Source organism: Chrysemys picta, chromosome 12 (genome assembly GCF_011386835.1).
Source record: "Chrysemys picta bellii isolate R12L10 chromosome 12, ASM1138683v2, whole genome shotgun sequence".
NCBI lineage: Eukaryota > Metazoa > Chordata > Testudines > Emydidae > Chrysemys > Chrysemys picta.
Window position 1 is genome coordinate 37720569 of NC_088802.1, and position 72089 is coordinate 37792657.

The 72089-nt window shown below is 42.7% G+C and overlaps 2 protein-coding genes across 5 annotated transcripts in view; one reads left to right on the plus strand and one right to left on the minus strand.

Moving 5' to 3' along the window:
* Nucleotides 1-5191: 5191 nt before the first annotated feature.
* METRNL (meteorin like, glial cell differentiation regulator) lies at nt 5192-38649 on the minus strand. Its single transcript, XM_005297604.4, has 4 exons — nt 38132-38649; nt 30530-30918; nt 6896-6955; nt 5192-6116 (listed from the first exon to the last, which is right to left on the minus strand). The coding sequence occupies exons 1-4, from the start codon at nt 38239-38241 to the stop codon at nt 5800-5802; spliced, it is 876 nt and encodes a 291-aa protein (XP_005297661.1). The 5' UTR covers nt 38242-38649; the 3' UTR covers nt 5192-5799.
* Nucleotides 38650-66088: 27439 nt separating this feature from the next.
* The window catches only part of LOC135974786 (queuosine-tRNA galactosyltransferase-like), a 77045-nt gene continuing 71044 nt past the window's right edge, over nt 66089-72089 (plus strand). The window contains exon 1 of one of the 4 annotated variants that reach the window (XM_065563368.1): nt 66089-67093. In XM_065563368.1, the coding sequence (XP_065419440.1) occupies nt 66884-67093 (210 nt within the window). In that variant the 5' untranslated portion in view covers nt 66089-66883. The remainder of the gene's footprint in view (nt 67094-72089) is intronic. The other 3 variants (XM_065563366.1, XM_065563367.1, XM_065563369.1) reach the window with 3 other exon arrangements.

Consider the following 72089-nt stretch of genomic DNA (forward strand, 5'->3'; position numbering starts at 1 on the left):
TGCCTCCACACTGGTGCTTGTATTGGTATATTGGTAAGAAACCCTATCCCCTAACTGAAATAGTTATATCGGTACAACTTTCCAGTGTACACCAGGCCTTAGTCTAGCATAGCCAAGAACTGAGAGACAAAATGTAAATGTTACTTAGATGAAAGCTGTTGAGTTTTCTTATTGGTATCTAGCTAGGCTCAACAGGCATTTCAATCAGCGTTTGCAGGCACACCAGTCACAATAGCATTCCTTTGCCTGCCAAAGTACTTGCTACTTAAAGTAAAGAACAATTGCCATGTCTACAGCAGGCTAGGGCAGTGCAAACTTTCCCGCAAGCCCATATGTTCTGCTATGCCATAATACTCCAGTTAAGGGCACCCACACAAATCTGCCAGCCCACCTACTGCAATAAGCTCCTCATGTCCTGTCTAGAGTTTTACTATGTTGGGTAATAGGCTCCTGTGACCCCCCAGATCCTCAGTGACAACTGGCAAAGGGCTCTAGAGGGTTACAGCCTCTCACGGGTCTGGTGCGTACATTCTTGTTCACCAATGTCATGTGAGATCTTAAATAAAAGCTGGTGTCACTCTGGTCACCATAATCGTCATATAATTTATGTACAAAGACTATGTAAGGAGCTATGTGTATATACAGAAAATATGTTTTCAGTCTGTAGGTTCTAGTCCCTTGCCAAGGCAAAAAAACAGGTTTTCTGTCATATGAGATGTTTATTCATCTATCTGTTCACATGTAAACGGAGCATTGTCTCATTCACAATGGGCTGCTTATCATCTATCTGAGCTGAATGAAGATGAAGGATTGCAGAGGACTTCAGAGAAAAAAAAAACTTAACAGGAAGAAGCAAGTGGAGGGAATAACCCTCTCTGGAGGAAACACTTCAAAGATTTGCTTGACTATATCTAGGGGCAGAGAAGGCATCCAGCCTCTCTCTCCCCCCTACCCTCCCAACTGAGGGAATAAAAGGAGAGGGCTTTTACCTCATGAAAAAGTGGTCTCAGTCAGGCTTGGTTGAAAACACTGAGGAGAATGTTGGGTAAGATAAAACTTCTTTAGACAGGAGGTTAACCTGTTAGTTTAGTCTCTAGAGAGACTGTTACAATTTTGTTTTATATGTAACCATTTAGGTCCAATATTCTTACTCACTACTGCTTGCATCTTGAATCTTTGATAATAAACATATTCTTGTTTTCACTAGACATATCTCAGTGCTGTGGTATTAAGCAAAGGGCTGGTCTTGAGCTGGATCTTACAAGCTGGTGTGCACTGTTCCTTTGGGAACAGCAGTCCTGGTAGTAGTTCTGAGAGTGTTCGGTGGATAACGGTCTGCACCAGGGCCGGCTCTAACTTTTTTGCTGCCCCAAGCAGCAAAAAAAAGCGCCGCCCCCCCTGAGCCCCCCGCCGAGCGCCGCGCCACCCCCCCCCCCAGCGCCACCCCCCGCCGCCAGAGCCCACCCCCCCCCACCGAGCGCCGCCGGAACACCCCGCGCCGCCCCCCCCGCCGAGCCGCCAGAGCGCCCCCCCGCGCTCCCCCCGCCGCCTCTTACCAGGTGCCGCCCCAAGCATGTGCTTGGGTGCCTGGTGCCGGCCCTGGTCTGGACACAACAGGCCATGCTCTGAGGACTCAGGGGTTTTGCAAAGAGAGAGTGAGGCCAGGAAGCCAGTGCTTGTGGTTTCAGGGAGCTGATCTGCAGCAGGCACAGACAAAGCCACTCCCCACTAGGAGCAGGTGGTAATGAGGTGCCTCACAACCCTGGTTCCCCTGGGAAGCGTCACACCTCCTCACCACACCCCTTTGAGGATAAAAATCAGGAACTGTGAGGGAAGCCATTGACTTAATTTTCACTTGCAACCTGAACCATGATTTAAATGTAGGTCCCAGAGTTAAGATGCAAATGCACAACCCCCCCCCCCCCCACATCACTAGTCTTATATATTGTGGGTGCCATCAAGCTAGAAGGCTCTCAGCAAAGAAACTCACATTCAGCATTCATTTATTACTGGGAAAGCAGCCAGGGATGATCTGGGCCTGCCAATAAGGTGGGGGAGGGGGGGGAAGAGGGAAGACAGACAGGCAACCAGCTTCAGCAGCGTCACTGAGCATACTCAGTACAAGCCAAGCAGCAAATCTGGGGGGCACGGAGACCCCGCATGCTCCTCCCTCCCCCCCATGCTTCACTTCAGACAGCAGCAATGGACTTTTTTAGGGGCCCACTCAGTGCAACAAAAATAACCCTTTACTCACAGGACTGAGGCTGGGGAACTCGCTGCTCTATTCAGCTGCCTCACAACAAACTGAGCTGGTGGGAAAACTCCCCCTGATAAAACAGGAAGTAGGGGAGGGGTGCAGCTTGGCTCCATCCCCAAGTACTCTGGGTAACCCAATTAACCCCATGATCACCACTTTACTGCATCACCATGCACAATTGATTCATTACTGTACTAGGTCTAGGTAACAAGGCGCCCTGTGTCTTTTCCAGCAAAATATACTGGTTGGAAAAAAATACTTTGCAACTACCTAATTTGTCCATGTTGATCTAATAACCTGGATCATCTTCGTCCAAATCATCCCCATTAGGTGGCAACAAATGTACCTCTCTACATTACAATTTGGCCTATTTGGGGTTAACTCAGCAGATTCAGAACCTAAATGGTAAGAACATTAGAACTGTAATTTCAGTTTGTGAGTGGACTCCTCCCCCAAAAACCTTTACTCAGTCTTCACTGAAGAGAATCCATACCTATTACACACGCCTATATACGTATGTCAGTGGCAGCAGGCCAACCTGCAGGTGGAGCAGGTTGCAATTACACATGGTATGCTGGAAAGGCTGCAGCATGACTGGCCGTCTAACCTGGGTTTAAGACCGAAACATTGCATAGAAAGGTGTTACTCCCAAAGAGCTGGGCTTTGTACTAAGTTATTGCCCATTCAACCACTCCCTTCACTCCCTTGTAATTTCAGTTAAGCAATTCCCAGTAATGTGATGAGCATGTGCTAACTCAAAAGGCTTTTTCTAACAAAATGTGTCAGCAGTTTCCAGGAGAGGTGAGGCACAGCACAGCAGCAGGGGCAGGGAGCGCTGTGATTTCCCCTGACACCTGTCAGTAGCAGAAGGTGCAAGGAGCTTTCCGGAGAATGCACTAAGATGTTTTAACTCAGCTGATAGCAGAGCTGCAATATCAAAAGGTGACGCACTCTGCCCCCTATGCTCCCAGCTTGAGGAATGAAGTGCAAGGGAAGCGAAAGGGAACAATCTGGGCTTAATTCCAAGCATTGTAGTGGGAGGAAGAGGGAAGTGCAGGGGATTGGTCGCAAAAATTAAACCACAGTCAAAGCCATGTTTTGAATAATAAAGTGTCCATGCTTTGGTATAGAGTTTATTTATTGTTGCTGTTCTTACAAATGCTGGCTGAACATTCGATCCAATTTTTTCTCTCTAACAAGCTGCCATAAAAAAATATCTATTGACTTGTTGTTACCCTTCTGGAAAAACCCCACAGAAATGAATAGAAAGGGATAGACTTTCTATAGAGTTTGTGAAATATCCTGCAGGATTTAGTAGAGAATGATTATCCCACCGTAGAATTTTATAGGTTAAGAACTAAAGAAAGGATAGAATTCCATATATTCTGTGGATTAGATCAAACCATCAATCTGTACCTGGAGAGGAACCGCCCCCCCCATATGTGGAAACGGGGTGAGGCTCAGCTGCCCTTTTCAACACTGTTTCACCTTCAGGCACTGTGTAGAGACTCATCCACATGATCCAGCATCTGTACTGGAGGAGGGGGAAGACACGGGTTAGGCTGATCAGCACATCATCCCCTGCCCTCTCTCATGCTCACGGATATGTCAGAAAAAGGTAACAGCACAGAACAAAATTTTTTTTCTTCACTGCCTGGGACCCCCACATGCAGGGATCAGCGCAGGCCTCATACAGCCAAGCAGGTAAGACTGTCTACCGCCAGAGCCTGTGAAGAGGTACAGGGCCTTTGTGTGACTAGCCACAGCCTCCAGAGGATCTCTTGCTCGGGTCTTCCAAGTGTGAGTTGTGGGGTGGGCCCCATGGCTTTCTCAACAGGTAAAGGGAGACAAAGCCTGTGACATGGGGAGATCTCTGCAAGAGGATCCTAGTGGGGATTTCCTTTCCCAGAATCCCCTCCATACCCTGGCCGATAATTTCAATAGAACCCCAATGACTTTATTCCTATTAAACCCTACAGGACTTTTCCATAACGATGGTGGCCTATTTTAGAACCTCAAGGGGGGGGGGGGGAAGAGAATCACTATTGCCCACTGTAAACACCAGAAAAAAGAGTTGAAGCAGATATGTAGCAACAGGTTATGTGGAATGTCATCGCTGCTTCAGAAAGAGCTCCTGTATTGTCATTCAGACACCACCTCACTGCAAAGGAACCAACCTCTTGTTCATTTTAAAAGGGTTTTATTTTCCAGGTGAAATTGAATAGGAGGGGATGAACCTGCCTTGGCGACACATCTTCAGGTGAAAGTGCCCATGTCAGAGAGAGCTACCACAGACCAGTTGAGGCTCCTAGAGAATGGAAAGAGTGGAGAGGGGGCAGAGGCCACTCAAGACAATCTGCTGCCCTAGACAAAACTTCATCGTGCTGCCCCCCTGCTATACCCTGGAATGGAGGGGTTTCTGGAGCCTTCTGATGGTTCAGTAGTTATGGCAGAAGGGGTGGCAGGATGGGGGAAGCTCCAGGTTGTAGCGCCACTCCATCAGGTTTGGCTCAGCTGCCCCCTCTATCATGAGTGTGTCAAGTACCACTCAGGCTTGGCCTCACTGCCTCTGCCACTCTAGGCAGAATCCGCTGACCTGGGCAGCTGCCCAGTTTGCCTACAGCTAGAACGTGCCCCAGGTGGAGGAAATACTTGTTTTGGACTGGTTTCCCAAGTGACCTACCAGGGGAAAAGCTAGAGTCATTCAAAGCTTCTTGCCTGGGATATGTTTCTTTAAGAAATCTCCAAAAATAGATCCTACTCCCCCTTTGAAAACCACTGCAGTTCCCAACCCCACATAGGCACTTGGGCTTCAGCAGCCACAAAATACGCAAGCAGTAATCTATAGCATATGGATGCTTGATCCACATGCACATCTGGACCTATGGAGGCTACAATTATGGAGAAGGAGAATAAAAGTCGTAACAATGTGGGTCAAATCCAGGGACCTTTATTTCTCTGGAATGGAAACTATTCGCCAGCCTGAACGAAAAATTGCAGGCGGTGATTGTACATTCTTTCAAATAAAAAAGAAGATGAATTTGGCTCCATAAATTTCTGTCATAAGAAACATCTTCGAATTGTACACCAAGCTTTTTACAAAGCATCAATGTTAAGATGATTTTACCATGTTCTATCACATTCTCAACCATTTATACAGAATACGCCATATCAAATGCTACATCAGCTTAAGACATTTTAAACATTAGTATTAAAAAGATACAAAGGCAGGTTGATTTTCATTGGGTTTTTTTAAGACATTGGAGTTTTCTGTTTGCTTGTTTTCCTAAGGAAATTGCTAAAAAAATATAATAACTTAGTTCATAGGGACAAGATGGGTTAAAAATCCAGCCTTGGTTGCTTGGCAGCCTTCTGAGCTCGTACCTCTGTTGCTTCCATGGACACGTTCCGCGTGGCTCTCACTCTGCACACCAGATTTCTCCATGCTTTTAGTTAATTACCGTTTTGTTCAGAACGTTCACCAGGGCCAGGAATTAGTTCCGGCCAAGCGCTAAGAGCAATCTTCAGCCAAATAAGGGGCGTCAGTCTGGGCCAATTTCACATGGGTTTAGCCCTTTGTCCTTTGCCTCTTTGTACATCCTTTGGAAGTCTTTAAAACGAGGGGCACAGCCTAACCTGGCCTCCCCAAATTGCATGCGTCCCGTGAAGAGGAAGTCTCCATCTCCTGGTCTCACCCCACATTCCAGTGGGGTCTTTATTTGTCCCCACCAGCTCCCATTTTCCTCTGTGGGCTGAAAGACTTTGCTCTTCTGCCTGTAGAGTTTGTTTGCGTGGATATCTATTACAGATTCTTGCTGCTCTGCCTCATTTGTTACATCTTGGATGGAACCCCTGACAACTAGGACACAAACAAAATAAAGGGAGGGTTACATGAAACTGCTTTGGAGGCTTGGATCCAAGTTCAGCGCAGATATAAGCAGGAGTGATATATCCACTTACATCACCTCTGAATGTGACCCAGTAAGTTCAAATGACTAAGAGGGATATTTATAATCTTTACAGCCCATCTCCTAGACTACACAGGCCCACTTGCTTCTATTACTTTAAATTCAAGCATGAGAAAGTTGCATTAAAAATAGTAATGTAATAATTATAAGAAAAAAGTTACACTACAGTCAAAAGCATGTTCAGAATATTTGTGTTTCTCTTGGTCTATACATTTTGCTTGTTGCTGCCATTACAACTATTAGCTGAACATTAACTTCCCCCTTCAGAAATCTGACAAGAAAACAGCTTTGGTCTTTTGTTAGTGGCCCATTTTAGGACATCAAGGGGAAAATCCTATTGCATGCCCCCAAGAAACCTTTGAACTTCTACCTCTATTATTGTTGCTAGGTCTCTCTTTGTCCTCTATAGAAAGAGCTAGCCAAGTACAATGGCTTTAATTGAGGCCCTTCATGTCTCCTCCCATAAAAATGTTCTCTCTTGGTTCTTTGTGTGTCCCTTGCCCACAGTTTGTTTACAGAAACCAGTGAAAGTTCCCTGTTTGTTGCAATTTGGTGTTTAAATTTAATCATTGTTTGCGGCGGTGTCTGTAGCCAAATCCAGCAAACACCATAGTAAGGGGGAGAGAATTGGGGAGCAGCAGCAGCAGAGAAGAAAAAAAAAAAAACTCACCAAAATCACTAGTGCAGACAGCCAAGAGGACTTCTGTATCACTGCAGGGACGGCAGGGAGCTAGAAAGAAAGGGGGCAGAGATAATGAGAGACTGGAAGACAAGTTGTGGGATTGTTTGTGTTAGTAAACAAGTGGCTTGCATTCAAATGACTAAACACTCGGGGTCCAGTAACCCAACTGGCTGAGAATGCTCAACAACCAAGCCCTTGTAAAAGCTTTGAAGATCACATTGGATTTAAACTATTAGGGCAAAACTTCCTTTCTATAATTTATATAAGTGTAGTTGAGTTACTTCTCAAGCAATTTAGCCTAACAACAGATAAAGATCCAGTGTGTTGGGGGGAGGGAGCATATGTTTGAGGACATCAAGACAGAATGGAAACTCAAGCCCATATCTGTTAAAACTTAAGTAGTACAAAGACCATTTCCTGTACTGCTAGAAATATCTGAGTATCTACACTAATCTAATCAATGCAAGAATGTGGCTCCTCTTTGTACTCAGCCAGCTACTTCTGAAGAGAAGGTACTGTAGTAGCAGTACAGATGTTTCTATAATACCCTATTGAGTGAAGGAATTTGCTTACTATCAGGGTCTACACTATCTAGCAATACTAATTAAGTCTGTTTGTTGAATGCTTGAGGATCAGAGCATGTTCTTGTTGCTTGATATTATCTTAAGGTTGCACTTGAATAAGAAAAATGAAAAAATATCAACTGTGCTATTCTCTGTGGATTATCACAACTGCTAAAACAGCTAAATGGAGATCACACAATGGGGACAAGGCTAAGTGTTAAAAAGCAAAGTTTAGTTGATCAGACAATCCGAGATTAAGGCAAATTAAAGTCACCCAAAATCATCATCTGAAACACTGAATAAGCAGATTTGCCAACTTTCAACCCTGATGGCAAATTCATCCATTGCACTAAGAGGTAAATTTAGACAAATATGAACAAGGCTCCTTAGCTTAGCTATTTCCTCAATGCTTAACTTTTATCCTTTTTATTTTAGACAGCATAACCGTTCTTCAACATAAGACACAGCAAATCTGTCTTGTTTTCAAAGGTCCCATCAAAGCAGTGATCCAAAGAGAATAATTACTACTACCAGTCAGATGATTAATACATCATGTAATACACAGCTTAATAGGATTAACTGGAACACAAAATGCACATTTCTGGGCAGGAGAGATTTGAGAGAATAACTCAAAACAGGCTGTGAAATTCTTGAGAGCTACAGACTAAGAAAATAGGCAAAGTGGTTTTGATAAAATGGCCCTGACCTGAACCTTTACCCAAAGACATGAACCAAAACAGAACTTCTGAGGATTACAATTAAAACAATCAAACCCACACACACAGTTTCCCTTACCCAGCATTTTTGTGCTATTTTATACCATTCCACTTTTCAGTCAAGTTTGGAAGCACTGTACCGAACTCAGCCAGAACCAAGAAATAGTTGAAGTCTCACAAGAAAGCTTGAATGGGAGATTTCTAACACAATTTCTTTTGATTGGTATCCAGGCCAAACTTTCAAACCTTCTGATAGCTAGCAAAACTAACATAGGCTGATTTAGCAAAGCACTTATGCATGTACTTTAATTCCGTTGATTTTAATAGAACTTACACAGTCCTCTATGGCCCCAATTCAGTGCATGTGACAAAGTTAGGAAGTCCAGACCAAAAAAACACATTTTCTTGTATGAGGTTTTGTAAAACCTAATAATGGAAAAGTTCTGATGATTTTTTAAAATGTCAATGAAAACAGTTGTGTGTGTTTAGATCCAGTTATCTCTCTGTAGCTCTTACAAACCCAAACAAAATATCTGCACATGAGAACAACCAGCCCATTTTAGTTCTCAAAACAGAGTGCAATACAAATAACAGCATTAGACCTGAAAAGCAAATGATACATTAAAGGTTCTTTTCATTTTAATAGTCTAATGGTAGAGAACAGATAAGGACATTTGTTAGTATATTTGAAATATGGAACCAGGTCCCTATAACAGTGGGCTCTCAGAAACATTGATACTAAAGTGAGAACACTATATTAACTTTTTGCTTTCAAATTCTAGGCAGTGGCGGATTAGCCACTGGGACAATTGGGGTGCCGGACAAGGGCCCATGTCCCGACCCCATTTCCCAGCAGGAACAAGGGGGATGGGGCAGGGGGACTGTAGGTGGAAGGGATGGGGAGGGGCCCCCACTTGCTCTGGCCCAGGGGCCCCACAAACCCCTAATCCGCCTCTGATTCTGGGTAAAAATGGAGTGCTTAGTACATCTCTCACTAAATCATTACTCAGAAGTCCGTTCCGGTTCCAAGCTGACTCATAGTAGTTTAGTGGTGCTGAAGCACATTCAGAACTACTTGCAGCACCTCCAATGGTGGAACACAAAGCATATTCTAGAACACCTCCCTTCACAGTATACCTACCACCCTTTTGTCACTTGCATTCAGACCACCAAGTATACTGTGCAATGAGTGTGCGTGAGTGGGTGAGGGTGGGGAGAGAGAAATACTGATCCTTGCTGAGGCCAACTGACCATAAAAGGCAGAATACATTCAAAGTCATTAAAATGGAAAATTCAGTTTTATACAGTCTCATGAAGAGCAACAAATCCCAGGGATTTTTTAAAAACATGTGCTTTATTATGGTATAACACTGGGGTGGGCCAACTATGGCCCGCCACCCATTTTAATCCAGCCCTCGAGATCCCGCTGGGGAGGGGGATCTAGGGCTTGCCCTGCTCCAGCTGGGGAGCAGGGTTGGGGGCCACTCTGCGCGGCTCCTGGAAACAGCAGCATGTCCCTGCTTTGGCTCCTATGCATAGGGGCAGCCAGCAGGCTCTGCTTGGCACTCTGCCCCTGCCCCAAGTGCTGCCCTCGCAGCTCCCATTGGCCAGGAACTGTGGCCAATGGGAGCTGCAGGGGCGAAGCCTGTGGACGGGGCTGTGCACAGCAGAGCCGCCTGGCCGCACCTCCATGTAGGAGCTAGAGGGTGGACATACAGCTGCTTCCGAGAGCCACTTGAGGGAAGCGCCCCCCGAATCCTGCATCCCTGAGCCACCCCCCTGTGCCCCAACCCCCTGCCCCAGCCCTGATCCCCCTCTCGCCCTCCTGCACCCCTTGATCGCAGCCCAGAGCACCCTCCTGCACCCCAAACACCTCATTCCCAGCCCCACCCCAGAACCCGCACCCCCAGCCAGAGCCCCCTCCCACACCCTGAACTCATCATTTCTGGCCCCACCCCACAACCCCAGCCAGAGCCCTCACCCCCTCCTGCACCCCAACTCCAATTTCGTGAGCATTGGCCGTCATACAATTTCAATACCCAGATGTGGCCCTCAGGCCAAAAAGTTTGCCCACCCCGGTATAACACATACGATGTGTTAAATTAGTGCTGATTTACACATATTACAATACTTAACATCTGATCCAGGCTGTTGGCTGGATATGTTTTCTCCATCCAAGGCCAGAATGCCATGCACACCCTGGCCCCATCCTACAATGCGGACAGCATATTTATTTACACCAAAAATGTTCAACATTTATTTTGTCCCAGGGGAATTAGGATCTGATTGAAGTTATTTTATGAAGAAACCTGCACAGTTATTAGAGAAGAGCATCAAATTCACAGCAGGATGATATTCTCCCCACACTCCACATTGCATCCCCTGCTTGCTGACTAAGTTTTGTGGCTTACCAGGTTCTCTCACTTTCAACACTGAGCTATCGGAACTAGAGACAAAAGAAACCCCAAACTTCAACCAGTTTGATTTTTTAAAACTCATTAATTCAACAAGCCTTAATTCATGCAGCAGCAGAAGAAAAAAGCAACATTTTATTAGTTCCCTCCAAAGCCCAGATGCCTGTAACTCAACTATAGCGCTCATGGCATAATGCCTGCATTGTGCATGTCGGCTGCCAAATCTATTGGGAATTCCTCTGATGGATTTTGACAGTATCCTGACCTGAAGTAACCTGAGGTAGCCCCCCCAGCCAGTGCCTCTGAAGGCCTCTCTATTCAGTTCACTGCAGAGGGGGATGTAATTACATCATTCCTCACAAGCTAGCAGTCATGTCCCAGCTGCTTTGAGCGATTTGCCCTCTGAACCTGATGTTACTGAGGAGGACATGGTGATACTAACAATAGACTGCACTTGTTGGCCAGCAGACTTGTTGAACCTGTCTCTCTGTCCTTCCCATGGGGAGGACGAGGAGGAGAAAGGAAATAGACAGGCTAGAGAGAGACTGCTGATAAACTGCAAATCCAGGTGATCACTGCTTGGTGTTTCTAAGCTCAAAGCATGTGCTGGAAAGGAAGTAAAGATGAATGGGTTTGGAAGAGATATCATTCGACACAGAGACTAGATTAAAGTGCAATTTTAATCCACCATCTTGTGATAAGGGAGCCAAGGAGTCAAGGGTAGATGCTGGGGAACAACCTAGATGAATCCCAAAGCCAGCTTTTGGGATCTTCCAAATCTACAGCGGAGGCTGTCCCTCTTCCCCTGATGTGTAGCACAGTTCCAAAATGCATATGGCCATATGTGAGCTGCTGCTACCACCTGAAATTGAGGGAGGAGATGGTTCAGAAGAGATTACATTTTAAGATGAAATCCCTAATAACTTGCTTTCCTCCAGAATCCTCACACTGGCCCTTCAGAACACATACAACCCATGTTACCTACAATAATGTACCGTAAGTTTTATAAGTAACTATCCTCAGCCATCTCGACTCTCCCATGCCTTGCACCATAACTCATTGTTTACACCTGGGCAAAGTAGGTGTCAAATGCTGCTACCAGATCAGAATGACTGTTTCATACCCCTTCAATATAGAGGCAAATAACTACACAAGAGGCAAAATCAGTCCGATGTCAGGAATTTCCAAACCACCATGAATAAGCAGAATCTTCAGCCACACTTGTATTTTTGTCCAACCATGCATCTTTAAACATCTTGCCAAGGCCAGGTGTCCAGTAGTGAAAAATTCCAGCTTCTCATGAGACATCCCCTCAACAAGCCCAAGATGTCTGGTTTACTGAGCCCACCTCCTGCCATCCCTCTGCCCTATTACCATCAGCAGCCTACATGTTGAAATGTACAAGAACCCTGCTGGTAAACAGCAGGCAGACAGGGTTCCCCTTTAGGCAGAAATAGAAAGGCTTAATGCAAAGTGTTTGCAGAAAACCACTTTACTGAGGCATATCCTTTGGTTTCAAGAAGTAGGAGTACGTGCCTGCGGTGCAGTGGGGGGGGGGGGGGAGCAATGGTGGTTTGTTTGTACTTCCCATTCCCCAGAGAAGATGCCATTCTCTCTTATAAATAATCCTCTGAAGGATTGTAATGTATCAGATGAACACTAGCTTTAACTTTAAAACCCATTGGGAGAACCTGAGCCTGGTTGAAGCTCTTATCCCTCCTAACTAAATACAGACCCCCAAAAAACTATGGAACTAACCAAACATTTGCTGCCATCACATTGGTCATCACTCTGCTTTTGTGTTAACAGCCTGTTTCCCCATCTTGTGTCTGTCTGGTCTATTTAGTTCACAAACTCTTCAGGGTAGGGACTTCTCTGCTCTGTGTTTGTGAAGTGCCTAGCACAATGGGGTCCCATTCTTTGTTGGTCCTTATGTGCTACCACAATAAACATGATTCCTAATAATGCCTACTAGTTAAGCTCAGCCCAGGAAAACACTGTCTCATAGACTCATAGACTTTAAGGTCAGAAGGGACCATTATGATCATCTAGTCTGACCTCCCGCATGATGCAGGCCACAAAGCCGTCCCAACCCTTCCCCTTGACTCTGCTGTTGAAGTCCCCAAATCCTGATTGTTGGCAGTCTCAGCCGACAGAGCAAGGACTGAAGGGGCCCGGGAGATTGAACTGTCCCTTATACTCCTAGCGGTGTTCCTTCCAGGGAAGGGTTAGTGCAATTCTGCACAGCAGTAATAAGCACTGTGCTTATTTTGGGGCCCCACCAGAGGGCTTCAGTCTCCAGGGAATGTCAGCACCAAATTCACATGGAATAAACTGCTTCAAAATATTAATCATCAATGATTCCTGTGATCTAAACTTAATTTTAAAATGCACAGATGTGGCCACTGATTAATATGCATTTCTCACAGAGTCATTTCTACTTAAGATTCAGCAAAATGAGTTTTGTCCCAATGATTCTGCTGGTGGTGGAGTATTTGAGAAACAAAATATTCCTATTCCATGGCCCAATCCCACTCTTGCTGCCTCGAGTCAGAGCAGGCCCTTCCTTATACGTTAATTTTCCCAAGGGCTTCTTAGGCTTCCTTTTGGAAGAGTTCAACATCTCCCCAGGAAATGAACTTCAGTCCAAAAAGCCACTATTCTGCACCAGTGGTAGCTGAGGTTTCTGGACAAGTGTTCCATTTACCAGACTATGACTGTGCCTGCACCACCTACCTTTCATTCAGTTTGGGGAGCTCTAACACCCACCACGTAGCTCGAGGGGGGGTGGAGCAGGAACACACAAGGAGGGGAAATCTGCATCACTTATCACAGAAATCTGAAGTGCTGCTCTAGATAAGCCTTCAATTCTTCTCCTCCCATCAGCATTCTGGATCTGGATTCTAAGACCCGACTGACCCCATCCCAAAATGCAGCCTGAAATGGCATCAATGCACCTGGACCTGAATTGTGAAAGGAAAGTCATCTTAAATCTGACGCAAACAGGCTAGCTGTGACCTCATGTCAACAGAACTACATCCAAGCCACCTGCACTATAGACAATACCTCCAGCCACAAAATAAAAAAAATATCACATTTCAATCACATGATGGAGAAAATATGGAGGTCTAATGCAGAGAGCTTCTCTACAGCTGTGGCGGAAGTTAATGACTCCTGACCACATGACACAAAGGAGCATCTCCTCACTTCCTTGCTTTATGGCATTTTCCTGTCTCTTATTTGGATAGTATTACATGACTCTCTGCAACCACTGCAACTTTCCTATACTAATGTTTTAGTATGAAAGTGCCAAACTGTATAACAAACATACAGCAGCGGAACACGCGCTCAGCTAAATAACATCAGGATGCAGGTTTGAGAATGACTTTGCTTCTTTGACCAGCAGAAGAGAAGAATCATGCATTTGACATACTGGGAAAAACTCTTGCATACAGAACTGTACTGCAGTTGATGGAGTCACATGTGGGATAAATTCAGCTCACAGTCTTTGTTGGGAGGTATTAGTGTCATTAAGCAGGGCGAAGCTGAACAGAACAGGTAACCTCAGAGCGGATATAAATGGCAGCCCAGAACAAAGATCATGAGTGAGGATAGTAAACACTATGCCTCCCTTCTACAGCTGGCCTATGATAATCTAATAGTTGGCACACATAGCAGGTCAATGAACCAATGGTTGGGGCCTGAATCTTGTCAATCATGACACTAAAGCAGGAGTGAGTAAACTTTTTGGCCCGAAGGCCACATCTGGATATGGAAATTGTATGGCGGGCCATGAATGTTCACAAAATTGGGGGTTGAGGTGCGGGGGGGGGGGGGGAGGGCTCCGGCTGGGGGTGTGGGCTCTGGGATGCAGGAGGGTGGGACCAAGGGGTTCGGAGAGGGGGAGGGGGATCAGGGCTGGGGCAGGGAATTGGGGCACTGGAGGGGGTCAGGGGTGCAGGCTCCAAGCGGCACTTACCTCAATCAGCTCCCGGAAGCAGTGGCATGTCCCCCCTCCAGCTCCTACACGGAGGCGCAGCCAGGCAGCTCTGCGCAGTGCCCCATCTGCAGACGCTGCCCCTGCAGCTCCCATTGGCTGCGGTTGCCGGCTAATGGAAGCTGCAGGGGCAGCACTTGGGGCAGGGGCAGTGTGTGGACCTTCCTGGCTTCCCCTACAAGTAGGAGCCGGAGGGGGGACATGCTGCTGCTTCTGGGAGCTGCGTGGAGCCATGGAACACATGGAGCATTGCAAGCCCCAGACCCCGCTCCCCAGCAGGAGCTCGAGGGCCGGATTAAAATGTCGGAGGGGCCGGATGTGGCCCCCGGGCCGTAGTTTGCCCACCCCTGCACTAAAGCATACATAAAGAGCTTACAAATGAGCCTTTTGCTGAAACTTGGGTGTTACGGTTCCAGAATGCTGTCTACACAAAGGGATCACTGCCAAAAAAGCAAAATAAGACAATATCTAGCCTTGCATTAACAGAATGAAAATGAGGGCACCTATCTTCTATAACAACAAAAGTACAGCAAGACGAGGTTAAAAAAAATCAGCTCTGATTCCCTGGCTTAGCTCGCTTTCAATGTTCAGTTCAACATACACAAATCTACAAGCCTTAGGCAGGGACTGGAACTATGGTATTTAATTTTCCAAGAGTAATTTAACCTGCAAATACATTTAATGAAATTCAGACTTTAAGATGCTGTGTCATGGATTGTGCCCAGAGGCCTGAGTTCATTCCACTTCCTTCCCGGTAAAGAGAGAAGGGGTTGGGGGGGCACAATCTAAACCTTATTGTTGGAGACACAATGACCTCTGCACTCTGAGAAATATAAAATCCATGCGAGCTCCTAAATCAGAATTTAACTTTTAACAGAAACTTCTTCCAAGAGAGCATTAAAGTTCTAAATACTGAAGAAGCAGGTTTACATCAACAGTTCCTGACAAAGGGATTTAGTGTTAGATGAGCCTGGTTTTTAAACATCATTTTCAAAATGAAACTTCACTTGGCAGAAGACACTATGAATCTTCAGTAGTATTTATTTTTAAAATTGGCAAGCTAACCTCATTCTGCTGTTCATAGCCACAGCACTCACTCCATTAAAACAGATCAAAGGCCAGCTAGATGCACAAACATGCATTTATTTAGAAAATGCAGAACAGCTCTTTTATTCAAGCAGCTTTGTATAGGGCTAAATTGCACCTTCAGGCTCAGCCCTGAGCAAGGGGTTGTACACACCCACACCAAGAGATTGTACACACACCAGGGAAGGAGGGCAGAGACGAAACTCGACTCATTCCCTGTTCTTCTCTGCCCACCTATTCCCAGGGGAACCTTCAAAGAGCAGGGGCTGTGCTGTGCGCCAGCCTCAGACCCAGGCAGGCCTGACTCAGCCAAGCAAGGGCAGAGCTTTCCTGCCTCAGCCAGGCTGAACTACAGCAGGGGCACTCATTCAGATCAGCACTCCTGCGAATCAGCCGTTGCACCACCACCATTCCTGTAACTCCTATTAAACCTGCCTGCAATGAGCCCTTTGGAGCAGAGCTGGCTGCACATAATGAATATTTTCTGTGCTTAAAATCACTTGTGCAGACTGAATTTTTAGCTAAATCCCTTGCATTGTTCCTACCCCAGAGGGCAGGACTTAGCAGGAGCTTTTTTCCACAAAACCGACACTATTTTGTTTCATTTTGCTGTACAGGCAAATCGTTAACAGCTATTTCTCTGCTTTTCCCCACAACTCCATTAAAAAAAAGTGAACCCAAGCTGGTGGGAATTGTTGTGTCTGTATGTACACAAAACACTGATATGAAGCCATAAAAAAAAAGAAAAAGAAAAAAAAGAAACCGTGTTTATTTATCCCACAGTGCAAGCCTCTTTGCTCCCCTGTGCATAGCAGCTGCCCCCTTGCAAAAGCATCATCTCCACACAAGTGACCTAGAGCAGCCCAGGCATCTACCAATTGAATGGACAGAGCTTGTAGCTTTTACCAGTCAAAAGGCAGTACTTGCCTGAAGTCTATAAAAATTGAAGAGGGGGTGCTCCCACCACCAGTGAGATACACAGGCAGTGCCCTGCTGAGTAGCCCAGCTAATCTTCCAGCTGCTGGAAAACAGAAGGAACAAGGAGTCCGGTGGCACCTTAAAGACTAACATTTTGAAGAGGGGGTGCTCCCACCACCAGTGAGATACACAGGCAGTGCCCTGCTGAGTAGCCCAGCTAATCTTCCAGCTGCTGGAAAACAGAAGGAACAAGGAGTCCGGTGCCACCTTAAAGACTAACATTTATTTGGGCAAAATCTGATAGTCTTTAAGGTGCCACTGGACTCCTTGCAGTTTTTGTGGATACAGACTAACACGGCTACCCCCTGATACTGGAAAACAGAAGGGTGCTGGGACTTCTACAGAGTGTTACCCCTGGACCCAAATGAGCAATTCCATCTTTTATATCAGCCTCTGGCTAGTAAGACTCTGAGACATTTGAAGCTCCTCCCATCTTTTAGCTGCTGGAAGGGAAAAGGAACATTCTGCCCATAGCATAGCATCCAGTTTTCTTTCTTGCTTTCCTATAACAAGCTCCACCACTACTCTTATCTTCCCTGAGCAGCAGCAGTGTGATATGGACACAAATCTTGTCTGGTCTACAGATTTCTGAACAGTAATAGTGAAACTGACCAGAGTATTAACTTCGCTCTTCCTTGCTGCATAAAATAGCCATGAGCAGTATCAGTGGCATTGGAGCGGTGTGGCTGCAGACTCAGGAAGACAGCCCACAAAGTTATCTTTATCATCAGAAGGACTGGAAAACTTATTTTAAAACAAGATTAAATTCAGCAGAAATTGATGATTCAGCCACTTCCCTCCCCTAATGAGTAGGTGTTGGAACATCTTGGTAGTAGCAATATGTTTCACATTTCAGTTCCCCTGAATGATGTGCTAGCTACAGGCTGAGGGGAACATGAAATTATGCATACAATATTTTTTTAAAGAAAGAAATCCTCATATAGGATGTTAATCTACAGTTGACAAGATATGACTAAGGGTTGGTCTACACTTCCAAGGTATATCGGCGTAGCTACATTGGTCAGGGCTGTGAAAAAAACCACAGCTCTGACTGAAACACTTATGACAACAATACCCTCAGTGTAAATACTGGTATGTCTATGGAAGAGGGCTTTTGTTGACACAGCTAATGCTGTTTCAGGAGAGGGGTGTTCCTACATCAACTGAAAAACTCCATTTATCAGGATAGGCTGCATCTACACTAGGACCTATGCCATCATAGCTATGCTAGTATAGGCTCTGTAGGGTAGACGTTCCCCAATAGGTCGCCCATTTCATGCTCCTGTGTTAATGAAACTATACGGTAAATCAGATGCTCTGCTCTAGTTTCAGAATTTCCCCGTTGCTCTCTGGTATCAGTATAATAAAAAATAAGAGAGCTGGTACCTATTAACACAATTTGGATGCTTGCCAGGAATTTTTCAACCACCCTCCTGTCCCCCATATGCAGCATAGATCTGAGTGGAATGAAATTAATTGACAAGAAGCTGGTTAAAGTTAAACCTGAAAGTGAGGTAGTGAAAGATCAAAGATTAAGTGAGCCTTAAAAAAAAAAAAAAAAAAAAAAAGGACATAAGAGCCCTTTTTAAGTCCTATTTCTAGCAGTGGAATTCCTCTATGTGAGGGAGAACTCTAGGGTCTGTGTATGGAATTATAAAAACAAAAACAAAAACCAACAACTAATTTTTAAAAAGAAGAACAGGAGTACTTGTGGCACCTTAGAGACTAACAAATTTATTAGAGCATAAGCTTTCGTGGACTACAGCCCACTTCTTCGGATGCACTAATTTTTAAGACATTTTCTGAAACATAATTGGTCTTGAGGGCCACATTTATTTTCCCATTCAAAGTTACATGCTCATTTCTGATTGCAGGGCTTGACAGATTCATATACTGGAAAACAATACAGGATTCTTCTGTGCAATAAGATCATGCTTCTGTGCCAGATGGGCTAGACTTTCTATGCTACCTTGCACCACTTACAGGCATTTACACCTGGGCAATATGGGTATAAACTGCTACCATTAACTGCACAAGTGACTCTGGAAGGTTTAAGGCAGTGAAAGTCAGGCCCTAAACAAATTCCAAGTATTTGTACTGTATTACATTGTATATTTTGTGTTTACTGTAAATAATGTAGCAGATTAAAGCTTAAGAAGTTTTCTACACTGCAATTTATTAAAACCAGGTCCCCACATGTGAAACCTGGCCCACATTTCAGTAGTAACAGAGTTCCTTCCGGGGGGGGAATGCAATCCCCCTCCTCACCCCCCATCACCAGTCCTTTCTTTTACTACAGCCTCAGGAATTAGCAAACTAAACAGTTTTGTAGAGCAAGCAAGGAGCATTATTAGAGACTGCCAAGCAACTCCGCTGGATCGCAAATCTGTTTGTGAGGCTATCTTCTGCTATACATAAGGGTCAGAGCAAACAGAACCCCAGCTGCCTGCATAATATACCTGATTGCTTATTGGTTTTGACTGCCCACTGAGTTGAGAAATAAGTTAAGTACATTCATGGTGAGTCTAGCAAAAATAAGCTATTTTCTTCTACCCTCTCCCCCTGCAGCTGTGTATTTATCATTACAACTCTATTGTCACCTCCTCCGCTCACTGAAGAAGCAGACTGTATTGCGCTGGCGACATCAAAGGGCAGCCACAGCTGTATACTACACTGGAGTATGGGGAGTAAAGAAGAAAGGGGATCCAGTACCAAATTCCCTATATATTACTCAGGAAACATGAAAGCAGGTAATGGGGTGAAGCATTCTATGGGACTTTGTTAATTAAAAAATGTTACACAACAGTCCTTTTTGAAACCCAGGCTCTTCTCTCCAAAGTTTTAAAGGCGTTGATGCAAACAACGTTCCGTTTTCTACCTTTCACTCAGGCCTTGCAAGCTTTCCTCCCCACCGCCCAGTTTAAATAGTTTAAGATTGTATATGTTACCACTACTTTGGGGGAGATCAGTTCTCAGCAAGGGGTTCTTGTGCGTTCAATCTCACCATCTCTGCCAACTACTGCAAATTTGTCCCAAATTTCCAGAGTCACATAAATGGTTCAAACAAGTTTCTGGATTCTCAAATCTAATCCCATTGTAGCTTCCCTGCTTAGATGAGCATGTACTTTACAAATGACCAATCAAGCCAAACTAGATGCTTGCCAGTAACAACAGCTTCACTGCAGCTCACACTAAATCCTCCATCTTTCAATTTTTGTTTGACTTTTTTTTTTTTAAAGTATGTGGTATTGGATTTTGCTTTGTTCTTTAGCCATTAATTTGCATCTGGCTGGTGGATCTCATCTTTTGGGCACAGGTAACAAAAACTAGTTTTATTTAAGAGTATGTGTGCGAAGGGGATGGACCAAGGGAAGAAAGCACAATTTTGTTTTCCTAATAATCTATTACTCTTATCAGAAAATCTGCCTCAAAAGCCTCACAGCTGGAGGCAGCTCACTCACAAGCAATTGTTTCTGGGTGTAGCCTTGGTTTGGCTTGAAATGCAGCTTTCTTTGTTTGAAGCCAATTATGCAATCAACAAATGAATACTGGCTGATGAAGTGCTATGAAACATATTCCACTGCTTTGTGTGGACACAAATACACCACAGCAAGTGGTTCTTTTTTCTTGGCAAACCTGAGGCCATGTCTACACTACCACTTACGTTGCTCAGAGATGGGGGGTGGACAAAAAAACACACCCCTGAACCACATAAATTTCACTGGCCTAAGTGGTAGCATGCACAGCGCTATGTCGGCAGAAAATGCTCTCCTGCCAACATAGCTAGCTACACGAGCGATCTCAGGGCACCACTGCATCGGTGCAGCTGTGCTGCTGTAAATGTGCTAGCGTAGACATGGCCTTAATCCCAGAGACACAGAATTTTTTTTAATGCTTCTATTCTGAGGGTTATTTAGTAAAAATTAACAGATCTGACAAACAGATGATTCTAGGAAAGAAGAAATAATAATTAAAAGAAAAGAAAAGAAAAGAAAAGATTGATTTACAATAGTGAATGCTTTGAAATTTGAATGATTCCTCACTGGAATTAATCCTGTGCGGAGAGCTAGGAAATCCCACCAAAGGATTTGGTTGCTAACCTACTGAATTCCAGAACATATTTCTATTGGACCTATTATGGTAGCTTCATAAGCTTCTGATGTTCACTGGAAATTAGGGCTGTCAAGCGATTAAAAAAATTAATCGCGATTAATCACGCTCTTAAGCAATAATAGAATACCATTTATTTAAATATTTTGGAATGTTTTCTACATTTTCAAATATATTGATTTCAATTACAACACAGAATACAAAGTGTACAGAGCTCACTTTATATTTATTTTTGATTACAAATATTTTCACAGTAAAAAAAGAAATAGTATTTTTCAATTCATCTAATACAAAAACTGTAGTGAAATCTCTTCATTATGAAAATTGAATTTACAAATTTAGAATTATATAAAAAAAACTGCATTCAAAACAAAACAAAGTAAAACTTTAGAGCCTACAAGTCCACTCAGTCCTACTTCAGCCAATCGCTCAGACAAACAAGTTTGGTTACAATTTACAGGAGATAATGTTGCCCACTTCTTGTTTACAATATCACCTGAAAGTGAGAACAGGCATTTGCATGGCACTGTTGTAGCCGGCATCACAAGATATTTACATGCCAGATGCGCTAAAGATTCACATGTCCCTTCATGCTTCAAACCACCATTCTAGATGACATGCATCCATGCTGATGACTGGTTTTGCTCGATAACGATCCAAAGCAAAGCGGACTGACGTATGTTCATTTTCATCATCTGAGTCAGATGCCACCAGCAGGTTGATTTTCCTTTTTTTTTGGTGGTTCGGGTTCTGTAGTTTCCGCATCTGAGTGTTGCTCTTTTAAGACTTCTGAAAGCATGCTCCAAGCCTCATCCCTCTCAGATTTTGGAAGTCACTTCAGATTCTTAAACCTGTGGTTGAGTGCTGTAGCTATTTTTAGAAATCTCACATTGGTACCTTCTTTGCGTTTTGTCAAATCTGCTGTGAAAGTGTTCTTAAAATGAACAACATGTGCTGGGTCATCATCCGAGACTGCTATAACATGAAATATACGGCAGAATGCGGGTAAAACAAAACAAAAGACATTGAACTCCTTGGGGGAGAATTGTGTCACAAATTTAATTAAACACACTATTTTTTTTAAACGAGTATCATCAGCATGGAAGCATGTCTTCTGGAATGGTGGCTGAAGCATGAAGGAGCATACGAATGTTTAGCATATCTGGCACGTAAATACCTGGCAATGCCAGCTACAAAAGTGCCATGTGAACGAACGTCTGTTCTCAACTTCATGGGACACTGTAAATAAGAAGCAGGCAGCATTATGTCCCGTAAATGTAAACAAACTTGTTTGTCTTAGCAATTGGCTGAACAAGAAGTAGGACTGAGTGGACTTCTGGCTCTAAAGTTTTACATTGTTTTGTTTTTGAGTGCAGTTATGTAACAAAACAAAATCTACATTTGTAAGTTACACTTTCCCAATAAAGAGATTGCACTACAGTACTTGTATGAGGTGAATTGAAAAATACTATTTCTTTTTATCATTCTTACAGTGCAAATATCTGTAATCAAAAATAACAATATAAAGTAAGCACTGTACACTTTGTATTCTGTGTTGTAACAGAAATCAATATATTTGAAAATGTAGAAAAACATCCAAAAATATTTAATAAATTTCAACGGTATTCTATTGTTTAACTCAAAAAAATGAATCGCAATTAATTGCACTGTTAATCGCGTGAGTTAACTGCAACTAATCGACAGCCCTACTGGAAATTAAAGAGCAGTCCCCATAACTTTCCTCACCAATGGTTCTCAACGATGACAGTGACTCAGAAGCCAGGACCTGTAAAATGCATAGATCACCGAGCTTTTAGTTAAAATGCACTGGGAGCCGTGCTCATTTCCACCATCTCTTTTGCCAATATAGCCAATGAGCATGCACACTGTGGATGGGAAAGTAATCCAACGCCAATACTCTGATCCCACAAATTCTTATGCACATGAGAAATACAGCCTAAAGTTACTCACATCCCTAAGGTCTTGGCTACACTTGTGGATTCATAGCGCTGCCGCGCAAGTGTAGTCGCGCCGCCAGCGCTGCAAGAGCTCTCTCGCAGCGCTGCAAGTACTCCACCTCTCCGAGGGGAATAGCTTACAGCACTGCGAGCGAGCGTGCAGCACTGCAGGCGCTGATTACACTGGCACTTTACAGCTCTGCACTCGCTGCGCTCGGGGGGGGGTGTGTGTTTTTTCACACCCCTGAGCGCAGCAAGTGCAGCGCTGTGAATTGCCAGTGTAGCCAAGGCCTAAGTGTTTGCAGGATTAATGCCCAACAGAGCAATGTTGCTTCACCGCCAACTGCTAGGCAGTGAACAATGCAAAATGCACCTGCCCTTTTAGGCAATGAGAATCAGCAACACCACTAGTTCAAGAAGCAGAAGGCACGATTGCTCCCAAATATAGACCAGAGTCGGGGCTTGTCTACACTGGCACTTTACAGCACTGCAACTTTTTCACTCAGGGGTGTGAAAAAACACCCCCCTGAGCGCTGCAAGTTTCAGCGCTATAACCTGCCAGTATAGACAGTGCACCAGTGCTGGGAGCTTCGCCCCTTGTTCTGGGAGCTATGCCCCTCTTGTAGGTGGGTTTTTTAGAGTGCCACAACTATACAAGCCATGTTGGCAGCGCTTTAACGTTGCCAGTGAAGATGTGCCCTAGGGTGCTGCAGTAACTGAAGGCTATTAGCATTTTCATAATGCTGGGGTTGAAGGGTGACCCACTTCTAGGGTCTTGTTGTACCCCTTATAGTGCTCAAGGGAGGCACAGGAAACAGCTGACTCGGAGTTAAGAAAGCTTCTAAATATTTGCACTGTACCAACACTTTCTACCAGCTCGAGCCAGTGAATTAACAGCTTACAAGAAGTAGCTGGATATTGTTCTCAATTAGAAAACTGGATTTATCCAATTTTTTTTTTAAACATTTGAGTGTTGCACCTCAGTTATCTATAAACATTCTCAGCTAGCCACCGGGCATTAATAAAGGAAACTCATAAAATGGGTAGCAGAACCTGCATTATAATGGATAGATGTCATCAAGATAAAGAACATTTCTGTTAAAGTTTGACTTCGGTAGCACAGAACTCTCAGTCACATGAATATTTTCAGTGAACTCCAGCAATCAAGTTACAAGAACATAACATACAAACAAGCAATGATCACACTGGGTCAAACCAATCATCCATCTAGCCAAGTATCCTGTCTTCCAACAGTGGCCAATGCCAGATGCTTCAGAAAGAATGAACAGAACAGGGCAATTATCAAGTGACCCATCCCGTTTTCCAGTCCCGGCATCTGGCAGCCAGAGACTTAGGAAACCCAGAGCATGGGGTTGCGTCCCTGTCTATTTTGGCTAATAGCCATTGATGGAGCTATCGTCCATGAACTTAACTAATTCTTTTTTCAACCCAGTTATATTTCTGGCCAACACAACATCCTATGGCAATGAGTTTCACAGGTTGACTGTGTCTTGTGTGAAGCAGTACTTCCTTTTGTTTGTTTTAAACCTGCTTCCCACTAATTTTATTGGGTAACCTCCCCTGGTTCTTGTGTTATGTAAAGTGGTAAACACTTCCTTATTCAAGTTTGACTATACAGCTGACATTGTGCTAGACACCAATAGTTTAAGTGAGGTGCTTCTCAACATGAGTAAGTGAATCCAAACCTGGTCCTTACTCGACAGCTGTAATAGCAATTTTTTTTCAGCTGAAAATACCTCAATTCCCCCTGTCCCCCCCAAAAAAGATCCAAGATAAGTAAGTTCTGTACATTTTATCACTGTCATTTCTTACTTTGGATTATTTACTAAAAATCAGGGTCCTGAGAAGTAAAATGTCCTAAAATAGACCTCCGTGCTTTTACAAACTGAATGTATGATGTTGTTATGGTAGAAAATTTAGTTTTACTATACTTAAAACCGTTGGCCAGCATAGCAATGTCAGTTAGGAGTATGGAGGGGGAAAAAAAGTCCTATGGCCTAACTGACACTGCTGTGCCAGCAAAAGCCCTAATGTAGAAGGGGTTATAACAGTCACAGAAATCCTTTTGCTAGTATAGGCTGCATCTCCATTAGGAAGCTTTGTCAGTATAGCTATACTGGAAAATCCTTTCTAATGTAGTCAAGGCATCTATTGTAGGGCTATCGATGCTGGAGCACCCACAGAAAAAAAAAAAAAAGTGGATGCTCAACACCCACCAGCCACCCGCGATTAGCTGCTCAGTGAGCCCAACTGATCAGCTTTTCAGCAGTGGGTGGGAGGCACTGCAGGGAGGGGATGGATCAGGGGTGGGACTTTGGGATAAGGGGAGGAGTGGGAGTGGGGCTTTGAGCAAGTCGGCGCCTGTGGCTATCGGGGTAAGTGTAAATATTAAAAGAATCTCATTTAACAACCCAAGCAAACGAGATTTCTCCTGCTTCTCAAAGGCCATTGGCCAGAACGTCACAGTGAATCAATTCTGCAGTTGAGCAAACAACCTTCTAAGAATATAGGGCCTCATCCAAAGTCCATTAAAGTTAATGGAAGGACTCCCATTGACTTACCTGAGCTTTGGATCAGACTCAATGATCCCAGTGTAAAATGGATGAAAATTGCGTATCTAGGGGCTCAAGGCAGCAATGCTGCTTCACTGCCAACTGCTAGTGAGCAAAAATGCATAATACATCTGCCCCTTTAGACTAGGAGAATCAGCAATACACTAGGCTACTACTTTATGTATCTAGAGGAGAATGTATGAAATGAAGGTCGCCAAACTTTAACAAACTACATAAGGGCCAAGGTAACCTTTCTTGGGCATAGCTAATTTGCATCAGATGGAGCCACTTGTTGTAGCTATCCTCCTCGTTAATATTAGGTACAACCTGCAGAGCCTACAGGTCCCAGTGTGTAATGATCAGCTCTGGCCTGATCTAAACTATGGCCTCAACACAGCCTGGAGCATAGCACTGTGGGGCCTGTAGTTTATGTAGACTGCATCCACATATTACAGACGATTGTGGGATGCATTGTTTAATAAGATAGTCCTCACTTTTAGTCAATGCTAAATTAGAAACTTGGGGTGGCCAATCTTGGAAAACCTGTTTTCCCCACTAGAAATGTGGGCCCAAATTCATCCCCGGCATAAATGCACTCAAGTCAGGTTGATTTACACCATGGATGCATTTGGCCTCTTGTGTGCTACTTTTTTCCAATTAGTTAAAAGCACTATGGTATTTTTACAAGTGGTCACATAATAAAAATCACTAAAACAATAAAGGCCATGCTATAAATCATCCAGTATTGAATTAATATAATCTGGATTACAACATGTCTCTGTACAACATGGAGACTCTACAGCTCTCCAGAGCAGCCTTAGAAAATATGATGAATGAAGCTATCGCAGATTTACAGCCAAGGAAAGGGTTGAACTCAGATTTAGGAAATCTTAAAGCACAATGTTTTAGCTTTAAGACAGCTTTGTGGCCTGCATCATGCGGGAGGTCGGACTAGATGATCATAATGGTCCCTTCTGACCTTAAAGTCTATGAGAAAGATTCAAGTTGCTATGAGAATGTTTTTTGACTGCTCTAAGCACATTAAGAAGCCTGTTCAGAATCTACATTTTTCACTGTATTATTTGCTAAATTCCAATTAAATGAGAAAGAATGATGGTAAACTAATAAAACTCTGGATCCTCTAATTAAATCACTGGCACCCTGCCAAGTACTGCTGATTTATTGATGCACCCTGCAATGTCAGGATTCTGGGGGCACAATAGGTCACTAAAGTATTAAACAGATGACTTGTGCTCTTTAATCAGTGCCGGGATGCCAGGTTAGGAAGAGAGAATAAATTCAAGGGCAGAGTACAATAATATCACCAGTAAACAACACCACCACTATGTAGGGAAACAGTGCACAGAAATTTTAGACTACCCGATTTCATTAAATATTCTAGCTTGAGGAATGGAAAGTGCAGAATAACTGCACCTGGGTATTTGTCACTTAAGTCTTTTTTTTGTTTTGTTTTATTTTGTTATTCTTAATCTTTTAAAATACACTGCTTAGTTTAGAGCAGGGGTTCTCAGACTTTTATACTGGTGATCCCTTTCACGTACCAAGCCTCTGAGTGTGACCCCCTTTATACATTAAAAACACTTGTTTATATATTTAACACCATTATAAATACTGGACAAAGTGGGGTTTGGGGTGGAGGCTGACAGCTCGCGACCCTCTATGTAATAACCTCGCGACCCCCTGAGGGGTCCTGACCCCCAGTTTGAGAACCCCTGGTTTAGAGCACCTGAAAGTGCACTGGCTGGGTCCAGGAAAAGGGAAAGTTTCCCTGTACAGTTTTGCCAGTGCATCTCAGCCTTGATCTGCAACAGCACCTCAACCTACTCTTCAAGTAGATACTTTCCAACTACGTTGAACTCTGCCAGACTGTAACTAGCAGAAGATCAGATTCACTTTTCCATTTGCAACAGTCGCACAATCAGAATCCAAGCATGTGCCAAAGTAACAAACAGTCCCTCACATCAGGCTTTCAATTTATGTAAGGTAAAGGCTCTGTGGTTGGGCCTTTTTTCTCAGCTGAAGAAACAGTAGTTGAGAAATCAACTGATTGCTTATTAGGTTTCTGTTTGTCTGGAGATAAGTTTGCAATCCAGTTAGCAAGCATTCAATTAATGATTTTATAGAAAAACAGAATCAGCTACAGAAGAATGGCTGGTCCAGGATCTGTCAAGATACCCAAGACATATTGATCTGTTACAGGGGTAGGCAGCTACTTATTTGGCAGCTCCACCAGACATATAGGTATTCACAGAATTTAAGTCAGGTTCATTTGACTGTTGGCAGGAGCCACACAGGATGAACACACATGAGTAGAATGCCTCCAGGAGCTAGGGGTTCCAAAACCAGACAACGATAATTTAAAATATAACTTGAAGATCCCTTGAGTTTGATCTGAAGATTTTGTCGTGGGATTAGCACCAAGGGAAAAAAGTTCTTCCAAATCACACAGATACTTTATGGCCGATCTGATGCATGCACGCACATAGGCCACGTCTACACTAGCATTTCTGTCGGCAAAACTTTTGTCACTCGGGGTGTGAAAAACATCCCGCCTCTCCGAGCGACATTAGTTTTACCAGCGTAAGCACTCGTGTGCACAGTGCTATGTCAGCAGGAGAAGCTATTGCCGCTTGCTGAGCTGGTTTTATTATGTCGATGGAAGAGCTCTCTCCCATTGGCATAACACGGCTACACAAGCGATCGTACAGCTGTGTCACTATAAGCTTGTAAGTGTAGACATGGCCTAAAACACATACGTATCAGATTGTTCTGGAAAACAGCACTGGGATTCAACCAGTGGCTATAGCAATTAAAGATGGAGTAGTCTTAGAAAAAGCGACTGTTAATATCCTTATCAAAGGAAAAGAATATGATCACATACAGTCACCAGTTTGGCTTCTGGAAGGCTCAAAATGAGATCAACTCCGAATTCCAAAATATCTCCAAGATTTTAACAAACAAAATATTTTTATTAAGAACGAATAGCACTAATATAGCTAATTCTCCAAAAATGTAGAAGTTTATGCATTTAGTATATTTGGTCCTGATTCTGCAGTTTACAATATGTGGGTGAACTGCTACACAGACAGGAAGCCCGACTTCACACAGATTCAGCACTCTGATAGTGAATTGTAAATGGCAGGATCAGGGCAATTATTTTTCATGTTCTAACTTTGCGTATCAGAAAAATTAGCTTAAAAAAAAAAAAAAAAAAAGCATAAAATGCATGGAGTGGTTTGTTACAATTTTGATTATATTTCCCACACCCCCAATAAAGAGAGAAAAATTCTCAGATTCAGTGGTTTTCAAACACCAGATTTAAAGAGTATTTAAAGTTAATGTTTTCCACAGGGGGATTTTACTATGCAGTTAACATATGCTGTTTTCAGTATATCATTCTTTGCAGAGGTGATCTTAATGGAAACAGCTCCTCTGTGTATATTTAAGTGACTTCTTTTGTGTCACTTTTAGCAATCAAGACTCATTAGATAATTCTCTGTAGACACAATGAAGCCTAGGCATCCAGCTATAAAATTGCACAAGTAACATAATGAAATAAAAACATCATTAATAAAATTGCTTTAACTTTTTTGGTTTTAATGGCAAATGCGCCACCTATCAGTTATTATGGGTGTTGCATGATTTATAACCTTACTATATCACTAAGCTAACAATTCACTACCTCATGAATACAGTCAAACTAACAGCTGTATTCAGAGATGCAATATGTGAACTGACATACAAATACTAGAATTACTTGACAGTATAGAAAGTATTTACACACAAAAGGAAAGCAGGAGTCTTTTCTTAGAGGTTTTTCCTATTTGGCATAAATCACTGCAGGAATAAATTATATATGCAATCTAAGAAATATGGAGAATAAGAAAATGGAATATCATCAGCTATGCCACCACTTGTTGAGTGGTGTCCTTCACTGGGAGCACACGACACCAGTGCCTCAGAATCTGTACTGACTGCATATTGCTCTCAGGGTTTAGTAAGTTTAAGATGCGAGTTTTAACTTGCCCTAAGTGACTTGAGACCTGACTACTTCAGAGACACCACTCTTTTCCTGTGATACTGCCACAGTAGAGATCAGTTTAAAAGAGAGGGGGCCACTAGCAAGATATTCCCCATGAAGGTCTTAACTTTGGAACTTACTCCCTCATTTGGTACAAAATAACCTATACCTGTTGTTCTCCAGGATACACTGCAAATCTCATCTCATAGGTTTTAGAAGGACAGGGAGCTGCAATGAGTGGTCTCAGTGGACAAGAAATACAGGATTAGTTGATCCTAGGATATTAGAGAGACAAGATGGGCGAGGTAATATCTTTTATTTAGTAGACCAACTTCTGTTGGTGAACGAGATAAGCTTCAAGTGCTCTGTGTAAGCTTGAAAACTTGTCTCTTTCACCAACAGAAGTTGGTCCAATAAAAGATATTACCGTACCCACTTTCTGTCTCTGTAAAGCGTAATTAGGTCAGCAGAGTAGGAGTATCTGCAGAGAGAAAACAAAACAAAAACAAGGCATTTCTCCTTGTTAAAATGTTTACTATTCAAAACATGCAGCACTGGGGTCTTTTAAAACAATAAAAGCTGGGAAATAGTTTTAAGCAAGAATCCTGGAGCCTGATTCTGACTCACACTGGCTTTAAATGGGTGTAACTTCATTGACTTTGTTTACCACTATGACCTGGGCTACATTTAAAATTTAGATCAACCTTGTTATGTCACTCAAGGTGTGAAAAATTCACACACCCCAAACATTATGTTAAACTGACCTAACCTCCCTCCCTAGTTTAGAGGCAGCTAGGTCAGAATTCTTCCATTGACCCAGCTGCCACTGCCAGTCAGATAGATGGATTAACTACAGGGATGGAAAAACCACTTCCGTCATTGTAGGAAGCATCTACCCTACAGATACAGTGGCAACACCACAGCTGTCCCACTGCAGTGCCCATAGTGTAGACGGTATGTGAGGGGAGAATCAGTCACTCCGTGCTGTTCTGGGTCAGTTCTTTGGAATTCAATCCATGTTACTAGCTTTCACACAAAACTATTCTTCTACATAAAGAAGAATTTATTAGCATGCCCTAAAAGTGGATGAAATTCAGATCTTGATGTGTTCCCACTTATTAACTTTACCATCTGTCATATATCCAACACAATCTATGAAAATGCAGCCAACTGCTCAAAACTCACCAGAAACTGTGTGCAAATCAGATGCCGTCCCCTTGTTTATCAATTCATATTGGAATCCTGTAATTTTCCGGCTAATGTCCTGCTGAGGGGTAGCCTCAATAAACAAGCCCCCTTGATCATAACCAAAGCAATACACTTTATTGCGGCTGCGATCTCCATCTCGGACCAACATTTTCAGTTCTCCAGTTTTTTCCAAATAAATATTTGCTCCTGCGGAGTCCTTGAAAGGCTTTATGCAAACAGTCAAGTGTTTGTAAGAGGCAGATAATGTATTGGGTCGCAGATTGACTATGAGTGCTCCTGTGGGATACATCCATTTTATTGATCCTTCAGAACAGCGGAGGTAGACCTGTTCAACATCCTTCTTGTGAGACTCATGAGTTAAGCCACTAGGGATAAAGAGAACAGGGAAATTAGATGAGTAGCAGAACTATTTAAACATTGGTCATAATTCTCAGAAAACAGGTAAGTCAGCAAAACGCTTTATAGCACTACGGGCCTGATCCATTGTCGTGGTTGACAGAGATCATCTTGCAGATCAAGACTGTGAAATGTGTTAATATTTTGGGATGGGCTTTAAAACAGCTCCAGACAAATCCATAAGAAGTTAAATCACAATTCAAAATGAATTCAGAATTAAACCTTAACTTTTTCCATTGCCTATGCAAAACACCCCACAAGAACTGCAGCAGAATCTAGTGACATCGGAAAGAGGGTAGACAAAAGGTGAAAACCTAGAGTTAATTTCCAGTGAAAGGTAAACAACAGACTAGTATCTCACTTGCGAGTAGGCAAAGCCTAAACTGTATGATCTGTGGAGCCTCAACGGCCTGAATGAGGCCTAAACTAAGGACAGCCCTAAAAGATATCTACCCTATGTTACTGATGTATAGTCACTTGGAATTACTGGATATAGTGCACAATCCTGAAAACCTGTACATATGTGAGTAACTAAAGGTTTTGTAAGATATGGCCCAAAATATACAGTACATTTCCAAATTTTTCAGCATTCAAAATGGTTGCAAAGGAAGTGTGAGGTCTAGTGGGAAAAGCACTGGACGGGTAATCAGAAAATGTAGGTTCTAGTCCCAGCCCTGCCACTAACTTATACAGATATGGGCAAGTCACTTTGACTCTGTGCCTATGTTTCCCCTCCCATGCTCAGAAACTGTCTCTCCCTCTGTGCTAAGCAGCCTATAAGCACAATGGGCCCCTGATCTCAGCTGGGGCCCCAAGGCTCTCCTCTAATAGAAATAATTAAAAGTTTGGCAGTGAGATTTAAGAACAAAAACCAACAACAGTGTTTAATAATGTTTATTCTAAGGCAGTACTGTATAGGCAGAAAAATACAGTGAACGATTCTGAATAGGCAAGATGATGAAACATTATAGTGGAGATCTGGTATTGAAAAATAAAGTTTAAGAGCTTCAACTTCCCTGTAAAGGTTCCTCCTTGGAAACCTTAAAAAAAAGTCAATTTCTGCAGCACATTCCATGAGAGAATCTCAAGAGTATTTTACAAATATTAAGTAATTAAGCCTCATAACATCTCCATTTTATAGATGTGTAAACTGAGGCACAGAGACTTGTCCAAGGTCACACAGGAAGTCTGTGGCAGAGTCAGACACAGAACTCATTTTAACGTGGCATAAATTATGAACATGAAATTCTGGTCTCTCAACACATCTCCAACACACATCTCCCTCTTCCCCACTTCTTCAGTATACTTAGGTACAGAACAAATGATGCTGGATTTAAACTCAGACAGCATTTAGACGAGTTACAAGAAGCCGTGTATAAAAAAGGAAAAAAACAAACCAACATATGGTTTGCATTTACTGTTGATGTGACTCATTATTGTTAGTGTCAATGTAACCCACTTGATAGAGGTTACACAAGGAAGCTCAGAAAAACTCAGTTTTAATAATACTGTCTGCAAACATGTGCTTTTGAATAATCTTGAAAGCCACATCAAGAGCACAAAGGATGGGGGAGAGCGACCAGTTCCTGACCTTTATTCTCTTGCCCTCAGACACACGGTAGTACTTGACATATTCAAGAAACAGAAGTTTCAATGGGATATCTCATATTGACTGCCTATTTACATCTTGTCCACAAAAATCAATTTTTCAATACTGGTTTTGTGCGATGACACTCAGCCAAAACCAGAAATGAAGAAGTTGGTCTTTTGGGCAGAAGGCTTATGCATCACAGAGATATCAAATAAACCCTCAAACTAAGACTTAGGTGATGCATAGGACTTGTGCTGGTCCTCTGCACCGGCGTGAATTTCACCCTAGAACGGGGTTCTCAAACTGGGGGTCAGGACTCCTCAGGGGGTCACGAGGTTATTACATGGGGGGGTCGCGAGTTGTCAACCTCAACCCCAAACCCCGCTTTGCCTCCAGCATTTATAATGGTGTTAAATATATTAAGAAGTGTTTTTAATTTATAAGGGGGGGGGGGTCACACTCAGAGACTTGCTATGTGAAAGGGGTCACCAGTAAAAAAGTTTGAGAGCCACTGCCCTAGAAGGATACTGTTAAAACATATGGGGAAAAGTGAGGGACTGAATAGGGAGCTCAAACACAATAAAACTGTTGCTGCAGGTGATCCCAATATTGAGACTGTGAATTTTTGCATGGCAAAAATATATATACACACATTCATGCTATTGTTCAAATGAAAGAAAATTGATTCTAAAATTCTTACATGTAGCCAATTATATCCCACAGGCAACAAAGTGATGCTGTTAGACAGATACAGTGAGTACTGACTGCCCTAAAGCACCTGGCATTGGCCACTGTTGGAAGACAGGATGCTGGGCTAGATAGACCATTGGTCTGAACCAGTATGGCCGTTCTTATGTACAGGTACCTGCTGTATACATCAAGCTCTATTATAATGGAGGACTCAGAAATTGAGCAGATTTCAAAACTTGAGGTAAACCTGCAGAATATTAAAGACCTAGTCCAAATGAAATGGAACTTTTATAATGCTGCCATCTATCACCATATTGAAAGTTTGTTCAATTTCATTTTTACTTCTCAGTACCCAGTAATAAACTGTCCCACAGGCACATAATGCAGAGGCCATAAAAGCTATTTTTAATTTAACTTGAGGTTTTTATTTTTTAAATATATGACATAGCAAGAGGTCAGTTGTTTTATGGTTGTGTTAATGAATAAGGCACCCCGTTGTACTGTTTGTTCTAGGAGTAGGTCCTAATAAACAATACTTCCTCCTACAGATCCCAAGAGAGATATGTTGCTCCACTGAACTTGTCTGCCTGATGTTTAGCCTTCCTGAAGTCTCAAAGGGCCATATAACTGCATGTCTTGAAAGATCCATTACTGCCATTTGTGAAACCAATTATTATATATGACAATGCAACAGGCGATGTTTATAAGATGAGAATGTGTCCACCATAGCTACGGGAAAGATGGCTGTAATAGGAACACTTAGCTCTTATACAACGATCTTCATCTGTAGCTCTCAAAGCAGTTTTAAAAACAGGAGAAAGCAACATTATCCCCATTTTACAGACGGGTAAACAGATGCCCAGAGAGGCAATGTGATTTGCCCAAGGTCACACAGCCAGTCCATGGAAGAACTGGGCTGGACGGAGGTGTCTTTACTCCTAGGGTTTGTCTAAACAAACACTTATTTAGTGGCAAGCCAAGGTGTAAAAATGGACCTCACACAACCCTGCCATACAGTGTATCTGCGAAGCATGCTGCAGCACACTACTTGTTCCCTAGTGCACTTTGAAATACCCGGCTTTGAAATGGGAGTAGATCAAAGCACGCTAGGGAACTGTTAGTGCATGGCTGCAGGCTTCATGCAGACACTTAAAGCACAGCAGGTTAGTGTGGAGTAGATTTACACCCAACTTGTCACAAACTAAATGTTCATGTAGACAAGCCCACAGTCTGAGTTAAAGGCTACACTGGTTAGGTTTCAGTGGAGTCAAAGCAGCACTTTTCACTCAAAGAAAATGGGACATCTTTAGAATAAACAAAATAATTATGAATTCTGATTGGACCACACCATGGTATGGTTTCTAATTTCCTCAGGGGCTTGGGGTTCTCCATTAGGCCTTTTAAGACAGTGCAAGACCTTGCTAAAGACATCTGCAGTAAGTAATCAGATCGTACATTATGGCAAACTTTCCCTGGCAAATCTGAGACACTGAAATCATAGCTGAGATTTTCAAAGATGCCTAAGTTATATGGACCAGGCAATTTTCATTAATGGAAAATGGGTGTCCAAAACATTAAGTGTATAATCTCACCGATTCCAAAAACTCCTTGACCTATCAGATCTGCTTACTTGCATCTGGCAATATCCTATTACTAGTCTGTAAGAAGAAGACTGAACCTCCAATGGCACTTAGACACCAAGATGATAGGCACCTTATAAATTGCTAATGTAGACAGACAGCTATAAAGACAACTAATTGATTGCAAAATGCTATACTTTAAACAAAGAATTCCTTCCTGACCCCAGGGAGCAAACAGCTTGTGCCCTTTAAGCATGGGATTTGATTGCCCTGTCTAAATAAAAGTTAGTTACAGTATTTATTCTTAAGAAGCAAAATCACTTTTATGGATAGAGTGGATGACACACAAACAGTACCCATAAAGTGACAATTAGATGATACCCTTCAATTATCAGTCCTGGGGTCACTACTTCTTTTCAGAAGAGGTAAGAGGTCAGCTTCAATCTATATGTAATTGCCTTTGTCTCACCCTGAGCTCCAAATTCATTTGCATTCTGGATATAGTAGTGACACATAAGCTGCTCAATATGGGCAGTTCCACCTATTTTTAAGAAGTCAGCCCTTCTGCTCTTGTGCAACTGGAAGGATCACCAAGGATGTGTCATTTCCTTAATAAGCAAAAATGGGGCTGACCGGTGACAATGGGAAATTCCAAGCCTGGGTCACCAATTCAGCTCCAAACTCTCTGTAGCAAAGAATGACTCACATTTCTCTCAACTATCCCCTTTGGCTGGCAGTCAAAAAACTGAGTGGCTCAGGACACAGCCATGTCCAACCCTGCCTTGTCAGTGGGAGGGTCACCGGCTCAGATAGGAGGAGGAGGGCAAGAGCCCTAAAAAAACCAAACTGGATTTGTATGGGTGCACAGATGACATTGCCATCCATGTTCTAGGCCTTGTTTATGCAAAGTTGAAATGCTCAGGGTGGTGGAGTAGAGATGACAGGCTCTGCCCCAAAACTATAAAACCACAGAGCTATGTATGAAAAGCAGATTGTTAGGAATTTGCTACTGAAATTGACAACTGTAGGCTTTGTCCCATATCAGTTGTACATTGCAAACACACACACCCCCAACTGGATTTATAGTTCAACATTTTACCAATTGTCATGAGTCACTAGAAGTTCATAAATAGTTGCCAACTGTATGCATCTTTCAGATTGTACAGAATAATCTGGACCAAAAGTATATAGCATAATAAATCCACATTTCACTGCTTTGAACAATCTCCATTCCAAAACATCCTTCCATTTCAAGTTAAACTAAACTCTTATTTTAATCAATTCAGATTAAACACATGAATTTATTACAGTAACTGTATTACATTGGTACCCCATTAAAAACAGGTTTAGCCAAACCAAAAACCAAATATATGCTACATGTGTACTTAATTTAGCAACAATTTTGATTGTGAATATAAATGAGAGATTTTTTAGATTATAAACAATAGAAGAGGTTGCAAAACCATGAAGACAAAGTAAAGTTATTACAGAGGATTAAAGTTTAGGAGCCAAACACTTTGAGCGTTCAAGAGGTTTCACAACTAGGGTGATTAGAATAGTTATGGCAGCCAAAGAACAATTGACTAGAATTTGCCTTAAATGACTTTGGTGTAATCCAGAGCTACTGCATTGAAGTTACTCCACCAGTGTAATTAAGAGCAGAATCTGGCCCAATAGCTTTATATATCAGTCTGGTAAAGCACTGAGTTCCATACAGGTGAAATCTGAATGAAGCTAGGTAAACTGTTAATGGGAACACACAAAGAGCCTGATTCTCCTCTCACTTACACCAGTGTAACTATTGACTTTAGCAGAAATATTCCTGATTTTCACCAAAGTAAGTGGAGAATTGGGCCTAAAATCTTTACCCTATTACAAAACTAACCAGGTGCTTTGAAATAAACATGAAAAATAAACAAGGTAACCACCAACAATTAAAACAAAATATCTGAGCCAGACAATTCCTTAATTACCTCTCTCTGTGTGTGTGTGTGTATGGTATACACACACACAGTCAACTTTCATCACAAAAATGACTTGCAGGTGTATTGCATTACAACAAAGTTAATGCCAAGTGTAGGAGGTCACCAGACATGAGTTACAAAACGGGTTATTTCGGTGTTAGGTTGCACAGATGTGGAAGGTGTTGTGGTCAGTAGAAATACCCTTCCTATGCCTGCTAAGACTACCTCCCCCTCATCTCCCCATGGCACGTCTTTGGCAATGCTGATAGTTACTCCTGGAATGTTAATCAACCCCCTTCTCTCTATCCCGCCTCAAAAAAACAGACCAAAAGATTTTTTGCTACACCCAAATCCAAATTCCACATACACACAGATATCTGGGCCAACTCCTTCCTCCTCCCTCTATCACGGATAAAACTCTAATTGATGTCAATAGAAGAAGGATCGGGGCCTCTACTCCGTAAAATTTCACATAAGCCTATGGAGAGAGGCACTGAGAAAGTGACTAGGGACATGTAAATCCATTTTATAGATCCACCTCACCATATCTGATCAAGACCTTCGTGCCTTTTAGTTTCAATATTAAACTGCTGACAAAACACAGATATTGAATGGCAGAGAGACGGGGGGTGGGGGTCCGGAAGGAGAACCCCCCAAAGAAATAGCGTAAATAAGGAATCGGTCCACTGAAATCAGAAAGTGACATGGGGGCAAAACTGAGACAAGGGAAGGAGAATCAAGCCCGAAAACGTAACCCTTGGCCTCGTAGCTCTTAAACAACTGCAGAGAGGCAGAGGCATTCTATCGACACAGAAGGAATGAAAAATTATTTGGAGGGGGAGCCGAGGGGGATATCATTAAAAGGAAAGACTCTGTTCAAAATCAAGTTGTCCCTTTTCTCTCCTTCAGCCACGCGGGGGAGGGGGGGAGAGAGAAAGGGAAGAAGAGAGGGTGAAAGGGTGAAATCCTGCCACAGATGGAACAGATCCCATCCGGGAGGTTAAATCTGCTATGGTCGGGGGCTGCCAAATTGTGACGATTTCAACCAGATTTAAAAAGCGGGGCAGACATCCCGCAAAGAGCCCCCCGCTCCCTCCCTCGGATGCCGGAATGTTAAAGAAGAGCCGCACATTGCATGGCCGGGCTGGACACTGAGCTGCCCCGGAACAAACGGAGAAACTGAACGAAAGCGCGTTAAGAATTTAATCCAAATCCGGGGGAGACACGGCAGCGCTGACTGTCTCCTTCCCCCGGAGCTCGGGACATGCCCCGCTGGGGCTCGGGACATGTCCCGCTCGGGCTCCTCCTCCTCTCCCCAAACGGCTGGCGGGGCAGGGGGGGATGGCTCCGTCCTTACCTCCCCTTCCAGTTGCACAGGTCGCTGGAGTACTGCCCGGCGCCCCCCCGGCACAGCACCAGCAGCCCCAGGAGCAGCGGCAGCAGCCCGGGCGCTGGAGCGCTCAGCATGGTCCCTCGCAGCAGCCCCTCTGCTCTGGTGCGAACCCCAGCGAGACACGGCGCGATGCGATGGGAGGGGTGGAGGGGAGGAATCCGCGGCGTGCAAGGAGGCTTCCCTACATGGTGGGGCCAGAGGGGGGGATTGCACGGGCAGCCTGCCACTGGGAAAGGAAGCGCAGATGCCGGCAGAGCTGCTACCCCGTACCCATCCCTGCGGGCTGCTCCTCGCTCAGCCGCTCGGCTCTACTCTGAAGTTTCCTTCCCCCAGCTCTCCAGACTCCCAGCTGAGGGGCGGGGAGCTGCCTTGCCTCCTGGAGCCACCCACAAAACTCGGCTCCTCCCGAACGGGAGCCTGCAGTTAAGACCTAGCAAAACCCGGCACCGGATTGCTTCCCTTGCACTCTCCTGGCACAGTTCGAGGCCTTGCAGCACATGAACTGGTCTAGTTCTCATTGTATGGCGTCGTGGCCCCCCCACAGTGCTACAGATTTGTTCCCTTCCCCTAATAGGGCATATCCCAGGCAAGGTAACCCTCCTTCAGTATCCCATTCGCCCTCCTGTTGAAAAACCACAGGACAAAGAGCAGCCACTTCAAAGGTACCAAAAAGTAATACGAAAAGTGTAAAGCATCACCTTCAGATGCTGCCCCTGCTGATCTCTTCCCTCATCTCCACTGGCACCCACCAGCATAAGCCTCATTACCCCTTTTTTCTGTTTTGTCCATTTCCATCTCTGTCCTGGCTTTCCTATTACCCATTCCCCCACATCACCACCCCATTAATAGGAGCCTTTACTCTACTTAAATCCTTATGCCACACCCATCAACTGGTATTCAATGCTTGAAGTGGTCTGAAAAAAGTGGGGGTCTCTTTCAGAATCTGGGAGCAGCAGTGGTGGTAAAACAGCACTTAGCATGCACCCCTCAGTTACCCAGCTTGATTTAAACAAAAGCATTGCTGTTGGGTCTGCAACCCCTTGCCCTGCCCCTCCCCTCCTCTCTTTAAAAACTGGTGGTATTAGAACACCTTAAAGAGTTAAGTACAAACGCAGAGACCAGCATCTATCATCTGAGGTTTCCTCTCTGTTCCTCTCCGGAGAGGGAAAAGTTACATTCAATGTGTTTTCTCTTCCTCCTGCCACCCCCTTTCAACTGTGGGTGTGTATGAGGTTAATACATTCCATGTTGCTTAGCAGGAAAGCAAAGTTAAAGCAGCAAAGTTTACATTTCTGTTGGAAAGACAAGAGGTTTGTTGTCACTCTAAGGGCCTGTCTACATTGTGGAAGTTGGGCCACATGCAGCTACACTGGTAAAAGTGTAACGTCAACAGACCCCAGTTGTTGGCTTGAACCAGGGACCTCTGGAGCTTAGTGAATAAGCCTCTACCACATGAGCTAAAAGCCAACTGGCTGTTAGCTAAGGCTGTAGAGCAGACTCATTTTCTCTCTCTCTCTAAGTCAGTGGTTCTCAAACTTTTATACTGGTGACCCCATTCACATAGCAAGCCTCTGAGTGCAACCCCCCTTATAAATTAAAAACACTTTTAAATATATTTAACCCCATTATAAATGCTGGAGGCAAAGCGGGGTTTGGGGGGGGAGGCTGGCAGCTCACAACCCCCCCCCCATGTAATAACCTTGCAACCCCCTGAGGGGTCCTGACTCTCAGTTTGAGAATCCCTACTCTAAGTGGTCTCAGGGCTGGTCCACACTAACCCCCCCCCCAGTTCGAACTAAGATACGCAACTTCAGCTATGTGAATAACATAGCTGAAGTCGAAGTATCTTAGTTCGAACTACAAGGTACTTACCGCGGGTCCACATGCGGCAGGCAGGCTCCCCCGTCGACTCCGCATAATCCTCTCGCGGAGCAGGAGTACCGGTGTCGACGGCGAGCACTTCCGGGATCGATTTATCGCGTCTAGACAAGACACGATAAATTGATCCCAGAAGATCGATTGCTTACCGCCAAACCCAGAGGTAAGTATAGACGTACCCTCAGTGGCACTAGATGGGACAGAACACCACACGCAGGAGGTGCTCAACCCCCCTCTGCCCCTGGCCCCTCCTGACCCGATTCCAACCCCTTCCCCAAAGTCCCCGCCCCAACTCCACCACCTCCCTGCCCCTATTCCAACCCCTTCCCCAAATCCCTGCCCCAGCCCCCTCCCCTGAGCTGAGGAGTATTCCCACTCCTCCCCCCTCCCTCTCGGAGCTTGTTACGCCGCGAAACAGCTGTTTTGCAGTGGCAAGCACTGGGAGGTGGGTGGAGAAACGGGGATGCAGCGTGTTCGGGAGGAGGCAGAGGCAAGGTGGGGAGGGGAGGGGAGCTTCGCACCCACCAATTTTTCCCAGCCTTGGAGCACCCACGGAGTTGGCACCTATGTGTCCCAGTGCAATTTACTGTGGTAACTTATTAGAGTAAGTCACATGGTTTACATTAGGGATTTATTTGGGCCAGGGCAAGTTTCCTTAATAGAGATAGGCCCTATCTTTCTGCAGCAACATTCCCTTTGTCTCCACTTTCAAGGAAGTACTCAAATCCCACCTCATTTGTAAAACTTTCAAACTCTAATGAGCAGACCACACTCTGGATACCTTCTTGTCTTGTTTGTAATGTCCCTACCTGTGGTGATTTTAGATTGTAAACCCTTTCTGATAGATACCCAGTTAATATTTGGCAAGTGACTGAGAAAGAAGCCAGCAGCAGGGAAATACATTCAAGAATTTGAACAGGGTGGCAATAGAAGAACCAGGCCTGAGAGAAAAACAACCGAGACAAGAGGAGAAATGAATGCAAATGGTTGGGGGGAGAAAACTGGGTCTAGCAGCAGTGGGGTGCTACACAAACCATTCTTTCATTCTTGAGGCACTGCATTTCTCTTGAATGAAACAGCTGCGGAAGGGCAGAATTATAAGGTACTTCTATAGATAAGAAAGGGGTTAAAATATTTCCAGATCATTGAGCTTCTTGGTCTACTGTGTCCTTTAAATTATCAGTCACACAGATTTTGTGAAGGGCACTACACCAGTTTTTCTAGGCAGCAGTTCACAGATAAGTATTAAACATTCAAATCTTATTTGCAATGTGGTATATCATTATTGCTATTGCTTTATAAAGCACCCTTCACAAGTGTCAGGGTGCTATGTAAGGGAACATCAGACACAAACCAATATATTATAGTTTTGAGGTGGTGCTTCCATTCTGCCTATATATGAAAGGTAGAATCTTTAACAGTGCATTCCCTTCCATTTCCATTCCATGTAGTTTTTGTTTTGTAAATTAGGGGTATTTATTGTTCATTATAAGTATTAACAAAATTATTGTAATTACATCAAATGATGCAATGCATGTAAATATGTAATTTACATGTGGGGCAACATTGAGCAATGTAATAAAACATGTCAATAAAAAATTCTTTATTCTACTGAGCATGTGCAGTAGCACAGACTTTAAAGTTCAGAACCTCAATTCCTTCTTTATAAGAAGTTTTTGTTTGTGAGGACATTTTGATTGCAAATAGTACTGGAAAGGAAAGCATACAAAAATAGCATTGTATTCTTTTAGTCTTAAATTTGTCCCTCTGTGTACCTTCTTACATAACCCCATCAGGCCATCACTATAATGCATGAGTGCCTTTGTAATACATTCATTTCAACCCAGTGTGTTGAGGAAAAAAGAAATAAGATCAGGTAGCCTGTAACATAAGAACCTGGAGTAATGAGTGCTATTTTGAAATGACCATTAGCTTTAGCTTTCTATCTTTGCTTACTTCAAAAATTCCAGTGGCAATTAGTTCTACAGACTCAATCACACAATAAAGACATGGAGGCCCAAAGCCCCACTTCTAACCTCCATGTCTCTATGGTTTTTGTGTTGTCCCCTATTACCAACTTCACCTCCGCCAGACCAAAGCACTACTGCATGCTGATGGACATCAAAAATGGGCAAACCAAGGATCCACTATTGCAAGCCACGCCTAAGTTAAGATTTTCCCAGTTCAAAAGTGACTGGCAGTACGAGATATAGAAATTCTGTAACAAAGTGGGATGCTTGGTGTGTTCATTTGCATATCAAAACCCAGAATGCTCTTCCGGCTACTCACAGCTAGTCCATAGTAGTGCTGTTGGCTGAGATCTGGGAACACACTCAATGGGTGAGGCAGTTTTTGGATGCACTGAGCTTTTTTGTTTGAGCTGTGAAAAGCAATTATCGTTTCAAGAGAAAACATTCTGAACACTCATTTTTGCACTTATTCAGAAACAGCAAAAAAAAAAATTCCCAGGGGAAATTTTTCTTATAAATAAGATACTTTATACAATATAATAATGAGCTATACATATAAAATAATTCCTATGCACAGCATACCAAGTTTTTAGCAGGAGCCATTTTATTTTTGGGACTGATTTATAAAACCCTGAAAACAGAAGTTAATAAGCGAAATTTCTGTAAAACAGAACTATAGTCTCCAGTGCTGCATATTACTCCCTGCAGTCAGGCACTTGAGCGGATGTAAACTCTATTGCCTTCCACTGGGGGTCCATGTATGCAGAGCAAGTAAAAGGATTGAGGCCTAGTTATTGACTGGATGCTACTACATTGTCATTTAGATGAACTTGCTTGAATGTTCAGTTATGTATCCATGCCAAAAAAGGATTATATTTTTAAAAGATTCAGAGAATATGAAGCTGCAGAAAGGGGGATTATCTGGGAGGAAGATAAGCAATTTGTTTCAATACTAAAAAAAAAAAATCCACGGTTCAATTGATTGATTGAATATTGGTGATGGGCTCACACTCAGATCTGGATTTAAACTTTCTCCAAAGGATGTCTGTGTACTAGCGGATAGAAACCATAATAAGGGCACATTCAGATCCAGGATTTTGGTTTAAGTGCATCTCAGATGAACATACAAAGCTGGTGTAAACAGCGTGACAGAGTGAATGCATTGAAAGGCCTCATTCAACACTGTTATTCTGAAGGAAATACATATGTAGGAAAATCCTTGAGAGCCATACTACTGATTACGTAACCAACGGGCTCCTCGGGGCCTGTGACCATGTGTTTTGCAACCCCCACAACCAGATCTTGCTCTGCTGATTTGTTTCAATCTCAGACAAGTCATGCTATTCTCATTGGAGGAGGTAAATCCAGCCTGCCCCCCCCGCAGGGGGACCCTTGTGCTAACCTACCAGATCCTCTCTAGCCACTGTGGATAATCTTCAGTCCTAGATTGGTGTGACAGAGGAGGAGACCGGAAGGGGTGACATAAACGGGGGCATATTTTTCAAGGAAAGAGGAAAGAACATTTTATGGAGGGTCAAGGCCAGCACATAATGGCATGGAGAGAAAGCAAGAGAGGAAGGTGCAGATAACATAAGAAGAAGAAATGATATAAAAGCTAGAAGAAGGACAGAAATAAAAGCAGATAAATATTAAACAAGTAGGACTTGGAGAGGCTACATACAGTGCACCAATGGGCAGACACTGAGATGCTAAGAGTTGTCTGTCCTTAAGAGTGAGATTTACAGCCCCAAAGCGTGAAATTCAAGGCCAAAGAGTGAGACTTTCCAGGTGTTATGTTAGGTCATTGCTTAAGACAGAGACTCATCTTTGGTGCTTGGCAACATCCAGTAGTCCAGAGTTTTAATCCAACCAGCACTTAATAGCTTGTTTTGAAATGAAACACTTAAAAGTCCTAATTCATATTAAAGTCTAGGGCATGTGAGAACTATATATGCAATGCAAACCAATGGATTTTAATAAAAACAATTATTTGCTGGTTGGAACAAAAACCTGGATAATTGGAGATCCCAGAGATCCCTAATTGGGGGAGGAGGGATAGCTCAGTGGTTTGAGCATTGGCCTGCTAAACCCAGCATTGTGAGCTCAATCCTTGAGGGGGGCCATTTAGGGAACTGGGGGAAAAAATCTGTCTGGTGATTGGTCCTGCTTTGAGCAGGGGGTTGGACTAGATGACCTCCTGAGGTCCCTTCCAACCTGATATTCTATGAATCCTCAGGTTACTTGTGAAAAAAGAACATGAATTTGTCCAGTGTGGTTTAAATTTTGAACTGTATTTTGCAGAACCTGCAAACTTTCAATCAAATTCTGCTCATTTTTGGGGCAAACTCATATTTTTTTGACCTTAAAATATTCACCCCTACCCCGCAGAGCATCTTCTCGCAAGCATATAGAATGCTGGCCTGTAGCTCCATGGTTACCACAGAGTCAGACAGTACACAAGCCTGGAAAGCAGCTTTCCAGGCTCTAAGCCCCATACCTCAGGCCTCGGATCTATTGTTGTCTCTTGCAGTGCCCGAGTAAAAATATTTTAAATCTATATATATTTACTCAAAATGAGGGATAAGCTTAGGAATGTATGTGAGAGAGTGAGATAGCATGCTAATGAGCGAGTCTCACACCCAGTGAGTGAGACTTGACATATATGAAGACAGGAGAGAGTCTGAGATAATGGAGTAGGTGGGAGATTCAGTGTTTGAATGAGGGATTTGGGGCAGAGCACATCCTTGCCTCTGAAAGAGTTAATCTGAGTCGTGGGAATGAATTCAGCCAGAAACACATCTCTTGGATTACTTCTATCTGTCCATGTCTATTAGAAGATCGCATCACCAGGGATCTGAGTATAGATCTGGTCACTCCTAAGCCATCACTGCTCATGGCTGACTTTTACCTTGGCTCAAAGGTGTTTGTTAGAGCAAACTTTTTGCTTTTGGAATGTACCAGACTGCAGCAGATGACAGGCCTTGTATTTATAAAACAAAACAAAAGAAAAAATAACAAAAAACACCCCAAACTTTCCCAGGGGAGGATATCTCGACTGAGTGTCTGAGTTTATACTGAACTCTAGTTACAGGCATCACGGTTTTTAGTGCAAGGCAGTCAGTTCGGACTCTGCTGTTTAACAAGAGTAAGATGGTATTCACTAAGTGTTGAGGCCAAGAGAAAAACTGCTTTGAGCTGTGCTGCCTTGTCCCCCAGAACACACAGGCAGCATTCTTAGATAAACAAACAACTACCCACTGAACTGGCAGCCCATGCTACAAGCACAATTGAACTTCCGTCTCTGGATGTTTGAATTAGGATCGCAATCAGCTACCTCTAGAATCAATGGATTTTGCTGAGGACACAAGAGTGAAACTTGAGTTTTAAAATCCAATTCTCCAATAAACAGGAACCCCTTGAAATTTCAATGTTTGGGCAAGCAAGTTACGACAGGTAACACACCAAAAACAATGGAGACACCTAGACTTGGGATGTAATAAAACCAGATGTATCTTAAAACATACATCAGCTACCAAACATACAACCTAAATGTGAAGAGTGGCACTACATCTGAATGAAATAAAATCAGTTTACTCTGAATTTATAAAGGCAAACAAGACAAACCATTTGTTGTTTATAGAGACAAATATCCTTTATCATCTGCCTATCTAGATACTGGCATTTATACGACCCGTTACCACCACTTCCATAGTATTTGAACAGTTCACAATCGTAGTCATCTCAATGGATAGGTAACTGGTTAAAAGAAAGGTAACAAAAGATAGGAATAAATAGTCAGTTTTCACAATGGAAAGTGGTAAATAGCAGGGTCCCCCAAGGATCTGTATTGGCACCTGTGCGGTTTAACAAATTCATAAGTGATCTGGAAAAGGGGGTAAAGAGTAGGTGGCAAAGTCTGCAGACAATACAAAGTTATTCAACATAGTAAGTCCAAAGCAGACTGCAAAAAGTTACAAAAGGATCTCACAAAACTGGGTGACTGGGCAACAAAATGGCAGATGAAATTCAATGTTGCTAAGTGCAAAGTAATGCACATTAGAAAAAATAATATCACCTATACATACAAAATGATGGGGTCTAAATTAGCTGTTACCACTCAAGAAAAAGATCTTGGAGTCACTGTGGATATTTCTCTGAAAACATCTGCTCAATGTGCAGCGACAGTCACAAAAGCAAACAGAATGTTAGAACCATTAAGAAAGGGATAGAAAATAAAACAGAAAATATCGTAATGATACTATATAAATCCATGGTACATCCATATACATCGAATGCTGTGTGTAGTTCTAGTTATACCGTCTCAGAAAAGTTATACACCTCTACCCCGATATAACGCTGTCCTCGGGAGCCAAAAAATCTTACCGCGTTATAGGTGAAACCACGTTACATCGAACTTGCTTTGATCCGCCGGAGTGCACAGTCCCGCCCCCCTCCCGCCCCGGAGCACTGCTTTACCGCATTATATCCGCATTCATGTTATATTGGGTCGCGTTATATTGGGGTAGAGGTGTATTAGAATTGGAAAAGGTACAGAGAAGGATAATAAAAATGATTAGGGATATGGAACAACTTCCATACGAGGAGAGATTAAAAAGACTGGGACTGTTCATCTTAGAAAAGAGACACAACCTGTAGAACCTGTTGTCATGGGATGTTGTAATGGCCAAAAGCATAACTGGATAAAAAAAAAAAAGGCTAAATTCATGGAGGATATTGACTGTTAGCCAAGATGGTCAGGGATGCATCCCCATACTCTGGTTATCCCTAAACCTCTGACTGCCAAAAGCTGGGACTGGATGAGAGGATGGATCACTCGATAATTGCCTTGTTCGGTTAATTTCCTATGAAGCATCTGACACCAGCCACGGTCGGAAGACAGATACTGGGCTAGATGGACCATTGGTTTGTATAGCCATTCTTATATTATCCCTATTTTACAAATGGAGAGTTGTGACAAAGAGAGGTTTCATTACTTGGCCTAGGTGATAAAGAAGTCTGTGGAGGAGCAGGGAATTGAAACCAGATCTCCCTAGTCCCATCTTAGTGCCCTAACCACTGGACCATCCATCCTTCCAGACCTCAGAGAATGGTCTCCATCACTATGGTATTGGAGTGAAGGGAGAGTGACAGTTAAAAAGTGATTAAAATGGTAACATGGGACAAACCCTATCTCCAGCCACGTCTGAGAAGCCAGGCTTGGGGTCATGAAACCCTACTGTTCTGCTCCCCCCCACACATTAGGTTGCTGAGCTGCTCTGCAGCATCAGAGGTATAGGCGAGCACAGAACTTGCATTCCCCAATCACACTCAGCATGAAGGAACGGGAAAGATAGTGGCGGTTGGACCTATATACTCACAGTTGATTGCAGCTTTTACTGAATGGATCAAAAAAGTGACCCAAAGTTCAAAGGATGGGTGAAAAACCTAGAGCACTTCCCCTCCCACACAATGACACTGCCGCAGGGAACTGGGGACCCAGGCAGAAGACTTGGTGCCTAACCCTCCAGGGGTTGCACAAATGAAAACATGCTCAGATGTCTGGGACCTTGTACCATTAAAGCAGAAAAGGAATTTTTGAGAAGAGATCTCAGTATATTGTTATTTGGGAGGTAGTTCTATGCATTTCATCCGTGACTTTTAGTGTTTCCTTTCCTTTCACAATAACCTAGGTCTTTAATACATTTGCCAAAAAGTTCTCAGAAACACAGCTTTCAGGAAAAATTCTATTTAATCTGAAACTTCTGAAGAGGAACACTTGTTTATTTCTACCATCTAAAACATTAATTTCCTGTTTTAGAAAACTTTTAATTTATGCCACTGGTAAAGCTGATATTTATCTTCATGTATATCCTCTTGGCTGGCTTACTTTTTCATTTTCTCCAGTTCCTCCAGCCTGCACGCACATTGCAACCTGTGGACTCAGCATGTGGAAACAGCAATACTTTAAATATTATTCAAAGGTTCTAATACACAACATGAGCATATGACAGCAAAAGACAGGTCCAAAGCCATCCATAGTCACTTCACATAAAAACAAAGCTAAGCACAATATTTATAACAGTTCTATTTTCTTTTCTGCTTCAATATTTAGACAAAATAAATGTCACACTACACTGAACAAATGCAACCCTTGCCAGTATAAACAAACATTTGCAGTGTTGTTTGCTACATGTTTGTCATGGAACTAAGGCCAGGCAATGCATTTTAATGCATCTTTACTATAAATTGTGAAAAAATAATCTTGTACTGTGTATTCGTTGCTAGGTTACTGGGAGGGAAGAAGATATTTTTTGCAGACATGATGAGCTAACATGGTAAATAAATCAGCTCAATAGTTTTCAAATTTCATATGTAATTTTCAACAGCAAGTCTTTTTGAGAGCTAGGATGAGATTCTGATCTGAGTAATACTGGGGTATTTCAAGAGTAATTCAACTGACGTTAATGGAGAACTCGGATGGACACCAGTGTTACTCAGATGAGAATCTCATTCTTTATAGGCAGCTGGAGAGCTCACAGATGTGTAGCTTTCAGGAAGTATCAGTATTTTTAAGTAATTTTGTTACCCAGAATTAGTTAATGATAAGATATTTTAAAATAGTGTAATATGATGATCACCAACCTGAGGAAAACATGACCTTTATAATACAAGGTGTGTTTGTGTACAAAGTGACCCAAGTGTTAAAATGTGTTCATAGTAACAGGAAACTTCTTTGGTTCCTGCTTTTCAAATATTGTCAACTCTTGTTTCTTGTCATTCCATTAAACACTAGTATAAGGGGAGTTCAGTGCTGTCATTTACTGTGCAACTTTTCTCTGGGCTTTTTTATAAGGGCTTGTCTATACACAATTTATACACTGATTTAGTTAAATTGGAGCTCCACTCCCCACCCAGCACAGACACTCAAACTAATTTAAAAGCATCTACAAAACTGCACCTTCTTAACTAAGCTGGTTTACTATTATGCCTTAGTTAAACTAGTGCAACTGTGGGTGTAGACCAGCCCTTATTCTCTCACTGGGACTTCAAAACATATAAAATCTTACTCTCAACATCCTCTTTCTTTACAAGGTGCCATTTCACCTCAGTACTTTACTATAGATTCAGTTCCATGGAGTCTTAATCAGATTCTTAATTTTCATGTTCAAAAATATCAAGTCTATAGGCCATTCTTAGACAAAAACTATGTTAAGATGGACTTAAAGTTGAGAGTACATCAGTAATTTATAGGGTAAATGCATTAAGAGGATATTGTAATTGTTCTAAAACCAAGAATTGCAAACCTGGGAAATTCAGTTAAAGTTACACTTAATGGAAATCCAAACATGTTAAAGTACAGAAATGCACGGTTAAGGCACCCAAATAACCTTAACGTTGTCCTGTAGTGACACCATTCAATAACAATATGATCAGAATTAAGGCATATTAGTGGCTGTGGTCCCAGAATAGATTAAATTGATTTTGCTGTACTTTTGTATATATAACGTTGGATCCCTATCTTCAGTGCAAAATAGAACTCAACCTTAATTGTGGAGTTGGGCCAGCACCTCCATACAACTAATATACAAATGGCCTCTCTCCTCTGTCTTTGTCCTCCAAGGATTCTGCAACCGTGTGTAAACACAGTGAACCTGGTCCTGAAATCTTTACACAATCTCTGTTTGGCAAAACTCCCATTGAGTTCTGTGGAAGTTATGCTTGAGTAAGGACAGCAGGGTCTGGCCAGCTCTTTCTAGAATGTTATCAGTTGTACTTGGATTTTCATTTCTTATTAATCTCAGAGACTCATTTAAAATCCATTTACTAAATGTAGGCTTGTGGGTGGAGGGTGGTGGTGCTTTTACTAGTGACCTATTAACAAACAACATACCATTAACACAGAGTGAGAGATTAAAGATTCATAAATACATTTTACATCTACAATCCAATCTCTAGGGGATGTGATAACATTCATCTCAAGGGAAATTTGGGGATTAATGCAATTAATTATGGTTAAAGCAGGTTTAGGAACTGTATGACCAGCCAATTCTTTTATGGATTTTCTAATGAACCCACGTGTCTTAAGTCTGTTGGATATTTATGGAGAAACTTGTAGAAAAACAATGGTCCAGATCACATAACAATGTGCCTCAGAGCTGTGCATGGAGAGGCCACTCCACACCTGTCCATGTAAGTAAGAATATGTGGGTCATGTTTATGGTAATCTACCCCCTTCCCTCAGAGCTTGCAGAGGGACCCTGGTCTGGAACCTCATGTCTGGTGAGGAAGAGGGTGGGGGCCAAAATTAGAGGCTACATATTTTCCTCCTGCCTGGCCATAAGCAGTACATCTGCTGGGAAATGGATGTGACTTTCAATCATTTTGATTTGTTTTAAACCTTGTCTTACCTACAATATCTTTATTAGGCCAAATTAAGCTCTTAGTTACATAGATGCAACTCCCACTACAGATAGTGGTCCAATGATTAAGCCTGGGACTGAGAATCAGCCAACCGGGGCACTATGCCCAACTCTTCCGCCAACTCATTATGTGACCTTGGGCAAGTAACTTATTGTTCATGTTATGATATTGAATCTGGCTGATACAAGAAATTTCAAAATTCTTGTCTAGAAAAGAGTGGTGCAACATTGTGGTGACTTGCCAGTATATTGTGAGAACAGTGGTAAAGACAAGGCAACATGGAAACCTGGATAGATTATATCAGGCCTTGTTGAGGCTAAAAGAGCATTAGTTGAAACGATAATGAGGTCCCAAGGACTGTAACTAAGTCATAGAATGCATAGAATCACCTAAACTCCCTCCTTTTTGACATTTTTTGGGAACAGTCTCTGGGGCAGTGCTTAGATACCAGGTCAACAGGCACTCTGGAAGTACCTAAAGAGAAAGGGAAGTCATTCTTACCATGCTTCTTCTGCTTCCTCAGCTTGGATTCTGGATGAAAGTCTGACAAGACTAGATCACGGGGAAAAGGACAAATCATGTTACTTGTTGAGGGCAATAGTACATTCTGGGTTCCGGCAAAAAAATGGAGAACCTTTCCTGGTGTGCATCAAACACACAATATCCTATTTTTTTTTCCAGTTCAACTCCCACTGGATTCCAAGCCTCACCTTGAGGTCCTTAATGCTCCAAATGACTAAAGAACTGGCAGCCAAAATAAATGTGTCCACATTGAAGCTGGCATGTGAAAAAGGGCAGGGGAGAGGGAAAAAAAAATGCTGGGGTTCTAGTTAGAAACCCAAGGTGCCATGAACAATTGAGACATGCCTGATACTGACTTAGACAGGAAGAAGCATTGGTGAGCCTCAGAACCCAGTATCCTTAGACTTCTGTTTTCAAAACCAAGAAGTCATCCTCCTTTCCCATTTCTCACTCCCTCTGCACCCTTCCGTCTGCATTCCTTTAATACTTGCATAGAGAGCCCTCTGATTACAAGTAGGTTAACTAGGACTCTGATCAAAAAGAGACATGTTAGTAAAACACTTAAGCAAAAGGTTCATTAAAAAACAGACTCTGAATAAACAGAAGAGTAAAAGAAATTTAGAAGGTTGATTAAAATACTGTCAAAAGTATTGATTAAAAGGGCTGTTAAGCGATTAAAAAACTTAATCACGATTAATTGCGTTGTTAAACAACAATAGAATACCATTTATATTAAATATTTTTGGATGTTTACTACATTTTCAAATATAGTAATTTCAATTACAACACAGAATACAAAGTGTACATTGCTCACTTTATATCTATTTTTGATTACAAATATTTGCATTGTAAAAAAAATTGTATTTTTCAATTCACCTCTGTAGTGTAGTACTGTAGTGCAATCTCTTTATCATGAAAGTTCAACTTACAAATTTTGAATTATGTCCAAAAAAAACTGCATTCAAAAATAAAACAATGTAAAATTTTAGCGCCTACAGGTCCACTCAGTCCTTGTGCTTGGTCAGCCAATCACTCAGACAAACAAGGTTGGTTACAATTTGCAGGAGATAATGCTGCCTGCTTCTAGTTTACAATGTCACCTGAAAGTGAGAACGGGTGTTCGCATGGCACCGTTGTAGCTGGTGTTGCAAGATATTTACGTGCCAGATGCGCTAAAGATTCATATGTCCCTTCATGCTTCAACCACCATTCTAGAAGACATGCTTCCATGATGGTAATGGGTTTTGCTCAATAATGATCCAAAGCAGAGCAGACCGACGCATGTTCATTTTCATAATCTGAGTCAGATGCCACCAGCAGAAGGTTGTTTTTCTTTTTAGGTGGTTTGGGTTCTGTAGTTTCCGCATCAGAGTGTTGCTCTTTTAAGACTTCTGAATACATGCTCCACACTTCGTCCCTCTAAGATTTTGGACGGCACTTCAGATTCTTAAACCTTGAGTCAAGCGCTGTAACTATTTTTAGAAATCTCACATTGGTACCTTCTTTGTGTTTTGTCAAATCTGCTGTGAAAGTGTTCTTAAAACGAACATGTGCTGGGTCATCATCTGAGACTGCTATAACATGAAATATATGGCAGAATGCAGGTAAAACAGAGCAGGAGACATACAATTCTCCCCCAAGAAGTTCAGTCACAAATTTAATTGATGCATTATTTTTTTAACATGCATCATCAGCATGGAAGCATGTCTTCTGGAATGGTGGCCGAAGCATGGAAGGGGCATACGAATGTTTAGCATATCTGCCATGTACATACCTTGCAATGCCGGCTACAAAAGTGCCATGCAAACACCTGTTCTCTCTTTCAGGTGACATTGTAAATAAGAAGCAGGCAGCAGTATCTCCTGTCAATGTAAACAAACTTGTTTGTCTTACTGATTAGCAGAATAAGACATAGGACTGAGTGGACTTGTAGGCTATAAAGTTTTACAGTTTTGTTTTTGAGTGCAGTTATGTAACCAAAAAAAAAATCTGCATTTGTAAGTTACAATTTCATGATAAAGAGATTGCACTTCAGTACTTGTATGCAGGGCTGCCCGGGGGGGGGGGGAGTGAGGGGGGGAGGGGACAAGTGGGGCAATTTGCCCCGGGCCCCACAGGGAATATAGTATTCTATAGTATTGAAACTTTTTTTTATGGAAGGGGCCCCCGAAATTGCTTTGCCCCAGGCTCCCTGAATCCTCTGGGCGGCCCTGCTTGTATGAGGTGAATTGAAAAATACTATTTCTTTTGTTTATCATTTTTACATTGCATATATTTGTAATAAAAATAATAATATAAAGTGAGTACTGTGCACTTTGTATTCTGTGATGTAAATGAAATCAATATTGAAAATGTAGAAAAATATCCAAAAATATTTAATAAATTTCAATTGGCATTCTATTGTTATAAGTGCTATTAATTGCGATTAATTTTTTAAATCGCGATTAAGTTTTTTGAGTTAATCGTGTGAGTTAACTGTGATTAATGGACAGCCCTATAAAATACATAAAAGTTTTTTTAATCTGTCTCAAAGTTTTTCTGTCTTCAGCTTTCCTCAAGTGCTTACAGAGATGGGCTCAGATCCCTTCAGAATACTATAATCCAACAACAACAAAATTATATATAATTGCTTATTATTGAGGGATTTTTTTAAAAAGGAAAAATATCTTCAAGTTCCATCCTTTATACTGAATTACAACAGTATCTCTGCTTCCTAACTTTAAAATGAGATGATTGCCACCATTGTAAAGAGTGCTGTTTATGGATGAAAAGTTTTATGTTTTAGTAAGGCATTTGACACTCTCTCACATGAGTATCCCTAGTTTGTTTATGTCAAATATAATCTAAACTACCCTACTATAAGATGGATGCACAACTGGTTGAAAAACCATACTCAGAGAATAGTTATCAGTGGTTCACAGTTAAGCTGGAAAGGCATATCAAATGGAATCCCACAGGGATCTGTCCAGCTTCTGAGTCTATTCAATGTCTTCATAAATGATTTTGATAGCGGCATAGAAAGGACACTTATAAAGTTTGCAGATGATACCAAGCTAGGAGGGGTTACAAGTGTTTCAGAGAACAGGATTAGAATTCAAAATGATCTTGAAAAACTAGAAAAAAATAGTCTCAAATAAACAGGATGAAATTCAATAAGGACAAATGCAAAATACTACTTAGGAACGAATAATCAACTGCACAAATACAAAATGGGAAATGACTGCCTAAGAAGGAGTACTGTAGAAAAGGCTCTGGGGGTTATAATGGATCACAAACTAAATATGAGTCAACAATGCAATACAGTTGCAAAAAAAAATAAACATCATTCTGGGACATATTAGCAATGTTGTAAGCAACACACAAGAAGTAATTCTTCCACTCTACTCAGGACTGATAAGGCCTCAGGTGGAATACTGTATCCAGTTCTGGCACCACACTTTCGGAAAGATATGGACAAATTGGAGAAAGTCCAGCAGAGAGCAACACAAATTATTATAGGTCTAGAAAACATGACCTATGAGAAAAGATTGAAAAAATGGGTTTGTTTAGACTGGAGAAGAGAAGCCTAAGGAGGAACATGATAACTGTTTTCAAGAATGTAAAAGGTTTTTATAGAAAGGAGGGTGCCAATTTTTAGTGGCACTCTGCTGCCGGCCTGGGATACCGGCCGCCGGTCCTGCTCAGCCCGCAGCCAGTCTGGGGTTCCGGCCACCGGCCCCCTGCCAGCTGGGGTCCGGGCCACTGGCCCGCTCAGGCCGCAGCTGGTCTGGGGTTCCAGCCACCGGCCCTGCTCAGCCCGCTGCCGACCTGGGATACCAGCCGCTGGCCCCACTCACCTCTGCACTATTATTTACTTTACATACAACAATAGTTTAGTTATATAATATAGACTTATAGAGACAGACCTTCTAAAAACGTTAAAATGTATTACTGGCACGCGAAACCTTAAATTACAGTGAATAAATGAAGACTTGGCACCCCACTTCTGAAAGGTTTCCGACCCCTGGGTTAGACAAACACTGTCAGGGGTGGTCTAGATTAGTGATTCTCAACGTCGGGCCACCGCTTGTTCAGGGAAAGCCCCTGGCAGTCCGGGCCGGTTTGTTTACCTGCCGCGTCCGCAGGTTCGGCCGATCGCGGCTCCCACTGGCCGCGGTTCACCGTCCCAGGCCAAGGGGGGCTGCGGGAAGGGCGACTAACACATCCCTCAGCCCGCGCCGTTTCCCGCAGCCGCCATTGGCCTGAGACGGCAAACCGCGGCCAGTGGGAGCTGCGATCGGCCGAACCTGCAGATGTGGCAGGTAAACCAACCGGCCCGGACCGCCAGGGGCTTTCCCTGCACAAGCAGCGGACCGGCTTTGAGGAGCACTGGTCTAGATCAGTGGCTCTCAATCTTTCCAAACTACGGTACCCCTTTCAGGAGTTTGATTTGTCTTGCATACCCCCAAGTTTCACCTCACTTCAAAACTACTTGCTTACAAAAATCAGACATGGAAATGCAAAAGTGTCAGAGCACACTCTTACTGAAAGATTGCTTACTTTCTAATTTTTACCATACAATTATAAAATAAATCAACTGGAATATAAATATTGTACTTACATTTCAGAGTATAGTATATAGAGCAGTATAAACAAATAATTGTCCGTATGAAATTTTTGTTTGTGCTGACTTCACTAGTGCTTTTTATGTAGCCTGTTGTAAAACTAGGCAAATATCTAGATGAGTTGATGTACCCCCAGAAGACCTCTGCATAACCCCTGGGGTATGCATACCCCTTATTGAGAACCACTGATCTAGATAATATAGAGTCCTGCCTCAGTGCAGGGCACTGGACTAGATGACCTATCAAGGTCCCTTCAAATCCTATAGTTCTATGAGTTCTATGTATGTGCTGTGTATTATTATCAGAAAGCAGAATTTGGCTCATTCGTTACTACTGTACACTAGCAAAACTACTTGGATAATATCTCCCCACAGGCTTTAATATTTTCCTTCTCCCTCAGTGAACTAACTCTCTATCTGGTGTTACTTAGATCTCAGCTTACAAATCTTCTGATTAGCACCAGGGCCGGCTCCAGGGTTTTGGCCGCCCCAAGCAGCCAAAAAAAAAAAAAAAAAAAAAAAAAAAGCCGTGATCACGATCTGCGGCGGCAATTCGGCAGGAGGTCCTTTGCTCCGAGCGAGAGTGAGGGACTGTCCACCAAATTGCTGCCGAATAGCTGGACGTGCCGCCCCTCCCCAAAGTGGCCGCCCCAAGCACCTGCTTGCCAAGCTGTTGCCTGGAGCCGACCCTGATTAGCACAGAGAGTACCTCTCACTCATCACTTAGATCAGACACTAGTTTTACATCTCCCTCCTTTCAGACTGCAGAGGACTGTTTTCTTGTAGCTCCACATGTTTGAAGAAGTGCTATGTCAGGGTTATCCCTGCCTCTCCACCAAGTTATCAATCTCTTTGTAATTTCTTCCTGTTCCCCATGAAAAACTAGCCATTTCAATAAAAGAGATGCTACCTTTTCTTGCTACAAATGCTTCTCTAGTTCTACTGTATTTTGCTTTACACCTTCCTCACTCATTTCACAGTTATATACCCTTTGAATTGCCCTCTGTGATTATCCAGTACTTGCACTGTTGACCATCACTCGCTTATTCATTGCTTGTTGGCTCAGCTGGGCAGTCACACAATTAAGCCTTTATTATGCTTTCAGACAGGCTGCAAGTCACAATACTGAAGCAGCACAAGGACTGCTTCCTCTGTTGGTATTCTTCGTCCATCATATCTAGAAAGATACAGTCCTAAATAACTGACATATATATACATGAAGTGCAAATGTAGTAATAATCCCTATTACAACATTGATTTATCTGGCTGCATAATGAAATGCTTTTTCTAGTGAACCAATTTGCACGTGCCATACACCAACTGAACACTCATGCTCTGAAGAGGTCAGTCAGTACTGCTTTTAGTTTTTTAAGTTGGTCAACTGGGGAAAGACAGTTTGTTTTCTTTGCACATTTCACCTGAGTTCAGGTTTCCTAAGCAAAGCCTTAGACGGTGGCAGGTGGTGTTTAATGAGTTGGGGTTTTCAGTTAAATTCCTCACTCCATTCCTTTCTTTGGCCAAACCAGATGTAATTCAATCGTCTCACAATTACTAAGCAATAAAAACAACACACAAATCATGGCTGAGGACGTGGAAAGGTACAAGAATGCACACATCAATGCTCTCAGTCTGAATTGTCAAAGTTCAATTTAATATGCAGAATAACTACAACTGGCACGTGGGTTATTGATTATACCTATAACTCAGCTAGGCCCCAGTGCTGGAAACACCTACAAATGTAATTTACACATGTGGAGTCATATTTAACTCAATGGGATTATTCACATGCCTATACAGTTACTCATGGGTGCAAATGTTTGCAGGATCAAAGCCTAGTTGAGTGTCTATTATACAACAAAGTGAATGTTAAAACAGAATAAATCTCCATTAATCATAATTATTGACCCCTGTGGGCCAAATCCTCAGCTGCTGAAATGAGATAGAGCTCCACTGAAGTCTATGGAATCAAGTCCCCTTACACCAGCTGAAAATCTGTCTCAAAGAGCTGGTCATTGGACAAAACACAGGAAGCCAAGGGACTTGCAGTCTAAGCCAGTGGCTCTCAACGTTTCCAAACTACTGTACTTGTCAGGAGTTTGATTTGTCTTGTGTACTTCAAGTTTCACCTCACTTAAAAACTATGTGCTTACAAAATCAGACATAAAAATACAAAAGTGTCACAGTATGCTCTTACTGAAAGATTGCTTACTTTCTCATTTTTACCACATAATTATAAAATAAATCAATTGGAATATAAATATTTGTACTTACATTTCAGTGTATAGTATATAGAGCAGTATAAACAAATCATTGTCTGTATGAAATTTTTGTTTGCACTGACCTCTCTAGTACTTTTCAGATAGTCTGTTTTAAAACTAGGCAAATATCTAGATGAGTTGATGTACCCCCTGGAAGACCTCTGCATACACCCAGGGGTACACATACCTGTGGTTGAGAACCCCTGATCTAAGCTATATATTATTTATAGTTTATTTTACTTGAACTTAAAATGAGGCTTCCAGACCCTTAGATGGTGAAATTAAATATATCTTTTGTAGTAGAAAATAAGAAAAACTTTATTGGGGAGTTTGCTTGAGAGAAAAGTGTCTCAGTGGAAGTAGAGTAGCTGGATTGATTATGGGAGGATTAGACAGTCACAGTGGAAGTAGACGAGCATATAGTTTGTCACAGGCAGGGGCTCATCTAAGTAGGAGCCGTGAGGGAGCAGAAAAGCCTCATGCATATCTTGTTTTACCATGTCTCATATCCTAAAGGTTTCAGAACTATATAACCATGGAGTATCTACATAATTCAATCATTTTACTGTATTCTCCATGGACCTGCATTGAAATAGTTTTGCTAACTAAATTTCACTTAGTACTAGCCTAAAAGTGGCCCTTAATCGTGTCAGATAAAGCTTGCGTTAAAGCAATTTTGCCACTGTTTCTTCATGTCATAGAGTGAAATATATATTAAAAAAATAATACAGCTATTGCAAACTGATGTGTACCAACTTTCAACTTTTGAAATAGTTAAGATATATTAAGAATATAAGACCAGCCATACTGGGTCAGACCCATGGTCCATTTAGTCCAGTATCCTGTCTTCCGACAGTGGCCAATGCAAGAAGCTTCAAAGGGAATGCATAGAACAGGGCAATTATGAAGTGATCTATCCCCTATCACCCAGGTCTAGCATCAGGCAATCAGGGGCTTAGACACAAACAGAGCATGGGGTTGCATCCCAGACCATTTTGGCTAAAATCATTGATAGAACTACTCTGCATGAACTTATCTAATTCTTTTTTGAATCTGCTCATAGTTTAGGCCAGGGGTTTTCAAACTGGGGGTCGGGACCCCGCAGGGGGTCATGAGGTTATTACAAGGGGGGTCGTGAGCTGTCAGTTTCCACCCCAAACCCTGCTGTGCCTCCAGCATTTATAATGATGTTAAATATATAAAAAAGTGTTTTTAATTTATAACGGGGGGGGTCGCACTCAGAAGCTTGCTATGTGAAAGGCATCACCAGTACAAAAGTTTGAGAGCCACTGGTTTAGGCCTTCACAACATCCCCCGGCAATGAATTCCACAGGTTGACTGTGCTGTGTGAAGTAATAATAAATATTATTTACCCAATTATGACCAAATACTAGGGTTACCATATGTCCGGATTTCCCCGGACATGTCCGGCTTTTTGGTACTCAAATCCCCGTCCGGGGGGAATTGCCAAAAAGCCGGACATGTCCGGGGAAATAGGGAGGCAGCATAAGCCAGGGTCTGCCCAGCCCCAGCACGACCCGCCAGGTCCGCAGCGCAGCCCAGCCGCCCGGCTACATTGTAGCGAGCTCGGGCGGGGGAAGGAGGGGCGCAGCCGCAGAAGGCGGCGAAGGGGCTGCTGCTACCCCCGGAGGCCGGGCGGACCACGCGCCCCAGCCGAGCCTGCATGACCATGGGGAGGCCGGGCCCAGCCAGCGGCTCTGGCTTCCCTCACGGGCGGGGAGTCCCCGGCCACTGGGGGACCCTTCCTGCGGCCCAGTCACCCCGCGCGGCAGGAAGGAGGCTGCGGCGCGGGGCAGGGAGTGCGGCGTGTGCCGGGGCTGCAGGGACCCGCGCTGCCCCGGTCGCCGCTGAGCATCCAAAGCCCCCGCCAGGCAGAGGCTGCCAGGGGAGCAGGGCAGGCGGGGGGGAGGGGGTGCAGAGGCTGCAGGGCGAGGAGGAGCAGGGCAGACGGGGGCACAGAGGCTGCAGGGGCAGGGGGGGTGCAGGGGCTGCAGGGCGAGTGGGGAGCAGGGGGCACAGAGGCTGCAGGGGCATGGGCGTGCAGAGGCTGCAGGGAGAGGAGGAGCAGGGCAGGCAGGGGCAGGGGGCGCAGGGGCAGGGCAGGCAGTGGGGTGCAGAGGCTGCAGGGCGAGGAGGAGCAGGGCAGGCAGGGGCATAGAGGCTGCAGGGGCAGGTGGGTGCAGGGGCAGGGCAAGCGGGGGGCGCAGAGGCTGCAGGGGCGGGGGAGGTGCAGGGGCTGCAGGGCAAGGAGGAGCAGGGGAGCGGGGGAGCAGGGCAGGCGGTGGGGTGCAGAGGCTGCAGGGTGAGGAGGAGCAGGGCAGGCAGGGACATAGAGGGTGCAGGGGCAGGGCAGGCAGGGGGCGCAGGGGCTGCAGGGCGAGTGGGGAGCAGGGAAGCACTTAGCAACCCCCAACCAAGATCAGAGCGGGAGGGAGGAGGGGGAATGCGGGGTGCTCAGAGGAGGGGGCAGAGTTGGGGCAGGGACTTTAGGGAAGGGGTTGGAATGGGGGCGGGGAACGGATGGGGTTGGGGCGGGGCTGGGGGCAGGGCTGGGGGCAGGGAAGGGGCGGAGTTGGGGCGGGGGCAGGACCCCATGGAATGTTCTCTTTTTTAAATGTTTGAATATGGTAACCCTACAAATACCCATTTACCCAGATTGTTTGCTTATTTTCATATGGAGCTGGAGACTCACAGATTAGAGCAGCACATTAGATGGCCATACATTAGATGCCACTGCATTTGTCAGAGTACTCAAAGAGCTTCTTTAAGATCAGTTATGGCTAGAAAGGAAAATATATAAAAATGGAATAGCATCTTTTTACTGAAACAAAACAGTTTTTTGTCTCTGTTCTGCTCATATCTGCTTAGTTTTGTGGCAAAAAAAATAACTCTTTACTCCTGTTAACAATGCAGAGCCAATACAGCTACAAGAGAATGAGCTACATTTTATTCTGGCTCATACATTATCAACAGAATTGTTAATTTAGGTTTAGTTGCAAAATCTTTATTACTGATTATCCACAAACCTGAAAGAAGAGGGTTTGACTGTCAGATCCCAGGATGAGTTTAAGGAACAAAACCTTCAAGACTGGGCAGATCTGATATGGAGTCAGACACAAGCACCAATTATGCCACTGTTTAAAGTCCCTTTTTAGGGCAGAACCACACTTTAATAATAATAGAATAGATAAGCTATATATACTGAAGTGGAAAGATTTAAACAACTTACTGTGTTCCTTTCCAAGGAAGGTGGATCAAGAGAAGGTTGTATTGGTCTCTGGGGTGAGACAGTTTTTGAAGTCTCTTCTTTAGAGGCCTATGACTAACCTATAACTCAAAATGTTATTCATTTTCCTTCCTGTTCATGTGTCATAAAAAGATGTGGCATCAAATACATTGTCTTGTGGATCGTTATATATTATAGATGTTCCAGTTCCTGTTACATCTACATTCCTTTGTAAGAGTATGATTTATTTCTTTAAGCACTCTCCCATCTTAAAATGTCAGCTGTTTCCTGCACTTATACACAAAAATGTTTAACTTCCAAAAGGTACTGAAGTTCAGGAAAATTCTGACTGTATACACTACACATTTGCCAATGACTTTTTGAAAGGTATTCAACTCCACCCACTCTCCTCAGCTCTCCAGCATAACTCTATTTTATGAGTGCTTTGCACTAAGGTCATTAAGAAGATCAAAAGGATGCATGACTTTGAAAAACAAAGAACGCAAACTGAATTTTCTAAAGATTTATTCTTACTCAAGGAGCAGCTTTGATTCTCAAGGGTTACCACTTGTGGCATACGGGATACTTGTTGAGAATAGGGAAATGGGATTTAAAGGCTAACTTTCAGCTGTCTCCACCAGCTGAATATTGCAGCCTTTTGTAAATAACATCTTTCCAAATAATTCAACCATTAAAGGATTTTTGGTAAATTGGGGAAATACTATTTTTACTTTAGTGGATTGAGGACTAATTACTTAAGAACAAAACTATACTGTACTACCCCAGATGGATATCCCATAAAGTGCTATCAATAAACTGCACAAAATTCTCCAGTAAAAAACTGTCTCCTTAATGTCACTGTTTTTCTTTTAAAAAAAGATTAACTAAGTTATTGTGAAGACATGTACCTTCCATCTGGAAGAGATCAACTAAGTCTGATCATTTGACTATGTGTAAGACTCCCCCACTATGGAGGACCCTATACGAAGAAAGACCTGTGGTGCCCCAGTGTAACTCCCTCAATATATCTTAATCAAACTTTAAAATCCCAGTTCTTTGCCTGCCTCCGATGCCATGGCCTTGGTGAGGAGGTAACTCTCTTAATTTGCTTGTAAGGCTTTGAACCAGCTCCTATATGGATGCATCTAAAACATTATAAAGGGAAAAGGCAACAGCAAGGAAATATATTCAACTTCTTAAACAACAACCAGCTAAGACAACAGCTGAAGTGCGACAAAGGAGAGCCACCTAAAATGATAGTTGTGCAACATATATTCAGAGAAGGACAACAAGAAATGAAAGAGTACTATTAGTGGGATGGTAGTTGGTGTGTCAAGAAGAGCGTGAATACAGGTACTGGAATGAGTGGGGTCCTCTCCACCCACACAGGGGCCTAAGGTCAGCACTGCTGATAACAGCGCATTCGTGACTTTTATCAGCTCATAAAAGCAACCACAATCTTTTCAGGATTGAGTCATTTAAAAAAAAAAAAAAGAAACATGTAACCGTGATGTATTCTATTATGACAATGTAACATATTAAATAAAATTATAAACATATTCAAGTGTGGTTCTACTTTAAAAGGTGACACTGTCTTTGAGTGATTTCATCCAAATTAAATGTGCTCACATTACAAGTAAAAATATGATTTATTTTACCTGCCAGCCTTGAAAGTTAATATAATACAAAGTAAGAGTTATACCAACACGACATGACTCCTCTAAGAAACTGTAATTGTTGTTATGTGCAACACTGCTTCAGTGCAATGTTACTGCTCCTACGGTTTTCTGAGACAGTGTTTAAAGTAAAACAGTTCCTTCACTATCAATTGTGTTAAAGCTGGGCACATTATGTACTTGAAAGAAGAACTTGATACAGTTCATTATTATACCTCTCTCCACTGTGATACATTAAAATAAAAAAATAAAACAAGGATAGAGTTTAAAACTATGTAACAAAGGGCCAGATTTGTAAAGATAATTAGGTGTCTAAAGATTCAGAGAAGTATGTAGGCCTCTCCCTGCATCTTTAGGTACCTAAATACCTTTACAAATCTGGCCCAACCTTCCAACAGTAATTATAATAATTTAATAAAATAAAAGCTTTTATTATATATTTAGAAAGGAAGTTAGTTTAGCTGCCCTCTGTAGCTACCTGTGGAATATAACTCAAAATGCATCTCCAGTTGCCTTGTTTGGGTCTTCAATTACTTAGACCTGGTGTATACCTAAAATTTACATTGACCTAGCTACCTCACTTGGTGGTGTGAAAAAATTCATACACCTGAGATGGGTAGTGAATCCAAACTAAACCCCAGTGTAGATACCACTAGGGCAATGGAAGAATTCTTCCACCAGCCTAGCTACTGCCTCTCAGAGGGTTGGATTAACTACAGTGATGGGAAAAACCCCTTCCGTAGTTGTAGCAAATGTCGACACCACAGTGCTACGGTGGCACTACTGCAGTGCCATAGCTGTGCCACCATAGTGTCTATAGTGAAGAAAAGCCATTAGATTGTAAGCTCTTTGGGGGAGGAACAATCTGGTCCATATTTGCACAGCATCTAGCACAAGGGTGTCCTGGTCCATGATTGGGACTCCTAGGTACTACTGCAATACATATAAATAAATAACAAACTGCTACATCTATTTTGGATTTAAAAAAGTCATGAAGGCAACAAGGAAGTATAAAGTTAGTCTATGTTATCAGATGAAAAAATATTACATTTCCCAACATTGCCCACAGAGTGGGTGGGGGGAAGTTGGACAGATAATTTTAAATGAATTCCGATGATGAATTATTATTGTTTGGCTGTCTTCCCCACATCCTCCACCCCTCCATATTTGCATGCCAACAAACATTTTAAGATAACTTTGATCTGTTTGCTTGTTGAACTGACTGTTTAATAGAGTCTTTAAATAATCCAGGGACAATTGGAAGATTTAGGTTGCCAAAGATGACTTTGTATTAGGGATGTAAAAGTTTAACCGGCTAACCAATAAGCTTGATGCTTATCGGTTTCTATTAACGATTCAACTCTGCCCAGGTTCCCGGCTGCCGAACTGCATGCCCGGGGACCTGGCTGCCAGCCCCCGCGCCTGGGGTCCCGGCTGCTGCCATGCCTGGGGCTCTGCTGCTGCCAGCGCCCGGCATCCTGACGGGCCGGCGTCCCAGCTGGTGCCCTGTGCAGAGCCCCGGGGCCGGGCCGGCAGCTAGGACCTGTGGTACAGGGCTGGCAGTCAGGACCCCTGGTGTGGGCAGCAGAGCCCTGGGCATGGGGCCAGCAGCTGGGACCCTGGGCACGGGGGGCTGACAGTGGGGACCCCGGGTGTGCTGGGCGTGGGGCTGGCAGTGGGGATTCCTGGGCGCAGGGCCAGCAGCAGGGATCCCACCTTAAAGGTGGGGGTGCTGCAGCACCCCCCGCACCCCTTAGTTCCCCGGATAAATGTTTAACTGTCTAACCGATAAAATTTTAATCAGTTACACGTTATTGTTTTTACATGTTATTTACATCCCTACTTTGTATAAATATTTTATATTCTAAACAGCTTGCCATATAGGTCCCAACCTTGCAATCACTTATAATTGTGAGCTATCCTACTGCATAAATGTTTGCAGGATCATTGCTTTCATCAATAAGTTATCTTTAGCGATGATATCATTAAGAAAATACAGTTGTTGGGTCGTTTTTAAAGCCAGTTTAATTATTATTTTAAAAATGTGATACTGGTTGCATTTGAAATACCAGTCCTTAATGAGACACAATAATAGACTAAAGAGACACAGGGAGTATTTTTTAATTTTAAAAAATTAGAAGTTTCAAAGTGTCAAAACTAGATAAGCTGTAGGATGATTAACTATAGGAACCAATGTTACTATTAAAACAAAGAACATTTACATGCACAGCCACCTAAGCTTCATTACATCATGGAAAGTAATATGATTGGTATATTTAAAGGCGCATTGTCGGGTGAAATAGGGTCGCAAATTTAGATATTGTAAAAACAGTGTTTAACAAAGCCTGGGGCTAATGAAAACAAGAGAAAGTTTCCATGAAATTAAAGCAGTATACAGTGGAAACAGCTTTCCTTACACAAACAAACAAGTTCCCTGCCAGATACCAAAGGCAACTTGAAAATCAAGCTAGAGACAATCACCCCTTCTGTCAAAACCCCAAACACCACCCATCCCTCTCCCCCACCCCTAAATCCAAGACCCACCTCTGCTGCCAATAATCTGAACCACAGTTCCTCCACTCCCTCCCTCACCCTAGGTCTAAAACCATCTGGGGCGCTGGAACAATTTGTGTGTGTGTGTGTGGGGGGGGGGGGGGCGTTGAGAGCCATTGAACCAAACTAACAAGGAGTCCAGTGGCACCTTAAAGACTAACAGTTTTATTTGGACAAAAGCTTTTGTGGGTAAAAAACCTCACCTCTTCAGATACATGGAGTGAAAGTTACAGATGCAGGCAATATATAATGACACATGAAGGGAAAGGAGTTACTTCACAAGTGGAGTACCAGTGTTGACAGGGCCAATTCGATCAGGGTGGATGTAGTCCACTCCCAATAATAGATGAGGAGGTGTCAATTCCAGAAGAGGCCAAGCTGCTTTTGTAATGAGCCAGCCACTCCCAGTCCCTATTCAAGCCCAAATTAATGGTGTTAAATTTGCAAATGAATTTTAGTTCTGCTGTTTCTCTTTGAAGTCTGTTTCTTTAGTTTTTTTGTTTGAGAATAGTGACCTTTAAATCTGTTGTAGAATGTCCAAACTGTAAACCCTGCATATGATGGAAACCACTTCAAGCCAGGGTGCAGCAGGACCCCCAGTTCCAGCACTTAAGCCTCTATCCTCAACCACACCCAAGGTCCCCCGCACCTCCATCATTCCAGCCTTGCCCTTGAGTCTAATCACAGCTCCCTCCCCATCACCTTCAAAAAAAATCCTCCTGCTCTATGGTTCCTCTAATTCCCTAGACTGTCACCTTCTCGCCTCTTCATTTTCACTTCCGGCCCCTCTAGCCGCTGTGTGCGCTCCTCTCCCTGGCTGGCTTGCCGGGGTGGGGAGTTGGGGAGTTCCCTCGCGCGGCGGAGAACGCTGGGGGCGTGTCGGCTCTGGGGCAGGGGGCCTGGCTCTAGTTAGCGCTGAGCCGCGAACGCCTAGGGGGCCGCGCGCGTGGGGGGCGAGCCGAACGGGGGGGAGAAAGGTTCTGTGAAGCGGCACCACCCTGAGGCGGGGGAGGGGGAGAGAGAGCAGGCAGCTGAAGCACCCGGAGGGGCAGGAGAGCAGCACTTTGAAGGGGTTTGGGGGAGCAGCACCTTGAGGGCGAGTGTGTGTGTGTATGTGGTGGGGAAACAGGACACCCCAAGGCTGGGAGAGGAAAACAGCACCCTGAGGGGAGAGAGGGGGAGCAACCCCCTAAGTGGCAGTGATTGTGCATTTTATGGGCATAGTGGGTGCATTAATACTAATTATGGCCTTGACCCACCCAACCCCTGGTACTTTCAGCCTGAGACCTGAACATTTTGACTGGTTCAGAGGCATTTAGCAGTAAACTCTGTAGTTTTCTCACATTGGCAGCTGCCTGGAATGGGGTCTTCCATCCCTTCTGGAACATAGGCTAGAACTGGACTTGTGTTCCCTTTGCTCTCACTTAGGAGCCACTCCATGGAAGCAGGAATGAAACTGTTGTTCTCATGCTCTGGTGCAGTGTGAGGGCCTCTTTTATAGTTAACCGGTTGTACCCCCTTGGTGGTATACTTCATTCCTCTCCCCAGAGCTTGCCTTATGTGAGTCTAAGGGGTGAGAAAGATAGAAATGTCAGAAGAAGTTGGGGCTCCCAGGAGCCCCGTCTCAGCAGCTGGAGGTCATGTCCCCTTTCTGCACGAAGAACTGTGTGACCGTGATTCTGTACCTGCCAAGTGTAAATGGCCAGCAGCTCCATCACCTCCTGTACCAGACAATCCCCAGCTGCAGTCCAGAGCATCATTGGACTCTATAATCGGGGAAGGATGTAGAATTCAAGTGGTATGTTTCTCATTCTTACACTTACACTCTTGAGTCTTCCATCCTAAGAATTTGTAAAGAATTATTCCCTTTGTGTCCAGATCATTCTTTGCATACTTACACCAGTTGTCCCTTTGAAGGGGAGAGTACTCACTTATGGAAAGCAAGCAGGATTTTGGCCCTCTCTTTTTACAACATTTGTACTTATAGAGAAAAGGAATTGCTCTGTTATGGCTGGACATACCCCTGTCTCATCACTGAATATGAAAGGACTTTGCACAAAGTTTCTTATAGCAATTGTTTATTTTGTATTCTGTACTCTTTGTAAGGTGTTTGTTTTGAGGGTGGGAGAAGTGTTTTCTTTTATTGACATAGCTGTTTCGGTTCAAAAATAACAGTAGTTTGTATTTTGCTCTACTGAAACAAAACAGTGCACTAGGAAAAAAAACAAAACAAAGATCTTTAGACATCTAAAAGCTCTTCTCCCCACTGATTCTAACAATATAAAGTCAGATCAAATGTTGAGGCCTAAAAACCTCAATTGCCACAACTCATGCATTCTTTCCAAGGGTGAAGGACTGAAATGGCTTGGAATACAGAATGATGTGTTAAAGAAAACCCATGCTTGTTTTCAAAAATTGACGTTTGTTTCTGATTGGTAAAATTTTCAAAAGCGCCTAAGTGTCATTGAAAGTCAATGGGACTTAGGCTCCTAAGTCAGCTAGGCACTTTTGAACTGTTACTCTCTGTTTTTAAATCTCAACTTTTAAAGAGAGGATAGGGACAGGAAAATAAGGCTTTTTTAATGCAGAATCAGGGGCACTTGAAAAGACTGCCATTTTTTCAGTTCCTTTGCTTTTCTTTGGTTTTGTAAGAGGTGTATTATTTTCAGTATTCTAATTCATGAAAACATGACTTGTTTGGTTTAGTGACATTTGTAGAAGTAGTGGGGACTTATCATATAATAATCATTTAGTGTTTTTCATCCATAGATCAAAATGCATTTTACAAGGAGTTAAGTTTCATTATTCTCATTTCAGGGATGGGAAACTGAGGTTTAGAGCAGTTAGAACCCAAAACCACACAGGTCCTTTTTCAAAGCTTATTAAGTCAATGGAAAAACTCATATTGTCTTAAAAGGCTCTGGATAAGTTCCACATTGTATAAGTGGCAGAGTTGGGTGTGAAACTCAGGTCTCTTGACTCCCAGTCTTGTGTCCTATCCTCTGGATGTGGTGTGAAGTTTCTTCAAGCTTACAGGTCCTTAAAATACTCTCTTGTTGGATTCTGCTACAAATCAATGCCAACTAATGATGATATGGCTGATTACAATTTAAACACTTGTGAACTGAACTTGAAATGACAATTATCAGGGGGTAGTTGTGTTAGTCTGTATCTACAAAAACAACAAGGAGTCTGGTGGCACCTTAAAGACTAACAGATTTATTTGGGCATAAGCTTTCGTGGGTAAAAACCTCAACGAAGAAGTGAGGTTTTTACCCACGAAAGCTTATGCCCAAATAAATCTGTTAGTCTTTAAGGTGCCACCAGACTCCTTGTTGTTTTTGAGATGACAATGAATGTATAAGCTATTTGCAAGACTCCTGTATGTGCCCCTGGAGAGATGTTCCCACATAATTACTTTGAAAGTGCATGTAATGTATTCCTATAGTGAGAAATGTTAGAGCCTCTGAATGAAATTTGCTGCTTTGCATGGTTATTTTCTCACTTTAACTGAAGCACTTTAACTGGAACACCTGCTTTAGCATTTGTAGTATGGGGTCATTGCCAAATGCAACTTGTAAACCAAGTTAAAAAGTGAGGAAAAATGATCTGAGGGAAAAATGAAAGCGCTGGATTGTGATATTTGTAACCTCTGTCTCTGGACTTGAGTGGGTCCTGGCAACCACAGAAAACCAGCGAACTGAGTAGGGATGATAGGACCTGAAGCAATGGCACAAAACCCCAAAGTCAGTAGTCACTGTGAACTGGTTCAAAATCATGTATGTACTGTTTATATATACACACACACACATACATTTAATACTTCTTTCTTGAGCCTTTTGCTCAGAGGTATCCTCAGGGATTCCACTACTGCACTTAGTTTGGCAGGCATCTATCTCGCTTTTGCTGTGGTGGTTCTGAGGACAGGAAACTTGATCACAGTGATTTTTTTTTTTAAATAATATTTTAAAAACATAAACATAAACTATTGTGCAGAGTGCCAAGCACCTTGATGGTGCTGGTGGTTGTTTACAAATTTTGTAATACAGGCCTCACCATGAAAGTGCTACTTTTGCAATTTTTGCCTGTTCATATTGAATGTAAGAGTGTTTAGGTAATATAACACCTTGCCTTTCTACTTTTGTTTAAACATAAAATCCAAGAAAAATATAGACAGATTCAGCTAATGCATTTTATGTGTATTTTTTTAAATAGTCAAATTAGTGGTGATAGAGTAGTCAGCCAAAAAATTTTGTGTTGAGGTTAGTTGGTTAGAAAATGTTTTGAGAACCACTGATTTGCATGGATGTATTGCGGCTAGTTAATGCTACCACTAAGCCTATCAGAAGACTTGTGGCAAGTACTTTTCCTTTTTAAAAAATATAACAGCAATGGGTTAATGTGGTGTCTAACTATGAAATTTTATTCTAATTGCCAGTTTGGGAGTACTAAAATCCTTAGTGAATTGGATGCATTGACTGAGTCAGACTGTGTAGTGTAGCATTAGCAGTTGCTTTTGAAACAATCTCAGGTTTCTGCTTATGTGCTTGGCAGTCTCAAAATACTAATGTGAAGCAAAGCTCTTTAATCTCAAAACTTCATTTCTTAATTTGCATGCCATATGATTCTTTGTCTTCTATTTGATATTATTAATAATTTTATCAAAGCAGAGGACCAAACTTATTTTTTTAAAAATTTAAGAAAAGCAGAGAAGGCATTATTGTCCAAACACAGCCCTCCCACCTGTTTGAAATACCACTGTTCCCTAGTAAAACACCCTGTTGAAAACTAGGAGGTGAGTTCATTCATAGAGCTTGATTCCCTGGCATCTGGGAATTTAGAATTAGGTTCAGAATATAAAGTCTGAAATGAATATCACTTTGTATTTTGCTATGAAATACTGGACAACTTCATATTTGCCAATCATAATATCAGGCCATATGCTTTATCAAGCCTAAAGTAGATGCATTTTGTGCATATAGAGATGTGTGTATAGATAAACACCCCCCGCATACACATAACCCAGACCATTGCTAATTCCATTTTAACATTTTTCTAATGTTTTTGCTTTCTTCTTAATTCTAATATAGTGATGACATGAATTAATATTTGAAAGAAACATGGTCTTGCAGTTAAATCACGGGAATCTGGAGATCTGGATTCTGTTCCTGGATTCTTCCACATATTTCCTGTGGGACCTTGGACAAGTCATTCAACCTCTTTGTTTCAGTTTCCCCATCTATAGAATGATAAAATGGTGACAATACTTATTTCCCAGGAGTGATGAGAGGATTAATTCACTTATGTGGTAAAGTTCAGTAATTTTTGTTAGGTCTGTGGAGGGAATGTGCTAGTGAAGTGCGAAGTTATAATACACATGATTGTTGTGTAGACATATATTACATTACTCAAAAAAACTACTCAGAAGTTAGGAAATGCCAGAGTTTATTCAGTGCTCTTGTGTGTATTGCATTACAATACAGTCTTTAATTACATGATCACATACCATTTTTTTCCACAGGACCCCTGTCTCATTCAGTGCACAGAGTGAATGGTAGTCACTTAATGAGTAGCTATTCAGTAATTTGTTCAAATGTTGAAAGTATGGCCCCAGATCTTATTTACTGCACACTATTCAAACCATGCTTTGAAGACAGAATTATTAATTTCCTCGTAGACTTTTCTATGATGTTAAGTACTCTGAAAAATCAGGTTCTAGGTGTCTCAGAGTGGCAGAGTCCAGGAAAGCTTTAAGTTAGCACTCCATGCATTCAGCTGTGCCCGATCAGTGCGGGAGGACTGCATGAGCTCGGAAAACATGTCATTGCGATAACCTCAGGGACGGAGATGATAGGGGGAGCATAGAAACATTTGCACTTGAGGGAGGATAAAAAGGGAGAGTAAAATTTAAGATGATACATTTCTGAGAACAAAAGGGGGACTCTTTCACAGTGAATCAAGCAATTCACAGCAGACAGCCCATGTGCTTTAGGTACAAGGTCGCATTTTGCCTTTTATATTGAGTGCCTGCCAGTATGACGCAGGAACTCTGTGGTAAAGGCAGGAATAGAATCCAGTTCTCCAGGGCAGCATTCAACTATCTTCATCTCCTTTCTCTTCCTGCAATCCTCTGCCTCATCATTATACACCTATACAATTTACTTCTCATCATTTGTAATTCACAGATAATTTTAAAAAATGTAAATAAGTTCTACATTTTATACATATATGGCTCACACATATAATAGTTGATGCAATGAGAGAGGCAATTTTGTAACTGGTGGAGTGAAGAAGTCTCTTTGATATGTACTTAGAAGTAGTCTCTCTCAACAGTACATTGGCCAAGTATTACAAGGATTTCTGAGATGAGATATGTGAGTTGCCTACTTTACAGATAAAAATTCAAACTAGAGAGCTGGGATAGAGAAAAATAGAGGACCCCTCTGAACTGAGAGAAGATGGAGGTAAAATGGTGAGGTTGAGGATAAGTTAAGAGACTGGAGCCGACGATAAGTAGTGCTACGAGTAAATAACTGGTGGTGTAGACATTTTGTTTGCTTTTTGTTCAAAGAATTTTCAAAGAAATACAACCACAGAAACTAACACATACTGGGTTTTGAGGGGTAAAAAAATAATAAAGCTTGGTGGAGAAGAAATACCATTTACTTGTGAAGGAAAGAGCAGTTTTGTTTTCTTATGGCCAATGTACATATTTGGTGAAAGGGTATGAAAGGATCAGGCCCTTTCCTTTTTTAAATGAATATTCTTTGGATAAACAGCAAATAAACAAGGAG

Coding starts and splice junctions, on each gene's coding strand:
- METRNL (XM_005297604.4), bottom strand. CDS start 38,241: ATGCTGAGCGCTCCAGCGCCCGGGCTGCTGCCGCTGCTCCTGGGGCTG. Junction 30,919..38,131: donor CTGTGCAACTGGAAGGGGAG/GTAAGGACGGAG, acceptor CTTTATCCCTAG/TGGCTTAACTCATGAGTCTC. Junction 6,956..30,529: donor TGATTTGCACACAGTTTCTG/GTGAGTTTTGAG, acceptor CTTTCTTTCTAG/CTCCCTGCCGTCCCTGCAGT.